At 44.6% G+C, this 71,294-nt stretch overlaps 4 protein-coding genes and 1 long non-coding RNA gene across 6 annotated transcripts; 3 read left to right on the top strand and 2 right to left on the bottom strand.

Annotated features, from left to right (window-relative positions):
• On the top strand, positions 21,678 to 34,623 carry LOC8067432. The gene is made up of 4 exons (XM_021450832.1): positions 21,678 to 21,881; positions 21,950 to 22,654; positions 23,066 to 23,409; positions 31,227 to 34,623. The coding sequence occupies exons 1-4, from the start codon at positions 21,678 to 21,680 to the stop codon at positions 34,531 to 34,533; spliced, it is 4,560 nt and encodes a 1,519-aa protein (XP_021306507.1). The 3' UTR covers positions 34,534 to 34,623.
• On the top strand, positions 34,756 to 36,171 carry LOC110431731. Its single transcript, XM_021451183.1, has 4 exons — positions 34,756 to 34,954; positions 35,047 to 35,417; positions 35,524 to 35,685; positions 35,779 to 36,171. The coding sequence occupies exons 1-4, from the start codon at positions 34,863 to 34,865 to the stop codon at positions 35,901 to 35,903; spliced, it is 750 nt and encodes a 249-aa protein (XP_021306858.1). The 5' UTR covers positions 34,756 to 34,862; the 3' UTR covers positions 35,904 to 36,171.
• On the bottom strand, positions 39,685 to 44,035 carry LOC110433803. Of its 2 annotated transcripts, XR_002451158.1 has the most exons (3): positions 43,360 to 44,035; positions 40,281 to 41,779; positions 39,685 to 39,972 (listed from the first exon to the last, which is right to left on the bottom strand). It is a non-coding gene; the product is annotated as an uncharacterized LOC110433803 (long non-coding RNA). The 2 variants fall into 2 exon arrangements; XR_002451144.1 differs by having other exon boundaries at positions 40,281 to 44,030.
• Positions 44,452 to 48,854, top strand: LOC8070494 (glutamate--tRNA ligase, cytoplasmic). Its single transcript, XM_002467048.2, has 7 exons — positions 44,452 to 44,615; positions 44,957 to 45,118; positions 45,849 to 45,945; positions 46,042 to 46,195; positions 46,281 to 47,356; positions 47,433 to 47,897; positions 48,239 to 48,854. The coding sequence occupies exons 2-7, from the start codon at positions 44,982 to 44,984 to the stop codon at positions 48,455 to 48,457; spliced, it is 2,148 nt and encodes a 715-aa protein (XP_002467093.1). The 5' UTR covers positions 44,452 to 44,615; positions 44,957 to 44,981; the 3' UTR covers positions 48,458 to 48,854.
• Positions 51,247 to 69,136, bottom strand: LOC8070493 (long-chain-alcohol oxidase FAO1). Its single transcript, XM_002464451.2, has 3 exons — positions 68,730 to 69,136; positions 68,212 to 68,496; positions 51,247 to 53,353 (listed from the first exon to the last, which is right to left on the bottom strand). Exons 1-3 carry the CDS (start codon positions 69,009 to 69,011, stop codon positions 51,593 to 51,595), a joined length of 2,328 nt encoding a protein of 775 aa, XP_002464496.2. The 5' UTR covers positions 69,012 to 69,136; the 3' UTR covers positions 51,247 to 51,592.

Here is a 71,294-nt window from a genome sequence, read left to right as displayed (position 1 = left end):
TTATTAATAGATAAACCTCCTATGATTTTTAATAAATTATGGGTATATCCAAAAATCATGAAATTTAATATGTGAACTTGTGTTACTGTTATCTAGCTTTAGGAATATTTTCAGCTCTTTTTGATAAAGTATGATCTGTTTAATAATAAAGCTATTTAAAATGCTTATAAAAGAAATAGAAATAATTAATCCCTTTAGGATTTGGGTGATATTTTGGATTGATTGACAACCAGTGGTTACTTAACATAATATACTCCCTGGTTATGGTTTATTTTCATATAAATGATCTTTGTGGTATGATGGATTCACAACATTGTTTAATAAAAATAATAAAATTGATTTAGTAATAACCCATGCTTTGATAGCTAGATTAGTTTATTTCTTTACCATGAAGGTAAATTGTACTCGAGGTAGTCATGTTTGTTGTTGTCATCCAAGAACATGTAACCTGTCTTTATCATGCCATGAGTGTATCATAATCATGCATATGCACTTTTACGTATAGAATACGCTCCGGAAGAATCTGATCCTCAGTGGGTTGCTTCCGAGTTTGTGGATCCTTCGGGTTTTGCTGAGTTGCCGAACTTCCCTTCCGGTCAAGGCAAGCCCCGGACATTAAACCCTATCCTTGTATTTTCATAAAGTTATTTATATCACTTGAGTTAATATGATGCATTAGGTGAGTAGGAGTTGAGTGAATCCTATTTGCTGCATTACCTACCTTGATGATTTCCATATTAACCTTGATACTTGTTTTATGAAAATACTTAGTATGCTTAGCCCTGCTTATTAGATAAGTTTTCAAATGAGAAAGTTTGAAGGGTTGTTGTGGAATACTTTTAAGGTCAATACTGTTCAACTTGAGACCGGTCGGTGGACTTGCTTTAAGAATGGAGTCTTAAAGTAGTGTCTCCAAATGTGTCGATTAAGGACCGTTCCGTTGTTGGCCTGTTGTGATTGAGACCTTTGAGTACAGCCCACATGCGCTGGTAAGCCTTACCTATAGCTATTCCGATACTTGAGAACGGCTAACCGCGTACTGGGAGTGGAGAGATGGCGAGAGTAGCGTGTACCCACCTTACGGATCTGAGATGACCGGGAAACATCTAGATTGGCTGTAGGATGGTGGTGTACTGTACTCTCGGGTGACGCTGGACCCGTTCTTGTATGGGAGGATCTATAGAAACAGGTTGACATATGCAAGATTAAGTTCTACATATGTCGTGTGGTACTGAATCCCCAGCTGGGTTTAATCGATTCGAATCGTCGTGTTTCCTCGGATATGGAGCCTCAATCCTCACCCCATCATCGTAGTAATAAGTGAACCTTTGGTATAAGAAAGATATGGTATGCTTATGCAAGTTTGATAACAATTTTGGTTAGTCATAAATAATGATCTTGAGTTAAAACTTGAAAGTAGGTTTTACTCTTAGTAAGCTTTTATGCAAAAGAAATGCTTTGATCCTGTTAAGGTTTTACCTTGAATCCCTATAGCCTGCATACCTGAGTCTTCACCTCTTTTATAGTCGGTTAAGTCTTGTTGAGTACTTTTGTACTCAGGGTTTATTAACCCCTGTTGCAGGTGAACCTTTTGATAATCCTTTTGATGGTCGTTGTTACTTTACTCTTGTGGAGGAGAGTGATGATGAGGAATCTGATGTGTGACCTTGGGCAAGTAAAAACTTGTTGTGTGATCTATGGTTTATGTAATAATAAGTTCCGAACCTTTTGTGTACTAAATACTTATGGTTTGTAACCGTTGAACTTAAGTTTCAATCTATGTTATGTAACCTTTCCGCTTTTACTCTGATTTCCCTTATCTATGAAATATTGTAATACTGTGATGCTTGATGAGGGAATTCCTGAATAGCATGTAATGTGGATGATTCGGGTTTTCCGAGGACACCCGACAGACTTCTTGAGTTACTTGGAACTCGTACACGCCGATCGGAAGTCTTTGAGACAACGATGGGTGTATGTGGGCCACTTAATTTAGGAGGTTCTGCCACAGCTGGTATCAGAGCAGGTTTCCCTTAGAAAGTATAGCAGTATTCGATTTTGAAAACTTCAAAAGCTTTTGAGTCAAACTAAATTTGAAATTAGTTTGTGTCCAAATTGTTTCTAAGCTTGTCTTGTGCTTCTAACTTGTCTCAATTCATTCTTTAGACTTATCCTTCTCTCTAAATGGATATGTTTTTAGTATAATTATGGTAATATTTATATACAAGGAACGATGCTTACAATATTATAATATTGCCCTAATTATGAAAAGAAAGTTTATACACTTTTATGGTTAAGTGACTAATTTAAAGTTATTTGTTTGATGTATGCTTTGTCCGTAAGTACGTTTCATGCATCATTATTGATAACATGTAATTAACTTTCCTCCTTAAAGTTGTTAATAATTAGAGGTAATATGTCCATCTAATTGTAAAACTCTATCCTTTAACTTTGGAACATATATAGTTCTAATATTCAAAATAAAATATTTTGGCAGATGGCTCGTACCCGCCTAACCGCTCGCAAGTCCACCGGAGGCCGTGTCCCAAGGCACCAGTTGGCACCAAGGGATCCGCCACCCTCCGACAGCAGCGATAGCAGCCCTGATGACTCCAGCGACGGAAACGGGAGTGACACTAGCGGAGGTCCTCCTTCGCCAAGGACCTACAGGCTTATGAAGAATGATCTGCGCCTGATGCTCACTGACAACATCAACATGGAAGTTCAGCTGTACCATATGGCGGGGTATGTGGTCAATCTTGAGGCCTATACCAACATCCTCCATGAGGAAGTGCACCAGCTGCATAATGCCCTCAACCCACCTGAGGCTCCTGAAGCAGCAGAGGAAGGACCAGTTGTCATCCAAGTGGATAGTGATACTTCTGAGGATGAAGCAGAGGAGCCAGAAACTCCCACTCCAGATGAGGATGTTACCACCAGTGGGTCGGATATGGATGACGACTAGGTGTTGAGAAGGCAAGAAGTATGACCTAGTGTGATCCTCTGACTTTGTAACTTAGTTAGTCAGAAAACCTCTAGTATGGGAAGTTGTGTAAAATAGTGGTTCCAGTAGTCCTGCCCGAGAGCGGACTTGTATGATAAATAAGATGAACGTGCTTGTGTTATGTATGTCATGATGTATGATGGTTAAGTAAGAATGTTAATCAAAGTGTGATGTGTTTTTAAACAGATGCCTGCTAACAACCTTGGAGCTAGTTCTTCCCAGGGTGGGGATGACTTTCCTAATGCACCACCAGTTCCACCCTCTTTGGCTGATGCAATTGCAGCATTAGTCAATGCAACAACTCTGTTAGCACAGAACCAGAATGTTGGTCAGCGTGGCCGTGGTCGCAATAATCGAGAAGAAACCACATATGTTGACTTCACAGATACTCGTCCCCCAGTGTTCACAAAGGCTGACGAACCTCTTGAAGCTGAGGATTGGCTTCGCACTATGGAGCAAAAGTTCAGTCTCATCAACTGTACTGAAACCCAGAAACCAGCTTTCGCCGCTCAGCAGCTGAGAGGAGCAGCCGGGGTTTGGTGGGAAAACTTACTGGCTGTTCAACCAGCTCGCCACCGGATCACTTGGGGAGAATTCAGGGAAGCCTTCAGGGCTCATTACATTCCCAAGGGAGTTATGAAAATGAAACTCGAAGAGTTCTTAGCTCTCCGTCAGGGGGATGAACCAGTCATGCAGTATGTTGGAAAGTTTAATCATCTGTCCCAATATGCAATTGAGCAAGTCAACACTAATGAAAAGAAGAAGGAATGTTTCATGAGAGGCTTGAATACAAAGCTTCAGCTGATGATGGCATCATGTGGCAATATATCTTATCATGAGGCAGTGAACATTGCTATCTCCAGTGAAGAAAAGAACCGCAAACATAAGGAGGCTAAGAAGAAGAAGGGTTTTGTCTCAGGGTCTGGATCATCTGGCGGCAACAAGAAGCGCCAGAGGCTCGTATATCATCCAGCTCAGCAGTTCCGCCTATCTTATCGTCCTTCTTATCAGCCGCCTCACCAGCAGAACATGCAGAAGAGTTTTGCAAGGCCGACAATGCCGTTCAATGTTCAACGTCAGCCGAATGCTCCTGCTATCCGTCCGCCCGTGCCGCAAGCTGCCAACAATCCTTGTTACAATTGTGGGAAGAGTGGACATTTTTCTCGTGAATGTCCATACCCAAGGCAAAATGTTCCAAATGTCAATGCACCAAGACCAGTTGGAAACCAGCAAGCAAATCAAAACAAAGGTAATGCTCAGAATCAGCAAAAGGGTAAGGGTACTCAGAAAACAGGAAGGGTTTTCCATACTCAAGTTGAAGCTATACCTGAAGGAGAACCAGTGATGCTTGGTATGTTCCCTGTTGCCCAACACTCAGCGCTTACACTTTTTGATTCTGGTGCATCACATACTTTCATGAATAGAACATTTGCGGAAAAGTATAATATACCTATTGGTGCAACCAAAGATGAGTTCTTTATACAGTCACCTGGGGGTCGACTATGCACTAAGGAAATGGTACATCAGGTACCAATAGACTTGGGTGGATATATATTTCCAACATCCATGATAGTGTTAAAAGATCCAAGTATAGATGTAATCTTGGGTATGAACTGGATGAGCCAGAGAGGTGCAGTTATAGACACCTTAAATAGAACCATCAAGGTCAACTTACCTAATAGCAAGTCTCAACTTCTTATCCATCTTCCTACCCTTAAGAGAGCAGTTGAGCAAGTATGTGCTATCTCGGTCAAGGAAATCAAGGACATTCCAGTGGTCTGTGAGTTTCCTGATGTGTTTCCAGAGGATTTACCTGGTCTGCCACCTGATCGTGATGTGGAGTTTGAAATAGAGCTCAAGCCAGGGACAACACCAATATCCAGAAGAGCTTATAGAATGCCACCAAAAGAATTAGCAGAATTAAAAACTCAGTTGCAAGAATTGATGGATAAAGGTTTCATTCGGCCTAGTTCATCACCATGGGGTTGTCCGGCAATCTTTGTGAAGAAAAAGGACAATACCTTGAGGTTATGTGTGGATTATCGTCCTTTGAATGAAGTAACAATCAAGAATAAGTATCCTTTGCCCCGTATTGATCTTCTCTTTGATCAACTAACTGGTGCTAAGGTATTTTCGAAGATAGACTTGAGATCTGGGAATCATCAAATTAAGATCAAGCCAAAAGATGTTCCGAAAACAGCATTCACTACCCGATATGGTCTGTATGAATATCTGGTCATGTCTTTTGGTCTGACAAATGCCCCAGCACATTTTATGTATTTGATGAATTCAGTGTTCATGCCAGAGTTAGATAAGTTCGTGGTGGTATTCATTGATGACATTCTCATCTATTCCAAAACTAAAGAAGAGCATGAAGAGCATCTCAGGATAGTGTTGACTCGCCTGAGAGAACATCAGTTATATGCTAAGTTTAGCAAGTGTGAATTCTGGATAGATGAAGTTCAATTTTTGGGTCATGTCCTGTCAGCTGAAGGTGTTGCAGTAGATCCAAGCAAAGTTCAAGAAGTTCTTGACTGGAAGTCACCAACTTCAGTACATCAAGTTTGAAGTTTCTTAGGATTGGCGGGGTATTATCGCAGGTTTATCCCTGACTTCTCCAAGATCTCTAAACCAATGACAACACTGCTAAAGAATGATACCAAGTTTGTGTGGTCATCCGAGTGTGAAGAAGCTTTTCAAACTTTGAAGAAGTTGTTGACCACTGCACCAGTGCTAGCTCAACCTGATATTGAAAAATCTTTTGATGTGTATTGTGATGCTTCAGGCAAAGGCATTGGGTGTGTACTAATGCAAGAAGGCAGAGTTATTGCCTATGCTTCACGACAACTTAAGCGTCACGAAGAGCATTATCCAACACATGATCTAGAGTTGGCAGCTGTAGTCCATGCTCTGAAGATCTGGCGACACTATCTGCTGGGTAATACTTGTCACATATACACTGATCATAAGAGTTTGAAATACATCTTCACTCAGTCAGAATTGAATATGCGCCAGAGAAGATGGTTAGAACTGATAAAAGATTATGATATTGAGGTACATTATCACCCAGGCAAAGCCAATGTAGTGGCGGATGCACTCAGTCGAAAGAGTCATTGCAATTGTCTGGAAGTCAAGCCTATAGACCTTACCTTGTGTTATGAATTTGAGAAGTTAAGTCTTTAAATGATTCAGCAAGGCAGCCTTGTAAATATGACAGTTCAATCATCTATCAAAGATCATATTATTACAGCTCAGAAAGAAGATATGGGTATAATCTTTTTGAAAAGAAAAGTTCAGTCTGAACAGAATTCCAAGTTCAGAATAGATGAAGCTGGAGCGATCTGGTTCAAGGATCGGTTAGTAGTTCCAAAAGTTCCTGAACTCAGAAAACAAATTCTTGATGAAGCTCACGCAACAAGATTTTCAATTCATCCAGGTAGTAATAAGATGTATCATGATTTGAAACAAAGATTCTGGTGGACTAAGATGAAGCTTGAAATTGCTAGTTATGTGGCTAGATGCGATACTTGTCAAAAAGTGAAAGCAATTCATCTTAGATCTGCTGGAGAATTGCAACCTTTGCCAATTCCATCTTGGAAGTGGGATGACATTAGTATGGATTTCATAGTGGGTTTACCCCGAACTTTGAAAGGGTTTGATTCCATATGGGTTATTGTTGATCGTCTGACCAAATCAGCTCATTTCATTCCTGTAAGAAAGAAGTATCGGGCTTCCATCTATGCTAAGATATACTTTAACAGAATTGTGAGTTTACATGGTATTCCAAAGACTATCGTATCTGATAGAGGGACACAATTTGTTAATGCTTTCTGGAAGCACTTGCATAAGTCCTTAGGTACCAAACTTCTGCATAGTACAGCTTATCATCCACACACTGGTGGCCAAACTGAAAGAGTCAATCAGATCTTAGAAGATATGTTGAGATCTTGTGTGCTCAGTTATTCAGAGAAATGGGATGAATGTTTGCCTTTAGCAGAATTCTCTTACAATAATAGTTATCAAGAAAGCATTAAGATGGCACCATTCGAAGCTCTATATGGCAGAAAATGCAGAACACCTTTGAATTGGTCAGAACCTGGAGAACATAGTCTCTTCGGGGTTGACTTAGTCAAAGAAGCCGAAGAGAAAGTCAGGCTCATTCGAGAGAACATGAAGATAGCACAGTCCAGACAAAAGAGTTATGCTGATAAGAGACGTCGATCTCTTAGCTTTGAGGTTGGTGATTATGTATACCTCAAAGTATCACCTATGAAAGGAGTCACTCGATTTGGAGTAAAAGGAAAGTTGGCACCTCGATATATAGGTCCATATCAAATCCTTGAAAGGTGTGGAAAGGTGGCATATCATCTCGAGTTGCCACCACAGTTGTTATCAGTTCACAATGTATTCCATGTCTCTCAGTTGAAGAAATGTCTTCAAGTGCCTGATCATATCATTCCTGTTGAAGGGATTGAGTTAAAGCCCGATCTGACATATTCAGAGTATCCTATCAAGATTCTGGATCAAAAAGATCGAGTCACTCGTAGAAGAACTATCAAATTCTACAAGGTGCAATGGAATCAACATACCGAAGATGAAGCCACGTGGGAGTCCGAAGAGTTTCTCCTAGAAAGCTTTCCTGAGTTTCTTTCTTCTGTCTTATCCTTGTAATCTATAGCGTAGTGATCTACCCCTATTTTTGTAAAAGTTGGTTTTTGAAGTGCTTGGCAAACTTCCTTTTCCATTAGTTAGCCTTCAAGTTAAATCTCGGGACGAGATTTCTTTAAGGGGGAAAGAGCTGTAACACTCTGGTGTTAAGCGAACTAAAACCTGACATGTCATCATGAGCATTGCATCGTAAATTTGTTAAGCACACACTGATGCCCGAACTTAAAATAAGTTTAAATTTTGGTTGGATGTGCTTAAGAATTTAAGTGTGTTTACTTTATGTATGGATGCTTGTTTTGGAGACCTTGGGTGATAGTTTTCCGAGAAGCTTAGGAGGGAAACCCTAGTTTTAAAAACCCTAGATTTGCCCCTTTTTGTTCAATTCAAAAACCAAGCACAATTTGAAGTTGAGTTTAAAAGCAAAGTTGTAGATCTTGTCAAGATGTACAACTTTGGTGTTTTGAGTTTTTGAAGATTTAGTACAAAATCCAAAGTAATTTTGAAAATACAGATTTCCGGAAAATGTCCCCTTTTCCAATTTGTATCTCCAATTCAAAATCTATTTGGAATTTTGAAAAATGGTCAACATGAAAGTTGTAGGGCTCAAAAATTTGAACGACTTTCATGTTGGAAGTTTTTCAAGTTGTTATGCAAAATCAAAAGTAATTTTAGAATTTCTGATTTGCCCCAATTCAAAATTTTGATTTTCTTTGAATTGAGTTTGAATTTCAAAACTGTTTGGCCAATTTAGCTAATTTCCACTCAGAATTAGCTCTGGCCACCAAAAGATGTTTTGTAGCTCACAAAATTTTACACAAGTTTCTTTTTGGTGAAAATTTGACTTCAGTTCAACTTTTGGTCGATTTTCGCAAAAAGACAGAAAGGGGTAAATGGGGAAGAGGGGGATAAGCCTTGGCTTCTGTTCATGGCGGTGGACCGCCGAGCTTGAATCGGTGTTGCCAGCGTGTGAGCCACCGTTTTCCCTCGTCCAAGCACGTGCTCGCGTCCGTGGCGATGTGGAGCAGCTGCTGGCAACCTCGAGCGCGACGTGCCTTTCTCTCTTGCGCTCACCGACGTCGTTTTGCCACGGAGCACCGACGGGCAGCATGTCACTCCAATCCAAAATTCACCGCCACGGTTGATCCATATCCAAATTCACCGTGGGCATATCTTTGGTACATCCTTGCGCATCTCCAGAACCCATCCTTCTGTTCCCTTTCGCACCAGAGCACCGGAATTCCTCGTTTCAATCCTCGCCGGAGTAAATCGCCGCCGAGTTCGAGTTTCTCGTGGTTGGCCCGTCTGGGCAACTCTCTGCTCTCTCTTTCTCTCGTCTTTGCTTCGTCATGACCTTGTGATGCCCATCGGCTCGTTCTTTTCTCCGTTGCTTCACAGCTGTCACCGGAACGTCGGCTTCTTCGTCGGAGCTCGCCGCCGGAGTCACTGGTCGCGTGGACGAGCAACACCCGGCTATTCTCCGCTCCTTCTCTCTGCGTCAGCACACCCAGGGTGAGACGCCGATGCTTCCTGACCTCTTATTCCTATCTCTACCGGTCTAGAGCCACCGGCGTAAGCACCGCCGCGGCCATGTCCGCCGCCGCTCGTGGCCAGAGCTCGCTAGAGCAGTAGAGTGCGGGTTTGCTAGCTTGTTCGGTTGCGGGTTGCTTGCTGGTCCTCGTGCTCGCCTCAGTTTAGTTCGGGGTGGCCGGAGTTGCCCGGCGTAACCCACGCCACCGCGTTCTGCCACGCTCTGGTCAGCCGGGGTATCGGGGACCTCGTGGTTGTAAAGATGAGAAAGGGGAGGGGTTTGTTTGCGAAGCCCGTAGACTCATGTGAATAGTTGGCTGGTCTGCGGGTTGGTTTCAAAGAAAGCCGAGGGCTTTTCTGCTAAACCGTCAGCGCGCGCGGGGGGAGGCCGGCTGGGCCAAGTCTTCGCGCGAGCTTGGGCCGAGCTTCTGGGCCGCAGTGGCACAGTAGCGTTTTCTTTTTCTTTTTTTGTAGTTTTTGAGTTATGTTTGATTTTATGTATTAAATCATGTGCTGGTTCAAAAATTGTGAAAATTTTTGTATAGCTTCCATAAAATGGATAGAGCATAAGAAAAATGTTAGGTTTTATTTTCTGGTAATTTTCAGGTATACATAAATTGCCTTTGTTTATTAATAGATAAACCTCCTATGATTTTTAATAAATTATGGGTATATCCAAAAATCATGAAATTTAATATGTGAACTTGTGTTACTGTTATCTAGCTTTAGGAATATTTTCAGCTCTTTTTGATAAAGTATGATCTGTTTAATAATAAAGCTATTTAAAATGCTTATAAAAGAAATAGAAATAATTAATCCCTTTAGGATTTGGGTGATATTTTGGATTGATTGACAACCAGTGGTTACTTAACATAATATACTCCCTGGTTATGGTTTATTTTCATATAAATGATCTTTGTGGTATGATGGATTCACAACATTGTTTAATAAAAATAATAAAATTGATTTAGTAATAACCCATGCTTTGATAGCTAGATTAGTTTATTTCTTTACCATGAAGGTAAATTGTACTCGAGGTAGTCATGTTTGTTGTTGTCATCCAAGAACATGTAACCTGTCTTTATCATGCCATGAGTGTATCATAATCATGCATATGCACTTTTACGTATAGAATACGCTCCGGAAGAATCTGATCCTCAGTGGGTTGCTTCCGAGTTTGTGGATCCTTCGGGTTTTGCTGAGTTGCCGAACTTCCCTTCCGGTCAAGGCAAGCCCCGGACATTAAACCCTATCCTTGTATTTTCATAAAGTTATTTATATCACTTGAGTTAATATGATGCATTAGGTGAGTAGGAGTTGAGTGAATCCTATTTGCTGCATTACCTACCTTGATGATTTCCATATTAACCTTGATACTTGTTTTATGAAAATACTTAGTATGCTTAGCCCTGCTTATTAGATAAGTTTTCAAATGAGAAAGTTTGAAGGGTTGTTGTGGAATACTTTTAAGGTCAATACTGTTCAACTTGAGACCGGTCGGTGGACTTGCTTTAAGAATGGAGTCTTAAAGTAGTGTCTCCAAATGTGTCGATTAAGGACCGTTCCGTTGTTGGCCTGTTGTGATTGAGACCTTTGAGTACAGCCCACATGCGCTGGTAAGCCTTACCTATAGCTATTCCGATACTTGAGAACGGCTAACCGCGTACTGGGAGTGGAGAGATGGCGAGAGTAGCGTGTACCCACCTTACGGATCTGAGATGACCGGGAAACATCTAGATTGGCTGTAGGATGGTGGTGTACTGTACTCTCGGGTGACGCTGGACCCGTTCTTGTATGGGAGGATCTATAGAAACAGGTTGACATATGCAAGATTAAGTTCTACATATGTCGTGTGGTACTGAATCCCCAGCTGGGTTTAATCGATTCGAATCGTCGTGTTTCCTCGGATATGGAGCCTCAATCCTCACCCCATCATCGTAGTAATAAGTGAACCTTTGGTATAAGAAAGATATGGTATGCTTATGCAAGTTTGATAACAATTTTGGTTAGTCATAAATAATGATCTTGAGTTAAAACTTGAAAGTAGGTTTTACTCTTAGTAAGCTTTTATGCAAAAGAAATGCTTTGATCCTGTTAAGGTTTTACCTTGAATCCCTATAGCCTGCATACCTGAGTCTTCACCTCTTTTATAGTCGGTTAAGTCTTGTTGAGTACTTTTGTACTCAGGGTTTATTAACCCCTGTTGCAGGTGAACCTTTTGATAATCCTTTTGATGGTCGTTGTTACTTTACTCTTGTGGAGGAGAGTGATGATGAGGAATCTGATGTGTGACCTTGGGCAAGTAAAAACTTGTTGTGTGATCTATGGTTTATGTAATAATAAGTTCCGAACCTTTTGTGTACTAAATACTTATGGTTTGTAACCGTTGAACTTAAGTTTCAATCTATGTTATGTAACCTTTTCGCTTTTACTCTGATTTCTCTTATCTATGAAATGTTGTAATACTGTGATGCTTGATGAGGGAATTCCTGAATAGCATGTAATGTGGATGATTCGGGTTTTCCGAGGACACCCGACAGACTTCTTGAGTTACTTGGAACTCGTACACGCCGATCGGAAGTCTTTGAGACAACGATGGGTGTATGTGGACCACTTAATTCAGAAGGTTCTGCCACATTAACCATCTAAGTTACATTGCTCCTAAAGGCATGCAGTATGAGGCCAACGCTGGTCAAGTGGAGAAAATGATTAAGACGATACGAAAAACGGGGCACTCATTGCTCGTGCACACGGTGTGGTGTCTTTTCACGTTTCACTAATCTTAGCAAAGGGAACAAAGGATCGAGCACGGCAAGTACAAGTTGGTGCGGAGTATAGTACTCCATCACCAAGGAAACAAAGGGGAAAAAAGAGACGGGTGAGCTCTCAGTGAATAAATCAATGAACTAAATCACAGCATGCTACTGAAATTGTGAAACTAGAGCAGGGTACGTCGTGTGTTCATGACTTCATGTTTACGTGCCGCGGTGCAGGGCCGTCATGAACTGGACGCTAATGCTGCTTACTTTTTTGGATTATTTATTCAGGCATTTCGTAATCATCCCTGTCCTTTTAAAAGCTCGTACAGTCGTAAAAGAAAGTGAACTAAAGTGATGTTCAACATGTCCGAAATCATCTTTCTTACAGTAACGTCAGACTCTTGAGAACAATTCAAAGAAAGCATCCCTTTTCACTAACCCTAAGATCTCAATTGTTAAATTCATTCAAACAGCAAAATTAATTAATAAAAACAATAAAAAAAACTTCGCGTGCTTCACCTCCCTCCGAGTTCTTCTGGTGCGGGGGCCTTCGTCGCCTCGCGGTGGATCGCGTATTCGGGGTGCACCAGCCACGTTATTTATTTTGTCGGGGCTCCCAAGTGAAATTTCAGCCAGACCCAGACGCCACACGCCAGACGGCGCCCTTCTTTTGCGAATACGAGTACTCAAGGCATCGCATCTGCCATGAACTGCGAATAAAAAGAACTGGAGATGGGCGGCGGTGCGTCACGGGCCGGCAGGTCGGCCATATCGGGCCGCACCACAGGCGTCCATGCACGTTGCGGCTCGTCAGCGTGGCCACGTCTCGCGCTCGGGCACCCTGGACTGCCGTCAGCGCGACGTGTACGTGGAGCCTGGAGAAGGGGGATCGGATCATCGGAGCCGACGCGGATCGAGCCGTCGCAGGCGCAAGGCCGTGGGGGTGGGAGGACGCGCGGCGCGCGGGCCCGAGCGCATGCATGCCGCTTTGCGGCGGCTCCCGGGTCCCGGCCGGCCGTTGCCGACGTGCGAGGTCGAGTTCGACACAGGAACAGCGACGTAAAAATCTGACCTCAGTATCAGTATTGAAGGCGAGGTCGGCAAGGTCAAAAGGCCCGTCACCATCCAGTGGCGCAGGGGGGGGGGGGGGGGGGGTCCCAACCAAAATACTCCTATAACGACACAGTTTCTATACTTATATCGTTTAGTTTAAACAAAAGTTTCTACAGTATACTTCTTCTCATGTCATGTACACCATTCTCCCTTTGTCTGTAACACCTTGAAGTCCAAAAAAAAAAGAGAAAGTATAAAAAAAAACATCTACCCTCCCCTAATATCCTAAGTAGACATTGTTATTAGGCAACGGATCGTGTGCAAACCAAGCTTCCCGTGTCAACATGTAAACTAGCGACGTGGGCTCTAGGATCGTGATCTGATGGCTGCTGAGAGAGGTGAGAAATATTTGCACTTAAACGCCCGCAGCATCCCACCGTTTCGTTGTTTTTTTTCACGTGATCCCCTCCTCCGTTTGGCCGTCAGCACGCCGTCACGCCGTCTGGATCGCGAGCCGCGCGACGGTTCGACGTACGCCTGGATCGCCGCCCTACATTGCCTGTACTGACCACCTCATTCCGGCCAGGAAGTTTGGCCAACAGACACTTCTCAAGGGAATGAATTGTTTCGAACTAATTTATTTAGGATATAATCAAGCGAGTCGTTCTGAATACGAGATAGTTTCAGAGTTTGATCAGACGGCGACTGCATGGATAAACTTCAACCTGATGGGAGTCAATGCAAATAGATGGACTGAGATCAATCATAACTAGATAGACACTTGATGCAGAAAATTTCATTGATATGTAGATGACGATAATAAATTGATTACTGCACATTCTTGTCTACTGCATGTTCTCGACTCCGGTTAACCTTGTCTACTGCATGCTCTCTTTTCAGAGTTTCAAATTCTAAAAGGACAACAACTTCTTCTAGATATTAAGAGTAGCACGACGAGTCGAGGAGGCAGCTGCTACGGGCTCATCGGCGCACGGCGCGACTCGAGGAGGCGGCGGCTTCGGGCTCCGCGATCTAGTCGAAGAGGCGGCGCGCGACGGCGATCCTCGTGTGGGCGCGATCCAGGCGGCCGCGATCCTCGCGTGGGCACGATCCAGGCGGTGTCCGCGATCCAGGCGGCGGCGATCCTCGCGATCGTGACGGACCTCACCACGACGTGCTGACGGCCAAACGGAGGAGGGTGTCACGTGAAAAAAACAACGAAACGGTGGGATGCTGCAGGTGTTTAAGTGCAAATATTTTCCACCTCTCTCAGCAACCATCAGATCACGATCCTAGAGCTCACGTCGCTAGTTTACATGTTTACACGGGAAGCTTGGTTTGCACACGATCCGTTGCCTTGTTATTAATATAATTAATGATGATTGGTAGGTAAGTAAAAAATATTTAATACAAAACTGTTTCTATCCTCTAAAATCTCTTATATTTGAGCATAACTTTTAAATTCTTATATACGCTATATTACAAGATGAAGAGGAGTACATAAAAGCTACATTATAATTAATAGTTTCTATAAAATATTCTTCAAAATATCACACATCTTCCTATCTTAGTCCCCTTGTAGACACAGTTTTTCATGTAAATTTTATATTTTTTCTCTCTTTATTAATTATATTGCCGCATCATTAATTTTTATTTACTTAGCACTACCATAAAAGGTAACCCTATTAAGGCCTTGTTTAGTTTACCCTAAAAATTAAAAACTTTTCAAGATTTTTCGTCACATCGAATTTTACGGCACATGCATGGAACATTAAATATAGATAAAAACAAAAACTAATTGCACAGTTTGCCTGTAAATCGCGGGACGAATCTTTTAAGGCTAGTTACTCTATAATTGAACAATGTTTGTCAAATAAAAATGAAAGTCCTACATTGTCAAAATCTAAAAATTTTTTAGATCTAAACAAGGCCTTATTGTATGGAACAATCTTAATAATGTTGCTCCGGTAATAAGGTCACCCTAGTCACTGTATGGAACAGTCTTAACTGCTTATTCCATTCATGGAGGGTGTTTTATTTGTACTTAATAAGGTGATACATCGGTAAATTTGACTGTGTAGCACTGGAATTATTAGGAGAGAGGGATAAGCTTCATCCAGATGAAACCTAGCATGCATAGTTACAAACACATTTGACAAATGTGAATTCTATGCCCCCTCCTTCTCGTACATGCCTATCAATGTAGGCGAATGTTTTGAACTTAATCGTCGGGATTACGAGTCTTTACCATGTTCAAAGGTTGAATGTTGAATTGTGGAGACAAATTTTATGATTAATTACCAAATTGCTAAATAGAATTTACGGAATTGATCGAATGTGTTAATTTTGATAGGGTATATCCTTTAATCAGATTACAAGTCTACCACTATATAAGTGTCTATAGAGGAGACTACATTTAATTTGCTACTTAGCCTAAATTTTATGGCAAAGCTCTTGCTATCTTTTTATAAGGTAAATAAAACTTTAGTGGAATATTCAGCTCCTCTTGTTTTGCAGTGCTGCAGTTTTATCTATTGCATGATTTCTTATCTGTTGCTCACCAGATGGAAGACATCAGCTCTCTCACGAAGTCAGGAGGCAAAATGGTTTGTTAGATCGTTTTGGGGCCACAGGCAGAAGCTGCTGAGCGGAAGTTTTATTTTTATTTTTACTTTACAGTTACAAGAAGAAGGTTAATTAGGGACTAATTCGAATGGAAAAGACACTGTAATTCTTTATTCTTCTCTAGTAGGCATTATATTTTCATATAAGGAAATCCATTTTTACCATTTGATTGGCACGCACTAGGGCCTTGTTTAGTTCCCTAAAAATTTTGCAAAATTTTTCAGATTCCCCGTCACATCGAATCTTTAGACGTATGCATAGAGTATTAAATATAGATAAAAATAAAAACTAATTGCACAGTTTAGTCGGAATTGACGAGACGAATCTTTTGAGCCTAGTTAGTCTATGATTGAACAATATTTATCAAATACAAACGAAATTGCTACAGTGCTCATTTTGCTAAAAATTTTGGAACTAAACAAGGCCTAGTTGTCGGTAGCCATGGTGGGCAAGAAGTCGTACTACACCACGCCTCTTTTTCTATAAAAAACGGGCGGGCAACTTCTCGCTCCTTGGAAGGAGAGAGAAGAACTCATACTTGCTCGAGACCAACGCTAGCCCGATCCTTTCCGTTTCGACCTGCCGCTTCGAGTTTGGACGCACGCGCGGACGTGGCTCGCCGTCGGCACCGCCCCGGACCCTCAAAGCTCCTCCGGGGTCCGCACTGCCCTGGAAACGCCGCCGTCCCACGACAGCATTCACGTGCGGTGCAGGGCCCCGGACGCACGGGAACCCCAGACCCAGGAAAAATGAAGGCCTTGTTTAGTTCCCAAAATTGAAAAGTTTTCGGAACAGTAGCACTTTCGTTTGTTTGTGGTAAATATTATCCAATCATAGACTAACTAGGCTTAAAAGATTCGTCTCATTATTTACAGTCAAACTGTGTGATTAGTTTTTATTTTCGTCTATATTTAATGCTTCATGCATGAGCCGCAAGATTCGATGTGACAGAAAATTTTGAAAACTTTTTGGATTTTGGGGTGAACTAAACAAGGCCGAAAATCCACTTCCCCGCCCGTGCCTGGAAAAGAAAATGCTGCCACACAACAACAGCCGGCCTCGCTTTTGCTAGTGGCCTGCCTCTCTCTCTTTCTCTGGCCTTGCCTTTATTTTTTATGATACAGTACTCCGGATATACGATGATTAGCAATAATAACTTGTGGTATTGCGATTGCGTCCACACCGAGGCACGGCACTTTGCCACGTACGGTGGCCTTTTCCTTTCGATCGGGGGCCACAGGCGTGGCGCACCGCACCGCACTGCACATCCTCGTCGTGCGGTCTCTTTCCACGTCGTCGCGGCTCGCGACGATAGGGACTGCACAGAACCGGCGGGAGCTGTTGGCTGTTGGTGTCACGCCTTCTCTTCAACCCCCCTCCTCCCCCCCTCCCGTGCCTGACTGCCTGCCTGTGCCCCCCAAATCGGTTACGTTTGCGTGCCCAAGAGCCTCAGGCCACATGATTTTTTTTAGGCCATTATCCTGCCTCCAGTCACGGCCTGCCTGTGGAAGCACGTCCACGTCGCGTCGTACTTGCGTGAATTATTCTGCACTCTCCGCCGCATGGAATCGTCAATCATGGATGGATGCGGTAGTAGTGGCCGTGGCCGTGGAGAGTGACAGCGGGGGACACGACACGATGGTAGAGTAACGGTAATGCATGCTCGCTCGCTAGCTTTACCTGATGTCGACGAGTTCCGGAAAGGAGCGGTTCTATATATATATATATATTCCTCTGCTCTTCCGTTCCTGCAGGATCCACGTTAATATGGGTTCGCGAATAAATTTTCGTAGCCACAAATACTGAATAGTGCAACGCTACGTTTGCACGGAAGAATAGCGAGCCAAAGAAAGAGAGAGAGGATATACCATATACGTATTAGGCCTTGTTCAGTTTGCAAAATTTTTTGGCTTTGGGTACTGTAGTACTTTCGTTTGTATGTGGTAATTATTATCCAATTATCGAGTAACTAGGTTCAAAAGATTTTTCTCGCAAATTACAGCCAAACTGTGCAATTAGTTTTTATTTTCATCTACATTTAATACTTCATACATGCGTATAAAGATTCGATGGGATAGGAAATTTTAAAAAATTTTGGGAACTAAACAAGGCCTTGGCCAAGGACGAGCAAACCCCGTGAGCATGCTGCTTCTATTGTGTTGATTGAAGCTCATTTTTTTTTTGTTCTTTTGATACAGGTATACGTATAGGTCCGTCCATAAATTCAAAGCAGATTGCTTCAACTTGCTCGCTACATGTTGGTGTAGTGTTGCCGTTTTCCCTGTCTTTGTCCTAAATTATGCTTGAAATCTGGAACTGTGTCGTCCCTACTGCATATATGCTGTGGCATTGCAGGTCCCCGGATGGAAAACGACAACCACACGAAAAAGAACACAGCCAGCCCAATTGCGATCAATAACGTAACCTAAAAACGCTTAGCTTAAGCTAGCCACTGGAGGCAGGCTCGACGGCACGCAACCGGCCGTCAACGGTTCCCTACGGGCCTCGCGTATGAGTAGAGTCCGGTATCCGAGAGCCAGGCTCACATAGTCACATGGGACAGGGGTGAGGATACGAAACGCAATCATATGAAGTATTAAATATAAATAAAAATAAAAACTAATTACATAATATCCAAAATTTAAAAATTTTACCAACTGAATAAAGACTATATTTCAGTCAGGCTAAGAGATGATGTCAGATTAATTACATACAATACATATGAAAGAGAATAGCCGATTGACAAAAACGCTCCATACTTTAGTATTTAATATTATATATATCACCGGTGGATTGTTATGCATGTTTCATAGAGCTGGAGCGGTCAAAGCATCATGCGTGCTTGTTGCTTGCGAGCCAGAAGGCAACACAGCACCAAATGTGAAAGGCATAAGGCCTAGGGCTAGAGTGGGCCAGATTGAAGGCCAAATAGCCTTAGTTTTATTCCCAGTCCTAGGTGTCACTCCCAAATTTCCAGCGGCTAGCACCAACACTCAAGCAATCATAGCTCCTTCCCTCATCCACCACTCACCGAAGATGGGAGAGGACCAGATGTCGAAGAGTGGGTATGGCTGGCTAGCTTCTTCACGCAGTCCCATACGGATCGCAAGGCGCTCGTGATACCTCTGGCGGCGATGGATCTCGCGCGGTCCGCTCGAGTAGCGGCGGCGGAGCTCACGCGGGCCATGGATATGGCGGTAGTTGGCGAGGACGCGTTTCAGACGGCTCGCGAGGGGCCTGGTGTGGGCTGCCCTCTCATGGTCTCGCTGGGCAGCGGGCTCCACTTCGAGGAGGCGATCTGGTTCAACAGCCTGGGGACGTAGCAATCTGGCCACTGGCAACGTCAAAGGACTTGTGCTGCGGCAAGCAGCGGGTGAGGCCCTGGTCGTTTGTGCTTAAATTTCTTTGGCTATATAGTTGGTGACCTCATTTTGCTATGTATTTGTTCTCGATCTAGAGTATATATAGTGGCTACATGGTTGATGGCTCCGTTTTGCTATTTATTTAGTCTCGATCTCAAGTATATATGATGGTCTTGATTTGGTATATAGATTTCTATGTGGATTGGATACGATGGCTAGTCCTATATAGACACTATACTGACTAGATAGCTATTGTAAAGATAACGGACATGGCGGATAGAACATAATTTTTTTTTTCTCTTCCACCAGGTTTCAAGTAACCTGAAGGCAGATATATTGGCAGACAGATTTGAAGAGCATACTGAATTTTTTTCTTTTTATAGATAGGTATAAATTATGATTTAAATATCTTTAAAGTATATTAATATCATTTAATATTTAGCAATATTATGCAATAGTACATTATTAATCGTTTAAATGACTGCATCCGGCCAGCCTGGCCTGATATAAACGGCCGATTCTGAGCACGAAGAGGCAGTCAACTTGATTCCGCCGGTTTTTTGCTCGTCTGCTACACCTACGAAGCGCAAAAACCCCCGGCCCAGTTGCAAACTTGCGATGTGTACGCACGGCACTTGGGCCGCAAGCCCACCTTGCTAGTTCGCGGTCCGGGGCGTCGCCTACCCAACTCGCGCGAAACCACACATGCCTGCGCTGGGCCAACCCGATCCAACCAGGCAAACACATGGCGCGGCATCAGCGGCCAGCCCGCGCCACGGATTGGCACAAGCACAAGGCCCAATCTGACGAGGCTTCTCGGCCGCGAGAAAGTAGAGTAGAGACCAAGGCAACGGGCCACGGCCTGCTGCCCTGCCCGCCAGTGTGACCGCGCCGAGGGCCTCTGCTCTGCTGACGACTTGGCCGCCTCCGCCACGCCTCGGCGCTTGCTTCTTCTTCCTCCTCGTTCCATTCCCACAGGAAAAAACGAAAAAAGTCCATGATGTACCGGCCGGTACGGCGGCCGTACGCCCCTCGGCAGTCGCCGTGGCCGCCCGGGACGCCACCTCTCCTTCGTGACCGACACCGTCCCATCGTCCTCGCGCGACACCGACCCTTGCTTACCCCAAACGGCTATCCGAGTCAGCACCCTCACGACGGCCAGCAGTTGGTTCACCTCTCTCAATTAATAAAACCCAAACCATCGACAGCACCAACTAACCCATATCAGATCATGTCATCACTACAGCAGCGCGTCGCCGAGTTGCATGCATTTGGGTCTGGAGGAAGGGAATCACACTCGCTGTACAAGCTGCATTTTCAATGCGTACGTACCCTACCCTCTGTCGTGACAGGCAATCTCTAGTACTCCCTCCGTCCCCAAATACTGCTATTTCTAGCAGATTTCAAACAGATTAGTGTGACAAACAAAAGACCATTCTACCCTTAATTAATTTAGGTTCCACCATTTAATCATACACGTTAAGCCATGATTCTCTAGTTCCAACGAGCTGCATTTAATGTCAACTGAATAGACTCAACCAATTACCATGCGCCAAAGTACTACTCCCTAGAAGAAATTAAATGAGTTGGTGAACCACGCAAGTTCCGAGGATAATTAAATGGACTGATGGACTGAGTATGCTAGTAGAAATAGCAGTATTTGTGGACAAAATTTTCTCCTAGAAATAGCAGTATTTAGGGACGGAGGGAGTAGTATACAATCTCTTGTCTTCTCACAGGAGACCGGACAGCGCATCGGTGATTAACAAAAACGGATGGATTGCAAGATTGGCGGACATGTCATTCCAAATTATAAATCATTCTAAAAATCTTATAAAGTCAAATCATCTCAAATTTAACCAAATTTATACGATAACATTAACTAAATATCATTAGTTTTTTCATTAATTATATTTTCATAGTAATACTTATTTGATGTTACAAATCTATCTATTTTGTCCTATAATATTGGTCAAATTTGAAATATTTTAACTCTTCAAAATTCTTTTTTGAGATGAAGTACATACCTAGGTCGGTAGGTGCACCCGCGCCGCCTATAACACACGTGCATCTTGGGCTCGGCGTTAAGAGTGTTCCCGAGGTTCCGATTGAATAAGATGCATACGTCGACACGGATGCCGCTCCAGTACGTACATTGCAAGGGGACGTACGGTACATGTTCCAAGCAAATGCAACTGGGAAATTCAATCCTGAAAAGATTCTATTCTACTATACTCATAGAGTAGTTGTTATCAAGATGACGAGATCATTAATTTCCTAACAAACCATACCAGTTCTTATTGAGATGACGAGATAAATTTTTCCTCTAATACATACGTACTTTTGCCTTATCTAAGAATAAGATTAGGTTCTAACAGTCTAACAGATGGCAGCATAACCTCGACATGACGCCATGGCCGGGACGTGATCACATTCTGACCGACGTGGCTCTCCTAGGGTTGACAGACGGCGGGCGTCGCTTATTTCGTTTTGATTCTAGATCGCAACTGGTTTATTTATTTTATTTTTCTACTAACTATCCGCAACGACCGGCCGATTAGTCTTCTCGGCGAGAAATCCAGGCCGTAACCACTAACCAGACTCCGTCCGGAGTCGTCCTGTCCCGGCCCGTTGCCCAGTTTCGTGTCGAGGACTCGAGGGAGGGCGGCGGCGAGAGCCATGGCCGCGGTGCTCGGCGCGTTCGTGCCGGACACCGCGGTGCGGTGGCGCGGGCTGGTGACCGGGGAGGTGGCGCGGCGGATGGGCGTCGCGCCGGAGGCCAAGACGCTGGTGGCGAGGCTGGAGCGGGTGGGCGCCGCGGTGCGGGACGCCGAGGCGCGGGCCGCGTGCGGGGACGACGGCGCGGCGCGGTGGCTGGCCAATGTGCGCGCTGCCGCTTACGAGGCGGACGCGGCCGTCGACCGGTGCAGGGTCGCCGCGCGCCGGCGCAGGGCCCACGACCAACAGCACCACCACCACCAGGCAAGATCACCACTTTGCTTCACATAGAGAGCTATAATCACGGCACTTCTGCACAGCGTCTGTTGCAGGTTCATCCATCCATTGACTCGATCCTTTTTTTCCCTGGCCGGCAGGCTCTTCCTCGGCTGCTATCCTCCTGCTGCGACACGGACGTGTCCCGTGGCGACATCGCGGCTGACATCAACAACCTGAACCGGAGGCTGCAGGTCATCCTGAAGGAGAAGCATCGGCTTCAGCTCCGTTCATCCCTCGTTGGCGATCATCACTCAGTGCCCGTGCGCACGGCACATAGGCTCCGGAAACCTGAGAGGACCGGGGACATCGTTGGCTCAAGGATCGAGGATGACGCGGCCGGGCTCGTCCGACAGCTGACAGAGACGGACGGGGGAACCGGCTGCACGATCGTCGCCATTATTGGGCCCGACGGAATCGGCAAGACCACGCTCGCCAAGAAGGTGTACGCCGGCGAGAGGATACGGCGCGCCTTTGGGGCCAGGTCATGGGTGCGCGTTCCAAGTGAGTACAGCGAGGCCGCCCTGCTCTCCCAGGTCATCGACTCGTTCGGCGGCGACACCACGGGCGGCGAGAGCTTCGCCGACCTCGAGAGGACGCTGGTCAGGCTGGTGGAGAAGAAGAGGTTCCTGCTCGTGCTGGACGACGTGCGGTACGGCGGGGTGTGGGAAGACGTGCTGAGGAGACCGCTCGAGCGCGCTGCTGGACGCGGCAGCAAGGTGGTGATCACGGCGCGGCACGGCAGCATTGCTCGGGAGATGGGCGCCGGCCACGTCCACCGCGTCAAGAAGCTGGACGTCGACGATGGCTGGCTGCTGCTTCGCACGGCGGCCTCTATAGCTGACGAGGCCACGGCCGGTGAACTGAAGGCCGTGGGTGAGGGGATAGCTGACAAGTGCGGCGGTGTGCCATTGGCGATCAAGGCAGTTGCCGGCGTCCTGAGGACACGGGACGCGACCGCCCAAGAGTGGGGCGAGGTGCTCGCCAGCCCGGCGTGGTTGGTGAAGGGGCTCGCGGAGGAGGCCATGAAGCCTCTATACCTGTGCTACGACGACCTGCCGTGTCACCTCAAGCAATGCTTCCTGTACTGCTCGCTGTTCCCCTCTGACCTCGCCGTGGACAGGCGCGTGCTCGTGCAGCTGTGGATAGCTGAAGGCTTCGTGCAGATCAGAGCCGACGCCAGTGTCGAGGAGGTGGCCGAGGAGTACTACGATGAGCTCATCACAAGGCACCTTCTCCAGCCGGGAGACGAAGATGAACACGGTGGCGCCGCGTGGTGCACCACGCACGACATGCTGCGAGCTCTGGCGCAGCTGCTCTCACATGGTGAGGAGTTGAACGGAGACTCGTATCGACTGCTGGTAGACAGCGATGCTCCGTTCGCACCACGGCGTGTTTCACTCTCGAGAAGTGTAGAGTTACGAGGACGCTACGCTAGCCAGAAAATCAAAATTTTCGCCCCATAATCCAGGATCTACTGCTAGAGATAGGTTACGGATATACCACTCGACGTGTAGATGCAGCGGAAGACGACTCGATGTAGTCGAACACGTCGTAGCAGTGCCGTGCAGTTGCGTGGTCGTCCAGCAAGTCCTCCCACCACTTGCGGTTCGTCCTCGTGCTCCAGATGCAGCACCTCCGAGGTGTCCCACACGTACGGGGAAGAAGCGATGCGCCTCCGGACTGCTAGGTCCGCGAGAAGCGAAGGCGCGAGCGTGGAGGGCGACGGCGGCTGCCAAAAGGCGTGGATCAAGTCTGGCCGCGCCCCTCCCTCTACTTATATAGGCGTCCCTAATGTGCTCCCGAGTTGGAGGCCCATTAGTAACCCTAAGCCTTGTCTAATTCGGGTCCAACCCGAATTAGGCTTCCAGCCCCTTAAGCGTGCGACCCTATGGGTTCACGTACACATAGACATGGGCCGAGTACTCCTACTCGCTCAATAGTTGACAGCGGCCTCTAGCAAGGCGTGACAACTCCTATATGCACGCAAATGATCATATCAGACGAACCACTACACCACATACATGTTGCTCCCTTGCCTCATGATATTTGGTTCAACTCGTGGGTTAACACTTAACCCAAGCACGGCCATGCATTTGTTGATCCAATCACTTGAGTGATCCAGTGATATCTCTCTCAATCAAGAGGGGCAAATTCCATCTTGATTGACTATGCCTCGCAGCATGTTTCCTGACAAACCTGAAGACTACCTTTATAGCTACCCAGTTACGGAGTAGCGTTTGATAGTCTCTAAGTAGGTCGTTTCACATCTCGAATGCATACGACAATCTCAGGTCTAAGGACATAACATATATGATGTGAATAGAGACTATAACATCTCACGTTGGGTCTATCCAGCCCTATGTCATACATGTGCCCACAATATTAGTTTGACATCTCTATGTCCATGACCTGTGAAACATGGTCATCAACTAATATTGTGCTGATCTAATATACTTGTATGTCTCACACACATTGATCAGGGACAACTTTAGAATAACCATACAAGTAAAAGAGTTTCACAAAACAATTCACATAATTGTCAATCGATACAAGTTGCCTTTCAATGGATATTCAATATACTCATAATATGTCATGGATATAATGTAATACAATCATCTCTATGATTACCTCTAGGGCATATTACCAACAGTCTCCCACTTGCACTAGAGTTAATCTCTAAGATGTCTAATACCCATAGACCTCTTGTGCGCCTCATGCTTAGGCTGTGGAAGGGCCTTTGTCAACGGATCTGCTACATTCAAATCCGTGTGTATCTTGCACATTTTAATTTCACCTCTTTTGATGAACTGACGAATGAGGTGAAATTTCCGAAGTACATGTTTGTTCTTCTGGTGATTCCTTGGCTCCTTAGCCTGCGCTATGGCCCCATTGTTGTCACAATGTAGATTCAATGGGCTAGCCGCATTAGGAAACACACCAAGCTCAATGAGGAACCGTCTCATCCAAACACCTTCTTTTGCAGCTTCAGAAGCTGCAATGTACTCGGCTTCTGCTGTAGAATCAGACACTGTCTCCTGCTTGGAACTTTTCCAGCTAACTGCACCACCATTTATTGTGAACACAAAACCTGATTGAGATTGTGAATCATCTACATCAGTTTGGAAGCTAGCATCGGTGTAACCATTTACAACGAGCTCCTCCTCACCTCCATAGATTAGGAACTCATCCTTAGTCCTTCTCAAGTACTTAAGAATGTTTTTAACAAGCGTCCAGTGACTCTCACCAGGATTAGCTTGGTACCTGCTCGCAACACTTAGAGCATATGAGACATCTGGGCGAGTACATATCATGGCATACATGATGGAACCAACTGCTGAAGCATATGGAACCTTACTCATGCGTTTGCGCTCTTCATCTGATGAAGGACACTGCTTGTCGCTAAAACGCATACCATGTGACATAGGCAAGAACCCTTTCTTGGACTGCTCCATGTTGAACCGTTTCAACACCTTGTCAATGTACGTATCTTGGCATAATCCTATTAGCCTCTTCGACCTATCTCTATAGATCTTAATACCCAAGATGTATGCTGCATCTCCTAAATCCTTCATAGAAAAACTATTATTCATTGAAGTCTTTACAGATTGCAACATAGAAATGTCATTCCCAATCAATAGTATGTCATCCACATACAAGATCAGAAACACAACAGCGCTCCCACTAGCCTTTTGATAAACGCAAGGCTCTTCTTCATTCTGACGGAAGCCAAACCCTTTGACAACCTCATCAAAACGAATGTTCCAACTCCGAGATGCTTGCTTTAACCCATAAATAGATTTTTTTAGCTTGCATATTTTTCTAGCATTATTTGGATCAACAAAACCTTCGGGCTGTATCATATACACGTCCTCTTCTAAATTTCCATTTAGAAAGGCTGTTTTAACATCCATCTGCCAAATCTCATAATCGAAATAAGCAGCTATTGCTAGAATGATCCGGATAGATTTAAGCATCGCTACTGGAGAGAATGTCTCATCGTAGTCAATTCCTTGAACTTGCCGGAAACCCTTTGCGACAAGTCGAGCTTTATAGACTTGAACATTTCCATCCATATCCCTTTTCTTTTTATAGATCCATTTGCACTCGATGGGTCTAACACCATCAGGTGGATCAACCAAGTTCCAAACTTGATTGGCATCCATGGAATCTATCTCGGATCTCATGGCACTTTGCCATCTCTCAGAATCTGGGCCCATCACTGCTCCCGCATAAGTCGCTGGCTCGTCATTGTCTAACAACAACAGCTCCCCTCGTGCTTCACGAAGTCTTACCGATGGGGTTATGACTCTTGTAGACCTTCGTGGTTGTGGTGGTGCCACAGGTATCTCATCTTGTTCTGCTACATTAGCATCACTTTTGGAGTCGTTTCCTGTCGGCTCATCTTGAACTTCTTCAAGATACACCTTTTGTCCACTTTTCTCTCTTTTGAGAAACTCTTTCTCTAAGAAAACACCATTCCGAGCAACAAACACTTTGCCCTCTGATCGGTTATAGAAGTAATACCCTAAAGTTTCCTTTGGGTATCCCACGAAGAAGCACTTGTCCGATTTGGGTGTTAACTTATCTGACATAAGTCGTTTAACATAAACTTCACAACCCCAAATTTTTAGAAAAGACAAACTGGGACTCTTACCAGTCCACATCTCATATGGTGTCTTAACTACGGACTTAGACGGTACCCTATTTAGTGTGAAAGCGGCTGTTTCTAGAGCGTATCCCCAAAACGATAGTGGAAGGTCTGTCTGGCTCATCATAGACCGAACCATGTCTAACAAAGTCCGATTACGTCGCTCGGACACACCGTTTCTCTGTGGCGTTCCAGGCGGCGTAAGCTGTGGAACAATTCCGCAACTCTTTAGATGATTGCTAAATTCGTGGCTCAAATATTCACCTCCACGATCAGATCGTAAAGCTTTAATTTTCTTGCCACGTTGATTCTCTACTTCGTTCTGAAATTCCTTGAACTTTTCGAAGGTTTCAGACTTGTGTTTCATTAGGTAGACATAACCATATCTACTAAAATCATCAGTGAAGGTTACAAAGTATTCGAATCCGCCTCTAGCTGTCGTGCTCATTGGTCCACACACATCACTATGTATAAGTTCCAACAAGTCAATCGCCCTCTCAGGAAAACCTGTGAAAGGCGTTTTAGTCATCTTTCCAAGCAAGCAAGCCTCACATGTCTCGTAAGATTCGAAATCAAACGAAGTTAGAAGTCCATCATTATGGAGCCTCTTCATGCGATTCTCACTAATATGACCTAAACGACAATGCCACATATAGGTAGGACTTAACTCATTAAGCCGAGGCTTTTTAGCACTTATATTACAGATAGGTGAATCATCAAGATTTAAAATAAATAACCCATTCACAATGGAAGCAGAAGCCACAAACATGCCATTACGAGATATTACACAACCATTGTCTTTACTCGCGAATGTATAACCATCCTCCATCAAACATGAAGGCGACACAATGTTTCGACTCAAGCTAGGAATAAAATAACAATTATTCAACTCCAAAATAAATCCTGAAGGAAGGTGAAGCTGCTTTATCCCGACGTTCAACGCAGCAACTCTTGCATTGTTGCCCACGCGGAAATCAACTTCTCCCTTCTCCACGCTCCTACTTCTTATCATCCCCTGCATCGTATTGCAAATATGAGCAACCGATCCGGTATCAAATACCCAAGAATTGATATAAGATTGAGCGAGAAAAATATCTGTAATATAAACAACAAATGTACGAGTGGAAGTACCTTTACTGCCACGATCCTTTATGGACTCCAAGTACACCTTGCAGTTTCTCTTCCAGTGACCTTCCCCACCACAGTGAAAGCACTTGGTGCTCGCAGTTGGTCCAGCCTTAGGTGCAGGTGGGTTTGGCTTAGAGGTCTCACCTTTAGCCTTGCCCTTTTTCTTCCTCCACGCATTGCCCTTCTTCTTAAAGTTAGGCTTGTTCTGGATTGCCATCACATGGCTACTGCTAGCACCCTTCTTGATGTCTGCCTCTGCTTGCTTAAGCATCCCACACAGCTCATTCAAGCCCTTCTCGGCCCCATGCATATGGTAGTTCGAGATGAAGTTCCCATAGCTAGGCGGAAGCGATGCAAGAATGAAATCAGTGGCTAACTCATCGCCAATTGGGAAGCCTAGCTTCTCCAACCTGTTTGTGTAACCAACTAACTTGATCACGTGTGGTCCAACCGCTGCGCCTTCTGCTAGCTTAGTTTCAACCAAAGCCTTGGAAACATTGAACCTTTCAGTCCTGGCTTGAGTTTGGAACATTTCCTCAAGCGCCACGATCATATCGTTCGCCGAGTGACCATCAAACTGCATTTGTAGGTCTGGTTCCATGGAAGCAAGCATGAGGCAACTCACTTCAAGATCAGCATCAGATGCTTTCTTGTAAGCGTTTCTCTCAGCAGCGGGTGCATTTTCAGCAGGCTCATCAGGAAGTGGGGTGTCTAGAACATCTTCCTTTTTCTCAGCCCTGAGAACAATTCTCAGGTTGCGGATCCAATCCGCGTAGTTTGTTCCATTTAACTTATCTTTCTCAAGAATTGAACGCAATGAAAACGGTTGCTTGTTAGCGGCAGCCATTGATCTACAACAAAAGTATGCAAAATACTAAGACAATATATCCAAGACGGAGTAAAACAAAATAAACAATTTATTAATCTACTCCCACTAAAATCAATATCCCTCTATTGATACTTAGTGATTCAAGATCCACATCTAACATGTCTACTAGTGAGCTTTAGCATCACCGCTAGCAGGCATGGTAAATCGGTAAGCAACTCCTTGCTAATCATATCTCATATGACTCTTGTTGTTGGGTAGCATCTCTATGCCTCACGCCCAACTCTCATGCTTCAAAGTCCCTAACCGTTAGGATGACTTTGTCTAAGCAACCAACCCTTATGCAGTAAGTATCCGATACAAACCTGTCTAGTCAAAGAAAATTAGTGGTACCCTAATTTCATAGACCCACCACCAATTGTACAAGACCGGTGACAGTGCAAGGTTTGGGGAAGCATTTCCACTTAGACATTGCTGAGGGATCGTTCTACTTCACTACCGCGCTTATGTAGACAAAAACATCATCGCATATGAAAGTAGAATGTAGTAAGAACGGCATTAAACACGTATGACTTGGTATAGCCCATGGTTCCTTTTGGGGATCTCTATCTCCATCTTTCTGTTCACCATGGCGATCTCCATCTCCATGATTTACGTATGCCATCCTTCATGTGATGAATCCGCCATGATTAATCAATCACTAACGCAAGGCAGTGAAATAAAATTACATAATCGCGGATTGTATCATCACAGATTGGCACGCAGGCCATTACATTAATTTTGACAATATCAAAAGGCTCCTGCCATATTGTCCTCATGACGTGCAAACCATGAATTAATTACACACATGCATCACATACACATAAGGGCTATACCAGTCATGAATTCCTGCAAAACAGAGTTATGCGATTCTGACACATAAACTTGCAGGGGCAAAAACTCTATTTTCCAAGAGGTTTTTCGCGATTCTAAAATCGGCGATCACGGCGAAGCGGTGCGAAATCCCGACTAAAATTTCGTTTCCTATGCGGCAACGCGGGAATCGTCTCAATCCGAGTTACGGTTTAAGAGTTATGGCTGTTTTACCGAACAGCGGTAACCCGGCGTCCAGCAGTAGATCCCATCTACCACCGCCGCGCATCATATGCGCCCGGCACTTGACCTAGGGTTCAATTCAATCAATCTAATTGATCTCTAACTCGACATGATTGGATTTACATGTATCACTTAACTCGGATGGCGGAATTCCGACCGGTACGAGTAGATCGTTACATGACCAATCACGGCAAGATGATGAACCAAGATCAGAGACTCATCAACGACCGCACAAATCATCATATGAACAAAACCGAACCTATAACGAGGCAGTAATAGCTCTGATACCACTGTAGAGTTACGAGGACGCTACGCTAGCCAGAAAATCAAAATTTTCGCCCCATAATCCAGGATCTACTGCTAGAGATAGGTTACGGATATACCACTCGACGTGTAGATGCAGCGGAAGACGACTCGATGTAGTCGAACACGTCGTAGCAGTGCCGTGCAGTTGCGTGGTCGTCCAGCAAGTCCTCCCACCACTTGCGGTTCGTCCTCGTGCTCCAGATGCAGCACCTCCGAGGTGTCCCACACGTACGGGGAAGAAGCGATGCGCCTCCGGACTGCTAGGTCCGCGAGAAGCGAAGGCGCGAGCGTGGAGGGCGACGGCGGCTGCCAAAAGGCGTGGATCAAGTCTGGCCGCGCCCCTCCCTCTACTTATATAGGCGTCCCTAATGTGCTCCCGAGTTGGAGGCCCATTAGTAACCCTAAGCCTTGTCTAATTCGGGTCCAACCCGAATTAGGCTTCCAGCCCCTTAAGCGTGCGACCCTATGGGTTCACGTACACATAGACATGGGCCGAGTACTCCTACTCGCTCAATAGTTGACAGCGGCCTCTAGCAAGGCGTGACAACTCCTATATGCACGCAAATGATCATATCAGACGAACCACTACACCACATACATGTTGCTCCCTTGCCTCATGATATTTGGTTCAACTCGTGGGTTAACACTTAACCCAAGCACGGCCATGCATTTGTTGATCCAATCACTTGAGTGATCCAGTGATATCTCTCTCAATCAAGAGGGGCAAATTCCATCTTGATTGACTATGCCTCGCAGCATGTTTCCTGACAAACCTGAAGACTACCTTTATAGCTACCCAGTTACGGAGTAGCGTTTGATAGTCTCTAAGTAGGTCGTTTCACATCTCGAATGCATACGACAATCTCAGGTCTAAGGACATAACATATATGATGTGAATAGAGACTATAACATCTCACGTTGGGTCTATCCAGCCCTATGTCATACATGTGCCCACAATATTAGTTTGACATCTCTATGTCCATGACCTGTGAAACATGGTCATCAACTAATATTGTGCTGATCTAATATACTTGTATGTCTCACACACATTGATCAGGGACAACTTTAGAATAACCATACAAGTAAAAGAGTTTCACAAAACAATTCACATAATTGTCAATCGATACAAGTTGCCTTTCAATGGATATTCAATATACTCATAATATGTCATGGATATAATGTAATACAATCATCTCTATGATTACCTCTAGGGCATATTACCAACAAGAAGAAACCTGGCTGCGGTACCTGAGAAGATTCTCAAGTTAGAAAGGGTAAGAACGCTGCTTCTTCAAAAGAACCCACTTACGACTGAAGGAAGCATCTTTTCAAGATTGCAGCATCTCAAAGTATTAGACCTCAGCGAAACAGCAGTCGAGCTGATTCCAGAGAACCTGGGCAATCTTGTTTACCTGAGGTTCCTGAACCTGTCTCACACAAGGATTCAGGCAATTCCAGAATCCGTAGGCAACCTGTGGAGCCTGAAATTCCTTCTGCTAAGAGGGTGCAAGACACTGCACGTGCTGCCAAAAGGAATAGAGCATCTGAGAGGACTCAGGGACCTTGACCTTGCCGGCACAGTGATCAATGACGCGGCATTCAGAGTAGGCCATCTGAGAAGCATCACATCACTCTGCTGCTTCACTGTGACGAGCAAAGAGGCGTGTGCCGCTCAGGATAGGAGCGGGTGGCCTCTGGATGAGCTCAAGAACTTATCTCAGCTGAGAACACTGCACATACAGAAGCTTGAGAAGGCTGCTAATCGATCGGAGGCAACTGAGATGTTACTTGATGCCAAGAAAGATCTCAGGGAGCTCGAGCTGTCGTGCAGCAGCACTGTCAGGCCACTTCAGACACCAGAGTTGGTCAGAAAGATTGAGGATATCTTCGAAGAGATGAATCCGCCACTATGCCTGGAGTCACTGAAGCTTGTAAACTACTTCGGGACAAGGTTCCCAAGATGGCTATCAGTGACCTTTCTGCCAAATCTCCGTGATCTCGACATCGTTGGGTGCAACTTCTGCCAGTCTTTCCCTCCATTAAGCCGTTTGCTAGAACTGAGATCCTTGTACATAGCAGACTCTTTAGCTCTGAAGGACATAGGTGCAGAGTTCACAGGCACTGAACACCAACATCAGGTGCCGTTTCCAAAGCTGGAAAACCTGCACTTCCAAGGGCTGAAGAAGCTCAAGACATGGACAGACATCGAACCAGGGGCATTTCCATCTCTGCAGGAACTTCAGCTTGAGAGCTGCCCCAAGCTGCACAATCTTCCTATTGGCCTCAGACATGTGACATCCCTGACGAAGCTGCACATAGCGGATATGGCAAGCCTTGAGGCTGTGGATGACATTGCTACACTGAGGGAATTGAGCGTTTGGAACACTCCTAATTTGAAGAGGATATCAAACCTGCCTTCCCTCGAAGATATCAACATGTGCCACTGCCCTGTGCTGGAGAGTGTGGAGAATGTAGACGGATTACAAACAGTGCACATCTTTGATCATGACTTGCGGGACATGCCCAAATGGATTGAGGCACATGCTTCCAAGCTTCGATCACTGAATTTCACAAGCACAGTTAGGCTGCTGAAAAGGTGCTTGGTTGACGGTCCAGACTGGCCTGTGATTAAGAACATCAAGGAAGTTCATGGGTACTCCACTGGTTCCAGCTACATATACTATAATAGGAGCCCATATATCTTTGAGAGCAATGTGAGTGATGAAGACAACCTCAGTGTCAGAGAGAATGAAGCAGATCCTGATAATGCTGATGATATTTCAGTTTCATCTTCAGGTTCCAGTTATCTAGAAATCAGAGGATTCTTTGACTCAAAAGTATTGAAGGTAGGAACTACCAGGGCTGAAGAAATTGTATCGGGTAGGAAATCAGAGGATTCTTTGGGGAGGACCATGCTGGGGCTCACTCATCGTCGCTTGCACAAGCTAGCAGAAATTGCTCCTGAAGATGATGAGGTTGAGGACGGAGCAGATTCAGCTGTGCCGCTTCCTTCAAACCCAACAAGAGCTACAGCATCTGCAGCAAAAGTTGGTTGTGTCGTGACTGATAATCATAATGATCCTGGTTCATTGTCAAAAGCTACAAGTCATGAGTCTCAGTCAATGACCAATGATGAAATCTGTGATGATAACATAGTGACATCGGCTTTTCCCAGGCAAACAGAGTCCAAAACAGCAAAGGACGTTTCTTCTGAACCTAGCACTGATGGATATGCTACTCTTACCGAATCTGCTGCCCCAAGTGGTCATAACTTGGTCCGACAAGGGTCTCAAGCAATCAACAATACTGAAATTAGTCAAGATTTTAACTTCACTAGTATCCGAAGGAAAGAACATACATCCAAGAAAGGTGAAGGCACCACTGCTGATGTTACTGTCACTAAAGATGTTAGCCTAGTTCATCCAAGGCAAGCGGTGGCATCCAATAAAGGAAAAGATGATTTTGCTGATAACGCTGCAGTTAGCATCTACTCATCAGATATAGTAAGTCAGAAACACATTAAAGGCCAGACTGCAACTTCTGCAAATGGAAGCACAAATGCAACTCCAATGCCAGAAAATCCATCAGACAAAGAAGGACCAGAGAAATCTGCTGGTGTCACTGGTAGCAGTTTCATCCATGAAGCATCTCATACAGTCTTTATCAATGAAACCACTCGAGATCTGGCTTCCAGTTTAATACACAGCAAACAACAGATGTCAGACAAAGAGGGAGAAGTTTCTGATGCTCTTGGTCCTGCTAATGCTGTTGACAGCAATGGAAAGCTGACGGAGGACGGCAATATCAGTTCGTCAGTCAAGCTAAATCATGAAGAATCCAAAGCACTCTGCGCTAGTACAACTAACTGTGATTCAGGGCCTTCCAAATTGCTTGCCGGTTTAGCCTGCAGCAACCAACAGACGATAAAGACGCTACAGGCAGCTTCTGCAGATCAAAACGGTGGCACAGACGCTTCATCAAAGAAGAAAAGTCTCGGCATGGAAAGCAAAATCACGGAGACAGCCAGCAGCAAATCAGGGAAATATTCATCTGGTGAAACAGCCAAGAACATCAGCCTATCCCTGCCGAAGATAGCGGAGCCTGTGTCTCAACACATTGATATCACGGCAGCAACCATGAGAAAGGCAGAAGCCACCACAGTAAGGAAGGACTCAATGAATGAGGCGGTGAACGATGATCGTACTCACAAGGACGCGCCATGCTCCATGGACGCCAAGGCCGACGATTCTCAACGGGTGGCAAAGGTGGACACCGCAGTGTGGGCCGACACTGACACGGACACGCTGCGCGCTCGGCTCGTCGACTCAATGCGGCACTTGCGCAGGATGGCATCTCGGCGGCGCCATCGGCAGAGGAAGCGAGGCTCGAATAACAAGTGGAGTATCGGGCCAGCGCTGGTGGCCATCCTCCTGCTTGTCTCCGTGGTGCAGCTGCTGTTCATACTCTGGCTGTACCGGAGGCTCCTGAATCAAAACTATACAAAATGTATGCTACTAATCTCTTGGAGTCCTTGAAGTTTTGCTTCTCGATTATCTTAAGTGTATGATTTAGTAATACATACCTTGTAGGATTGTAGGAATCGTGTGGAGTTGATTCAGCCGACAGGTTTGGGAGGCCAAGAGCCCAAGACGGCAGTGTGGGTGTGGCTAAGCAACTTCTCCCCAAAAAAATGTGGCGGGAGAGCCTGAAATTTAAAGGATCTTGGCGGCAAAATATTTCGGTAGCGCAGTGCCCCTCTAGCGGCCTAGCCTGCACAAGTGGGAGAGGAAAAGAGGAGCCAAAGCCCAAAAGCGTGTGTGTCTGTGTGTGGGGAACCAGAAGGAAACGAAGGAGGTAGTATAGGATGAAGCGGCAGCAGCACCGGAAGAATTATCCGAGCGGGATCCGGTCGGCCGATGGGCAGACCACGCTCAAATCCTTTCTCTTCAAGCCCAGGTATGTCGTCTGATTCGCATCCCTCCCAAATTTCCCCCCCTCGAGGCCAGTTCTTCAATCTGTGTCCCTTGCGTTCGCCGTTCGTGCTTCAGGGTTGTCGATGGGGTACAGCAGCCGCCGCCGCCGCCGCCGCCGCCGGAGGGGGTGATGGAGGCACCGATCTCTCCGCCGGAGCCGCCGAAGCGGGAGATTGTCAGAGTCACCAAGGCGATCATTAAGGAGAAACCGAGCGCGTTCTCCTCGGTGGGCTCCGCAGGGAAGGACGGGGCCGGCGGCGCGGACGGGGCTTTGAACGCGGCGGTCTTCAAGCGGTTCCACAGTTCAGCCCCGGGGGCGAAAGTGGAAGGCGGTCACGTGGAGGCAGGGGAAGACGGCGATCTCGGCTTCGGCGGTTCAGGCGACGCCCCCCGGCTGGACGTCGAGAGCCGCCGCGACCTCAGGAGCAAGCGGAAGAGTCCCTTTGGTGCGCGTCCAACCATGCTCGTCTTGCATTTCTCTCAAATTGTCCCGACCTTCCCCCTCCTGCCAGTCTGTCACTCGATGATGACAGTAAATATCGGTTTATCCAGGCAGCGACGAGCACGGGAGCGACGCCAAGGCCAGACGTGTGTTGGTGCTCGGCGACGACCCGAGGCCGCGGCCGGCGAGTAGCCAGGGGCTCGTGAGGCCCACCCGCGGCGGCCGTGGCCGCGGCCGCGGCGGTGAGGGCGGCCGCACTTTGTACAACCACTGTAAGATCGAGATCCCCTGTCCCGAATTCTTATTAACGCCGGTGAGTCGGTGAGCAAACAGCAACCTGACGCGGTGGTTTGTTTTGGTGGCAGACGCGAGCGGGGGCGGGTGGTGGCACGGCGACATGGAGGGCGTGGACGGGGAAGAGGTCGGCTGGACGGACGACATGTGGGAGGGGATGGGATCCGTCACGCTCGGCGGCTTGGAGTGGCACTAGCTGCCGCCGGCCGTCTGCAGAGCACGACCGGCCCGTTACCGCCACGACAACCGGCAGAGTATTACTAGTAGTAGTTACTAGGGATTAATGAATTAGGCAGCGATGAAGTTGTGGTATGCTATAATTTTGTCAGAAAGCATTTAACCTGCAGAGTGAAAGTCTGAAAGACGTACAAAGTGGGAACAATTATACAAGTCTGTCGATAACTGCAGGCAGCTGCGTTCAGCTGTGTTTCTTATCATGCCATTCTCTGAATCATTCTAAAGTTTGCAATTGTTCTCCTTATTCAGACTCAGACATACTATTCTGAACTAGTTTTAGCATGCCAAGGTATAGTTTAATTACTTTGTTGGTTTAGGAATTGCACCACCTATTGGGCTGATTTCGATGATGCATTTGAAGATTAGAACCTCTGATTGACAAAGTGAAACACTCTTCTCAATGTACAGAGATGCCTGAAGTGTTATCTGTTCAGCCAGATAAGGGTAACAAATCAGAGAAGGGTAATCATAGCTTGAGTCTCTTAACAGCTAACCTTGTAAGCATTAGTGATGGTACTTCTAATCGCTCATCTTCAGGTGGGAAAAATGAGTTTTGGCTTGCTGAATGGAGAAGCCTGGAGTTGAAGTCGTGACAAAGGCCCAAATGGTGGATTACTATACCTGAATCCTTATGAAGGTGTTTGGGAAGTATGTAGTCTCATCATCAACCTAGCTACTATCCCATCTCTCGTGAACGCACCACCGCCTGCGCCTCTGGTTCCCTCTCTCCTCTCCAAGATCAATATGGTGAGTGAGTGTATATTAGCTTCTTTCTCCTGTTCTCTGATTATTTTGGTATAAGGAGTCCAAAATCAGTGAATGTGTTAGCTTCTTTTTCTTTTCCGATAGGCTATAGGATGACCTTAATCTGTTTTATTTTGATTCTAAAAATAGGCAGTTAGGCACTGTGGTGGAATCACAGATTAGTCAAGATACTGAGTTTGATTTATAACTGTAGCTATGCTGGCATTCAGGCTGGTATCCCCTATCAAATGAGGCCTAATAGTATGAAAAACAAACATGAACTTGCTCTTTTTTAGTGGCCCAATAAAAAGCTTCCCTGTTAAGTTGAACTTCTCTGGGTTTCCCTGATCCCAAAGGGATGTTCCTTGAGACAGAAAATTTATATGAGTTGATGTCACTGATTACTCTACTGCAAACAATTTTTTTCTAAGCTATTAGTCCCTCCTATTTTGTTGTCACCTTTTTGTAGTCCAATACAACTTAGGTTATCAACGGTATTTTCTTGTCAGCTATTCTCATTAGCTTTCTTTCCTCCCTTTGCAGTTAAGGTCGGCAGACCTAGGTATAAAGGAACCAAACAATATGATCCTGTAACGCAGCAACAATCATTTTTCTTTGAGGATAGTATTACTTGCGTTCGCATTATTTACTGAGTCCTCACCTCACACATGGTTCTACATTGAATATGCAAACTGCAGGAGTTTGGTTTAACTCCTGATCAGACATATCCACATGTAATTTTTTGTGTATTCCTCTTTGTTGTCATGTAATTTAGGGCACCTAACAAATTTCATATGCCATGGATCTTATATTGATTTCAGTATTGTTTGCATTTTAAAGATCATTGCATGTAGTAGTCTCTTTTTATATATAATAAAGAATGCTTAAGCTCAAATTTTGAAACCAGTGTTTATCTTATTTGGAATTTTATCTTCTGATAAGACAGGCTCTCTGATAAACTAGCATAGTTGATTTGGATCCTCCAAACTATAATATGCAATAAGCATAGTTTTTTAGAACTGTATAGTACAATGCTTTGCTCAAACATTGCCATCCGAGATTTGTTGTCTCTTTATGTATCACAGTATTGTATATATATGATATATACACACATAGTTAGACGTTGAATGGGCAAATCACCCCAGTAATTCAAATGGGTCGCAGATATATTTATACACAGCTCTTGATATACCTTCAATGCCTTAAACTTCAAGATTGCACTAGAACCATCGAAATAAACAAATGAAGAGAGGGAGGGAAATACCTGACTTTCCTGTAATTTCTTCTGTTCATAATTTTGTATCTATAGTATATAAGCATGTTGCTTTTATGGATTCTTGCCTAATCATTTCTACCTTTGTTATTTCAGGGAGGCCTCTCTTTTTGATCCAGCTTGATTACATATCTTCTGTGCCCTAGGAGGAGAGTCGTGATCCTGTTGAATCTTGTATCCCTATACCTATCCATTATGTTGTATAAATTATAGTTCTTTATACATCCATGATATTTTTCTTCCATATATAAAAAGGATTGTCGTATAATATAAAACTGTATATGAGGCCTGCAATTCTGTTGTTGGTTCCTTCTCTAAAAAAATGCTTACTTTCTTTTTTCAGTGATCACTTGCCGTGTCTATTAGTACTACCAAGTTATTTGTTGTAATGTTTTTTGCTGAATGGTTCTCTTACGTGGATGGTGATGGCACATTGTTCAGAGTTTATATACACCACTGGCATATCTTTGTTTGCAGTATTTCCAATCCAAAAAAGTTATTAGAACATTATTGCCATATCTTCGGCTCCCTTGTGCATCTTCGGCCGTGTGAACAAATGGCATGACATTCAATTGTGGCGCGTGTCTGCCAACGCACATTAGAGGAGACAGCCATACCTTTTTTTAAAAAAAATTCTTTTTTGAAGTTTAGGGGCTCATCTCTGTCATTAGATATCTTAGAGCAACTCCAATAGATATACTATCCATTTTATCTACGCCATTTTTATATTTTTAAAGCAAAAATTAAAGTCCAACAGGTGTGCTATCTGGTTTGCTAAAATAGCAAGCTTGCTATTCCTAAACTTTCGCTTGTCATATATAGCATATCGTCCTCAATAGATATTCTATACAAAGGCTGCTGTGGAACTCTATGCTTTGAGTGAGTTTTTTATTTTACACAATGACTAAATCTTGTAGTTTAGAATATAATTTTACCTCCCTTGGAGATGCTCTTAAAAACTTATAATTAAATGCTTTTAATTCCTGATATTCACCCTTTTTTCTCGAATACGCAAAAGTTTTGCGTATCTTTGTATTTAAGAAGAAATTTTTACAACGCACACGGGCACACTAGGGATGATAAAGTATATAAAAGATGTAGCCTCCTTAGCCTGATTACACATGGTGATTACTCGCGGACTAATTCTTCTAGGTGGTGTGCTTCCGTCTCTATCCAAAGGTCGACGATTTGCTTGATCGTGGCGAGGAGTTGCGTAGTTTTGTGAAATATGAGAGATCAAAGTAAAGGTTTATTTGATTTGGCAGCTACTGGTGTCAACTAGGAGTATTAATTATCCCATCCATCTAAAGCTGGTTTTGTAAGTATTGTGGAATATGAATTTTCATCCCGGTGCGACCAAGTAGAGTTTTGGTGGTGAGAATATATGAATTTTTAGCCTATCAAGATAGGAGACATGTTGTGATACTTATTGATCTTTAAAAGTTTAAATACTTTATGGACATCCAAAATGCAAACAAAGAGTTCAATCTCAACTTTGTCATCTAAATAATTATATTATGTACTTGATTGATATAACAAAATATTTGTTTTCTATTCGATGTTCTACAAATTTTAGAATATTCGGGGTATTCTATGATCTCAAAGTTTTTGTCTATAACCATAGGATGGTGTTTATCACAACCATAAATACTAGGAATGGCGCGCCCCTGCGCGCCGAGTGGAAATAATTATAGGCTATCATTAACAGAAGAGGACAAACAAATATAATAACCAGGTTTCATACCTAGAAACCATATTGAAAACTGAGGATGATAGATAAATACATATGTACATGGATTTTTCGCATTTTGAAGAGCAACAACTACTCTTGCAAATATGTGGAGCTGATGACTTGAAAGATCTTGTACAGTTCAAGTCAATAATCTGTTTAATTCAAGGTTAACACACAATTCAACTTTTATATCCCTCTCATCCTTTTGGTCAAGTACATGTCGTACATTCCCTGAACTGCTTCTATGAATTGGTCAAGACAGTGAGATTTGATAATTGCCTGGGGAAATAAAGTAAGGATCCAAATGAATATCCTGGTATCAGGCTCTTTGGTATGTTATAAACTAATAAAGTATAACAACAATTAAGGAATTGTTGACTATTATTTGTTGTGGTGTTGATTACCCGTTCGTTGACTGTCACCCTGTACCTAAAAGTATGCAAGAGGGCACAGAAACGCACACAGTATTTAACTATAGGTAATTGGTTGTAAGTGTATCACATGATAGAGAAATTCATAGGCTCAACCAAATTTATCTACTTTTGTGGTCTAGGTCTACATTAAATGGAAGGCATACAAAACCTCACCTTGTTGAAGAGGCAGCTATGATGTGAAATCTTCGGCGCAGCCATTCAGAAGCAGTCAACAATAACACCGGTCCATATTTCTTCAAGGCTAACCAATGACTGGAAATCGAAAGCACAACAAAAGAAACAAACTCATGTCAAACTGTGGAAGGCCGATATTCATAATCAAAAGTAAATTGACAAGCCTTGAAGCCCCGTCAAGCAGGCAAGTATTTCCTCTATTTCAAAGTTGCTTTGACTTTTTTGGTTCATCCATTTTGCTATGCATCTGGACATATTATATCTAGACTCATAGCAAAATAGATGTACCCAAAAAGTCAAAACAACTAATAATTTAGAACGAAGAGAGTATCTTATTTTATTAGGAACAATAAGATAGTATCTAATTTCATTAGGACTAACAAGATTGGAAAGAACCCTAAGGACGAAGAAGAAAAGGGATTGACGCATGACCGGTCTGGGCGATGCCATGCAGGATATCCAAGCAGGGTGCTGACAAAGGTGCAACGCCATATGATCCATCCAGAATTGTGAATTTATACAAACAGAGTAGGTGCTAAAATCAACAGGAATGGGGCACATGATGAAAAATCAACACATACTTTGGTGATATAGAAAAAGGAGAGTACTCACCTTATGAAGATATGAGCAGCAGTGAGAATTCGACAGCTGGCAGCCTAGCACTGCACGCTAACTATTGAACTTAGCAAGATTAGGTTACTAAAAAGGCTCTAATTTAAGATTTAAATGCACTTGAATTTTCCCTTTCATGGGTGAAGTTTGGACTAATAAAAGATATTGTGCTACTGAAGTAGGCAATGGACTATTATTTACGTAACAAATGTAAGCCATAATCTTTCAAAGGCGACATCACACAACCTTAAACCGGTATAGTGAACTTTTTTTTGTTAAAAAAGTTACCAGTACAACAGGAGCCTCAAAACCATATTGGGACTAATTTCCACAAAGTCGATAAATGAGGTACTCTACAGAGATAGATCATGAACAGGTAATATTGGTATTGCAAAGTTAATGACACTACCAAGGATTTTGGAAAAGACTTTGTGAATTAACAATTACAGCAAAAGTATGTTGCAGCAATGAAGAAGGCAGGAATGTTTTTGTAAACAAAGACATGATTTCTAGAGGCCTCAGAAGCATAGCAATCATCATTTGTTCATCTACTTAGAGCTTCAAGGCATGCTGACAAATCGTATGATATAAGCAACAGTCATGCCAGGTACCTCACAAGCGGCTGAACATCAGATCATATCATTGAGCAATAGATATAAAATTTTCATCACAGGCTGAAGAGAGGGGAAAATGGCAAATGCCAAACGCTAAGAACATCGGAAAGAGATGTTCAACAGGGGTGGAGCGGCGATAGGAGAGCGACATATGGACATAGTTTTTTAGACGACATGAAAAAACCACAGCCAAGCAAATGCCTTGTGCAGAGGTGGACCAATAAGAAAAGCCGAAGATGACCTATCGCCGATCTGGACCAGCAAAAAAAATTCCGGGCATTGTTAGGGTAATTCACTAAACAAAAAGTACAGTTCCATTTCAGATGACATGGAAAAGGTATAAAATCTCTAACACACCATCAAATCACTGGTAATAATAAGGTGAGCTACTCAAAAACTCTGACTATGCATTTTTATCAGTAGCAAATAAATGACAGGGTTGTAGCTGCTAGTCTAAAAAATAAATAGCAGGTGTTGTGGATGGTACAAAATCATGCCAGTTCATGGAATACTTATATTGCACAAATCAAGAAGGGGTTCAACATTGAAAATTACCTGTGACCAACAAGCTAGCTAAAAGGGACATAATGTAATAAAGAGCGTACATCTTAAAAAATGTATTTACTATTTATTCATTAAAAAATGGAGCCATGGAAACCAGGTGGTCGTATAGAAATATATATTTACTATATACTGATTATATTGTATTCTAATAAAGGATTCATCTTAGCTGATGTACTAAAGCTATCAATTATCTGGCACACCATTAGATAATTGGTAATCATAAGGTGAGGCAATGCCTACATATACAGAAGCTAATCCTTGTAAACTTTTTAATATTTATAAATTGCTTCATACTGTTAGGCACTCCGCTAATGTGCTACAGGTAAACAAACTCTCTCTAACCATGGCCTCCAAGAAGCAAAGTTTTGTTCGGCTTGTTATAAGTATATATAGAGTGCACATATAAGAAGCAACCAAACATTTCCCAGTAATAGTGAATTACTTCGCTCACAAAAGTAAAGATAGATGCTAAAATTAAATAGGTAAAATGATTCTAAAACATGTTTTGCCATAGCAAATATTTAAGTCTAACATCTATGGTTGCCAATATGGGACAAAGCAAATGTGAGCCTGCACCATGATTGCCTTAAATAAAACCATTTTCTAGAATTAGCTCAAACAAATTAGTTCTTATCTGGAACATGAACAAAGAGCACTCGCTTCTCAAACGGGAACAAATAAAAAAAACATACATGTGTACAGAGAACATTCAGGCACAATTTTGAAAAGAAGAAATCAATATGAGACGAAGCTAAATCTAAGCCTGCACCATGCTTGCCTTGCAAAATAAAACCCTTTTGTAGAATTAGCTCAAAGAAATTAGTTCTTATCTGGAACATGAACAAAGAGCACTCACTTCTCAAACTGGAATAAATTTTAATAAAAAATATACATGTCTACACAGAACATTCAGACACAAATTTGAAAGGAAGAAAACCATTCCATCTGCTATAGTAAGCTTTGACCTATCCAAAATTTCTTAACTTGTTTAAAACATTAGTCTGAAATGTGGAAATCTAATATTGAGGAACATACATGAATAAATTTGATTGGTTTGTACAGGCCTGGGTATTCACCAATGCAGCACTTGAGGAACATTGTGACTGATTGAAGGGAGGTGAGCATCTAGAAATAGATTTGCATCAATTGTACCAAAAATATAGAAAAAAATCTCACCAAAATTTGGTAACTGCACCAATAATTTTGGCTCCTACCACCAAGACATCCAGTAAAAAAGACGGAGAGAGAGGGAAGAGATGGGAGGTTACCTTATCGCCCACACAATCGACAGAGGGGCAACAACCTGGTAGCCACCGCTGCTGCCGCCGGCGAGCGCGTCCACACTAGAGAAGGGCACCACCGCCGGGGATTGAGTTGAAGCTAGACCACCGCGACCCCTAGCCCAGACTGCTAGGGTTTCCTGTAGCACCTGCAGCACATGAATACACACGGAGTAGATGGAGGAGGCAGCACTGGGGGCAAGCGACGCCGGTGGCCACCGGCGGCCATCGACGGTGCCCAGCGCACGAGGGGAAAGGACGAGGAGGAGGGCGCCCGCAGCCAGCGCTGCCACGTGCGGCTATATGGACTACGGCAGGCGTGACGTGTTGTTGCGTCGCCGTGCCGAGGACAGGGCCCCGGCCGCACCGAGGGCGTCCAGTGCGCCGCCGCCTTGGAGGAGCTGCCTATGCGCCAGCACGTGGGGAGAGAGGGATGGAGGAGGATCCTCGTCGGAGAACAGGGCCCCGGCCGCGCCGAGGGCGTCCGGTGCGACGCCGCCTCGGAGGAGGCGCCTGGCGCGACAGCATGTCGGAAAAAAGGGAGGGAGGAGGGTCCGCGCCGGAGAACGGCCACCCCGGCCGGTGCACCGTCGCACGGGAGAGAGAGAGGAAGAGACGGAGAGTCGGAGAAAGGGGAGAGGGGATTGAGTGGATGGGCAGAGGCTTCGAGAAGGTAGATATTTTTGTACGGGTTAGTGAACAGAGACTATCAAAAGATCTGGACGTTGGAGTTAGAATCAAACGGACCAAAATTATTTTGCTATCGTGGCCCATCTGGGAGCGCAGCCCCGCGTTCCCAATTGTAGGAGTGAATGTGCGTGTACTTCCACTAGTCTTTTCTAAAAGGTGTTAATACTATTTATGGTCTATGATAATAGAAAAAATTGAGTTATAACCCATAAAATTTGTCCTCGACCCATTCCCATTCCTATTCTTGAACCAAAAAAAAAAGCAAAGTCCAATGATCAACGTGGCTTTTGTCGTCTAAAATGACTCTTTTTCTCCACATGGTTTCTGAATTCTGATCAAAACCAACGGCAGTGCCCTGTGTTTACTTGGGGGCCCGTTGCCTAATCCACACGGCCCGCGTGTCGCTGCGTTGCGTTCAATTCAACGAAACAAAAGAAAAACACCCTTATTTCTGCCTCCGTTCTTTTGCTTTCGTTGTGAGCGTTAAGCGAACCTGGTGAGCGCCGCCGCCGCCGCCTTTCGACTGGTCTTCGCAGCGGACGAGCACCCCCCAGGTATGCCCGCCCTCTTACGAAACCGAGCACCCCAAATCCTAATTGAAGCTATCTATATTCGGATCTGACCCTATTGACTTCGATTTTTTGCCCCACATGTCGTGTGTATTACCCATGTCCTATGTCTGCTCCGCCCTTGATTTGAAGTATCAACTACTTGTGTCAATCTTGTGTGCTTGATTTCGTATTTAATCTTTGCTCCATCAGTGGTTTTCCTTTGCTTCTATTCTTGTGTTAGCATGCCTTAACTATAATGCAAAGGAAAAAAGCTAAAGAGGTGTAGCCTGAATTTTTTTCGCACTGTGCTGCCAAGCTAATATGTTGATTTATGCTGATTTCAGGTTTGTCTGTTTTTAAAAAGGGTCAATGGAAGCAAAGTTGGCATTCTCCCAGGAAAGCCCACCAATTTCCATCATTTGTGCGGCTAAGGTTGCAGATGTACCCCTGACCATTGATCCTAGTCTTCCTACGGGCTCTGCACCCATCCTAAAGTTTAGTTCTGGGTAAGTTCTTGCTCGTCTTCTCTGGTACATGTTCTTTTTATTTTTTCTAGAAAATCTTTCAGGTAAACTGTTTCCAGCTCTTGTGTAATTTTTGTATGATATCTTAGCATTGGGACAGCAGTTGTCATGGGTGGGGATCCTACTGATGGTAACTTTCAGTTGTAAGTGAAAAATGATGACTGGACTGTTAAGGGCACCTCCAGTGTACTGCAAAAGCGAACCGAGGGAGAAGCAAAACGAACCGAGAACACTACACGGTTCGACTGCTCGTTGTCAGAAGTAAAATCAAATCCAACTCAATTGCCGAACATAGCCATGTCTGTCTAACAAAAATTCCTTATATAGGACAGATCATTGATGGTGTTGCCTGTGAAACCAACTCACTTTCAATTTATTTATTGTTTCTTTGGAGCAACCACCGACGCGACACTGCATCCCTCCCAAACCGAACTCTACCCACCCGAACTGTATCTGTTCAGTTCGATTTAACACTGGAGCTGCTCTAACTGTGCACACCTAATTGTTGCAACAACTTTTTTTTTCCCCAAATGGGTCACTATTATCCTTGGGAGTATATCAACTAGGATTTCACTTTGCTATGTTGATGTGAGCTAGCAACTGAGTAACGGGTTAACAGCAGTTTTGTGATGTTTATGTGTCAATTTCTAAGTTTACAAAAGATTGAGCACTATGTGTTTTTCATGCATTCATCTTTTTTGCCTGTGTACAGAGAATCACTCCATGGCGTCAAACCAATTCTCCATTACATTGCCCGTAGCGCATCTTTTTCTAGCTTTTCTGGGAAAAACAACATGGAGTTTGGACATGTATGTTGTGGTCAAGTGCTTATTAGAAAATCACCTTATTTTCATGACCTTTTCTTTATTCTGAATTCTGAATTGATGTTGTCAATAAATTTGCAGGTTGTTGAATGGCTTGATTATGCCCCCACTTTCTTTTCAGGCTCTGAATTTGAAAATGCCTGCTCATTCGTTGATGGATTCCTGGCATCCCGGACCTTTCTGGTCGGTCATGGTCTGACAGTTGCTGATATTGCAGTGTGGTCAAATCTTGCTGGTAAGCTTTGGGTTTGTTTACCATTCTTCTTTCAGGCTTGTTCCAGACATTGTAACATTTACCAAATTGTGTCATTTTTCTCTAGGGATTGGTCAACGGTGGGAGAGTCTAAGGAGATCAAAGAAATACCAAAATCTTGTCCGCTGGTTCAATAGCATTGATGCTGAATACAGAGATACACTAAATGAAATTGTGGCTGCATATGTTGGGAAACGAGGAATCGGAAAATCTCCTGCACCAAGCCTTAAGGAAAAGGTACATGATTCAAAGGACCCATCAGCTCCAGAAGTTGACCTCCCTGGTGCAAAAGTTGGGCAAGTTTGTGTTCGTTTTGCTCCAGAGCCTAGTGGGTACCTCCATATTGGTCATGCAAAGGCTGCACTGTTGAACAAATACTTTGCTGAAAGATATCAAGGGCGCCTAATAGTTCGATTTGATGATACAAACCCTTCAAAAGAAAGCAATGAGTTTGTTGAGAACCTTCTGAAAGATATTGAGACATTGGGGATCAAATATGATGCTGTCACATACACATCCGATTATTTCCCAATGCTAATGGAAATGGCTGAAAGTTTAATCAAGCAGGGGAAAGCATATATTGATGACACACCAAAGGAACAAATGAGGAAAGAGAGGATGGATGGTATTGAATCAAGGTGCAGAAATAATACTGTTGAAGAGAATCTGTCATTATGGAAAGAAATGGTTAATGGAACTGAAAGGGGTATGCAGTGCTGTGTGCGTGGCAAACTCGACATGCAGGATCCTAACAAGTCGCTCAGGGATCCTGTTTACTACCGCTGTAATACTGACCCTCACCATCGTGTGGGTTCATTGTATAATGTCTATCCAACATATGACTTTGCTTGCCCATTTGTCGATGCATTGGAGGGAGTGACACATGCCCTTCGTTCCAGTGAATACCATGACAGGAATGCACAATATTATCGAATTCTTCAAGATATGGGGCTGAGGAGAGTGGAAATTTATGAATTCAGCCGGTTGAATATGGTTTACACTCTTCTCAGCAAGAGGAAGCTTCTCTGGTTTGTACAAAACAAGAAAGTCGAAGATTGGACTGACCCACGTTTTCCCACTGTTCAAGGCATAGTACGTCGTGGCTTGAAAGTTGAGGCATTGATACAATTTATACTCCAACAGGTAACCCTATCTGCTTGTGCTTTATGTTCATATTTACTGGATGTTCCTGATTTCATATCCATTTTGTTTGTTGAAGGGCGCTTCAAAAAATCTGAATCTTATGGAGTGGGATAAACTCTGGACAATCAACAAGAAGATAATTGACCCAGTGTGCGCAAGGCATACTGCCGTGCTAACAGATCAGCGTGTGATCTTTACTCTCACTAATGGTCCAGAGAAGCCATTTGTTCGAATTTTACCGAGGCACAAGAAATGTGAGGGTGCTGGAAAGAAGGCTACAACCTTCACCAACAGAATCTGGCTAGATTATGCTGATGCGTCTGCCATTAGCAAGGGTGAGGAAGTAACCCTAATGGACTGGGGGAATGCTATCATTAACGAGATCAAGATGGAGGGTGGAGTCATTACTGAACTAGTTGGAGAACTACATCTTGAGGGCTCTGTGAAGACAACAAGAATGAAGATCACATGGTTAGCAGATATGGAGGAGCTAGTGCCCCTCTCATTGGTGGAATTCGATTATCTCATCTGCAAGAAAAAGGTAAGTTCTAGGACCAAAGTACCTTCATATCTTATTTCTTTTATGGTGCAATAGGGACTAAAATGCACTAAAATCAATCACATGTTGTTCATCTTCTAAATAAACAGCCAAACTGCAGTTGCATTCGTGTCTTGCTTGATTTTCCCTTGAAATTTGGCATGCCACTGAAGTGAATCTGTGCCACATGTTTACAATGGACATTGCAGAATGCAACGTGCGCCTCCTCTAAATTATATGCTTAGGATACATTTATGGACCACTTGTTAAGCTTTTCCTCAAACAGTTTAGTTTTTTTTTTATGAATTGGCACTAACTTATACTATGTGGTCATCATTTGTCAGCTGGAGGAGGATGAAGACTTCCTTGAGAATCTTAACCCTTGCACTCGACGAGAGACCTTGGCCCTTGGAGATGCAAACATGAGGAATGTCAAGCGCGGAGAGATCATACAGATCGAGAGGAAAGGCTACTACAGGTGTGATGCCCCATTCATGAGGTCGTCAAAACCTGTAGTTCTGTTTGCAATCCCAGATGGTCGACAGCAGGCCTCGCTGAACTAGGCAGCGTGCCACTGATGGGCACATGGATGATGGAACTACTGATTTGTCAGCTCCATGGTCAATGTTGTCGCATTAGACACTTAACCTGATACTGCAATGAGGCTTACATGCCATGGATTTTTGTTCAGTGCTAGAGGGGCAGGTGCATCCTGTGCCACCCAACCAGTAGGAACTACCAAATTATTTCTATTTCCATACTATCCTAGCAAATTGTTCGAATCCTGCTTTTACTGTTTTTTTCTGTTGGATAGTTGCTTCGGCTATTCTTATCTTTTCTGTAAGCATCCAAGCGCTTAATCAGCTGTGGATGGGTAAACAAGTGCGATGATCACTTGGAAGTGTGCGTTGGTGAGCCTCACCAAAGGTTGGGTATGATTAGAAAAAGTTTTGCTTGCAACACTGAGTACGGAGGTTGGTCCTGCGTTGGATCTCCATGGACGGCGCCAACTGTGGGGGTTCGCTCTGCCTCCTACCTCGCTAAGGGCGTCTGCCTCGCTAAGGGTGTCCGCAATGGAGTAGCTACGTAGTCATCTGACGTGGAGGTAAGAGACATAAGCAAAACTATTTTTATATATTCTTATATTATTTGACCTATATATTTCTTTTACATGTTTTTGGACTACGTGAAAGGTGAAATCATTCAACTATTTGTTCATCACTAGTGTACTCTCATTTTTTTTTCTTTTCACGTCAGATTTAGCTAGTCAAATAGCTAACAACACCCTAAGGACCCGTGCATAGGAGGCCGAGGGTACCCCGCATGAGAGAGGAGAGAAGGGAGCGATCACTATGCGAAACGATAATTTAGAAGTAAATTATTATTAGTTCATCATTTTTTTTTTGCGAGAAGTCCATCATCTATTACTGTAGTGCCTATTAGATACTTATAGGACATATACTCGGAGGTATGATGAAATTATAACTTGCACCGAAGCTAGCCGAGTATCCCTTTTACAGGCACGGGGGTGTTACAAATATTTCACACCTTCCCCCCCCCAACGACCCTTTTGGTGCTTGCGGAGGCCATAATTCTCCGTCTCCCTTGAAACGGCGGCGTGGCCAGTGTCGCGAGCGTTCCCTTCAGACCGTCAAGGTCCCGTGGCCAGTGCTCTGCCCAGCATGAACAAAGAGTCAAAGTAACATTCACCGGAGAGCTCGTAAGGCTGCGCTACCGGTATCAAACCGCGTGGAGGAAGTTCCTCCAACATGGCCGATGCTAGCTTGCGGGGCTAGAGGCCAGCGAGGGTCCAGGTGAGGGTGGGGTGTCGCGTGAAGGACGTTCCCCGAACTTCTTCTATGAGTACTACAACTCCTAGTGCGCGTACAGAGTACCCACTACTCTACTCTACTAGTAGGATTAGTGCTCATTAGAGCATCTCCAGCAGTGCTACTTAAAACACATTACATATTTCTCTATTTATGTAGCCAGCTATTTGAATACTACCTATATTTTATTATTGTCTCCAGCAGCACTACCTAAACCATAACCCCCAAATTTAGTTTAACAGTCAATGACGTCCGGGACCCACATGTCATCTCCTCTTCTCTTGGTTGCCATCGAAGCCGGCCATGGAATCTGACCGCCGCTCTACAGGGGAGGTGCGCTGGCAAGGGTCATGCTTGAGCCTACAGGGAGGAGGAGGGCCGGCGGGGAGGGGCCGCACCTGCGCCATGGCCAGGTTGGCATCACGTGGCCGCCGTGGAGGCGCCGCTCGCCGTTGACATGCCCAGACCGATGGAGCTCCAGATGACAGATCGGGGTCAGCGGACCTCCAGATGCGGCAGAGCTAGGCCGGTGGCTACGTCGAGGCTCCCTTGCGGCGACATTGGGCTCGCGTGTGGCTCCCTTGCGGTGGCGTTGCGTCTCGGTGACGGAGATGACGCGGCGCGTGTGGCCGGACAGGTCGCGTGCCCGCGAGTGCAAAGGAGAGAGAGGCGTAGGGAGGGAGAAAAAAAGTAGGTAGCCACAATTGTTGATCCAACAGTTATAGGTAGTGGAAGGAAAAATTTTTTGGGTCAATAAAAATAGGTAGTCTGATAGATAGCCGGAGTGCATATTTTAACCTTTACTATCCAAATATAAAATAGATAGTGTGTTTAAGTAGTCTGCCTTGGCACGGTGGAGTTGACAAGACGAGCCCCGCTGATGTCCCGTAGGCGACATCAGATGGACAGGCATGTCGTCGCGTCGTCTTAGCGTAGGTATGTACCTGTGCGGCGTCTTGCGTGCATGAACAGCTGCACTGCAATAATTATATTTAATAATTATTGTCTAATTGTAAATTAACTAAATTTAAAAAATTTATCTTATAAATTATAGATAAACAATGTAATTAGTTTTTTATCTATATTTGATATTTTATATATGCGTCCAAAGATTTGATATGATAAAAGTTTTTAAATTTTTTAAGAACTAAACAGTCAAAAACCATGCTGTATGTCGCTACGTACTACACTGCGGGGTGTGCAAGTGTAACCTTTCGCGCACTACTACTAGTTTACAGTACTACTTTTCTAGGAGTATTAAGGAGCCACCGAGGGAGTACTATTGTGTCGTTGGGTTTACCGACTATTAACTGCTCGTGGCCCTCGTGTTGAAGTTACGGTGCACCACACACTCATTGCGTATACAGTACCCTTAAGAGCAAGTATTATGGTGGACTGTAAGCTGGCTAAATGCTGATGTGGAGGAGAGAAGGGAGGAGAGAGAGGAGAAGCAGGCTGTAAGCTTACAGCCAGCTTATACACAAAAACCAAAATCTTTGTGAGAGAGATAAGTGGGCCATGTATTAATAGTGAATAGCTAACCATTGTATGAGTGAGTTGCAAGAAGGCTATAAAGAACCTTACAGCCAGCAAGTAGACTGTATTATTAAACTTGCTCTAAAGCCCTCGTGGTAATTGTACCTCAGAAATTGTTACCATGCCACTGCTCACTCCGGTTTCACAAAACACATGACAACTTGTTTTCCAATATATAAAAAAAATGATATATGCAAATACAAGGCGATAGGCTTTTACGCAACAAACAAATTACACACACACACACACGGCAGCAGCAAATGCGACTCGAATCACACAACACAACCATTTCTCTGCGAGCACGACCCGACGACGGTCTCAAGCAGCAGGCTACTACTGTTTCTTGTCACGCGCCAGAGACTCCGCGATGCCTTTGGAGACGCAGTACGCGGTGGACTGTATGGTGATCATGGGGTTGACGCCCACCGCCGTGGGCAGCACGCTGCCGTCGCACACGTACAGCCCCTCCGCCTCCCAGCTCTCGCCGCGGCCGTCCACGGCGCCGTCCTTCGGGCTGCACCCCATCCGGCAGCTGCCCATCTGGTGCGCCGAGCAATGGAGCGCCCACTTGTCAGGCCCCGGGAGCATGGGGCCTTCCCCCACGGTCACCTCCTTGAGGAACGCCTCCAGGTCCTCGTCGCGGAGGCCGCCGTCGCACCGCAGCCGGAGCCCGTCGCTGCGGTGGGTGCCGACCTCGGCCGCTCCGGCGGCCACCAGGATGCGCAGCGCCTGGCGCAGCCCGTTGCGGAGCTCCTCCACGTCTTCCCGGCTCGGGGCGTAGCGCACGCGGCCCTCGCCGTCCACGTGCCCGGCGCCGCGGTCGCGGACCAGGGCGAAGGCGTGCGCGGTGCGCGCGTACCGGAGCATGCGCTCCTTCATGTCGCGCCCCGACTCCCAGGGGATCAGCGAAGCCCAGCACCCTGGCCCCAGCGCCGGCGTCTGGATGATGGTGCGGGCGGTGACGCGGTGCATGGTCGTGATGATGCCGCCCTCGTAGCACTTGCCACTGAGCTCTGCGTTCTCCGGCGTGCCGTCCGGGAAATAGCCCCACGCCATAGACACCGGGTGGAGGTGAAGGTTGCGACCGATGTGCCTGTTCTTGAGCCCGCTGTTGCGGAGCAGAGGCGGTGTCATGAGCGCGCCACACGCCGAGATGGAAACCTTGGCCTCGATGCGCAGCTTCTTGCTGATGCCGTCGCTCATGCACGCCGCCACCAGGCCCACGCACTTCTTGCTCCGGCCGTTGTCGCCGCCGCCGCCGGGGTTGCTCTCGAGTATGAAACGCTCGGCCTTGCATCCCGTCAGTATAACCGCGCCGCGGTCGACGGCGTCGACGAGCCACGTCGTGTCGGTGCCACGCTTCTCGCCGGTGGGGCAGCCGAGGTGGCAGCTACCGCAGAAGTGGCCCTCCGACGAGTTGCGCGGCACGGCGTCGCCACGTAGCCCGAGCGCCTCGCAGCCACGGCGCAAAGCCTTGTTCTGGAACCCCTCCTGACGGCACCCGCCGGTCACCGCGAGCCGGGCGCAGACCGCGTCCATGGCACGCGCGTACTCGGGCGTCCCGAACACGGGGAGCCCATGGTCGCGCGCCCACTCCTTGGTGACCCACTCCGGCGTGCGGATGCTGGCCGACCAGTTGATCGCAGAGCCGCCGCCGACCGTGGCGCCCGTGAACATGATGGTCGTCACGTTGGACGTGCAGAAGATGCCTCCCTTCTCGTAGAGGCGCTCCATGGACGGGCCCTCCACGGAGGTGTAGCTCTCGGCTGTGAAGTAGTCCCCCTTCTCGACGACGATGACCTTGTGCCCCGCCGCCGCCAGCACGGCGGCGGCCACGCCGCCTCCGCAGCCTGAGCCGACGATGACGACGTCGCATTGCACAGTGTGGTGCGCGCCCGACACGTCCGCTTTCACCGCCAGTCCTCTCTCCGTGAGTGACCTGAGCAGCGTGGCGTCATTCAGGGATCTGGTCTCCACGATGCCGGCGTCCAGTGGCCAAGCCGACGGCGCTTCTTCCGGTGGCCTGTCCACGTCCGGCTCCGGCACGCTGTAGCCTATTGCTTTCCAGGACGGGTTGTCCGAGTTCTCGTTTACCTGCACGTTGGGAAAATGACACCCACATGACGATGATATTATTAATTAACAAATCGAAAGCAACATCTTTGCAACCGTCAACTCTGAGTATTATTAGGCCCCCGCTGATCGAGTACAACTCTGCTTAAGTTGATTGAGCGTGTTCTTTTGGCTTTGTCTCTACAAGCAAACTTCACTGTGATAAAGTTGACATTTGGTAAAATAGTTTTTCTATAGAAAACAGGGAGATAAGACAAACTAGTATTTTTCAGCTGAAATCTTACATCCCCCTCTGTGAGAGTAGGCTTAAGGGCGGAGCTCCACCTGAGGATTAACATGACATAGCATGTAAGCGAGCCACGTATCTCATATTGTAGTACTCCTTCGGCTCATTTTATATAAGTTTTTAACTTTAACCAATTATATATAAAGAAATAATAATATTTATAATGCATAATTGGTAAGATGAATCATGGAATATATTTTTTTATAATAAATTTAATTTAATGAAATAGTATTGCTAATATTTTCTATAAAGCTAATTAAACTTGAAAAGTCTGATCAGCATGTATTCCATATCTTTTTTTTAGACAGAGGGAGTAGGTGTATAAGATTTGGAGGTCTTTAGAAGTATACTTTCACCATCAGTTCCTCTTACAATAGATTGCATCCGAGTCAGTTTTTATTAAAATATAAATTGAATGCAAATCTCTTGAGACAACTTATATTATTATGTAGTAATCATGCATATAATTTTAGTAATTATTGGACCTTTTGTAATCCCAAGACACCTATATTTTGCGATGGATATGGATAGAGTAGTAGATAAGCGAAGATGTGCATTTAACTGAATTGGTACCTTCCTTTTCTTTATTTATTATAGGGAGTACGCTGATAGTGTACTGTAGGGGCTCACTTCTATCCTCCGTTCAGTCTTCCATTGATGTTGCGAGTGCTCTGTTTTTATGCTTTTTATATATATTTTTTTTTCTGATGAACCATGTGTGGCAGGAGAGATTTTAGTGGTTTTCAAATTAAAATAATGAAGATATGCTAAATATATACTGCTAAACGATATTTTTTTTTATGTTAGAATAGTTTGTAATCTGATTCTCAATATACATATACATCGTCAGTTGACTACTAGCTTTCACATTTTCCTTTGAAGGTAAGTTAAAATACAAGCAAAGGGCACCAAACTACAAACTAGCCCCTACAATATAACGCATGCTAAAATGTGTTACAAGGAAAAAATGTGGCCACGCTAGATGTAGAGCGCCTATCATATTTCTGCTGTACCGATCGAAAGAGACCTGACCGTACACTAGGTTAGTTATTAAGCAAGATGCAAGGCTGATTGTTTTTTTCAGTAAAAAGATGGTTTATTAACTATGCAAGAGATTAATACAACCGGTGTAAGGGATGCTTCGGCACACGGAGGTGCACTCCCCATCTATAGATGGCAATCGGGCCGTGCCATGCCGTGTCTGTATCGTGCCGTCTTGCCGGTCATGCCGTGCCATCACCATACCTCGTGCCGGGGGTACGGCCCATAGGCCGGCGTGGGTCGGTGAAAGCCCTAGTTTGGTTTTGGATAATTGATAGAACCCTAAAACTAACCTCTATGCTAAGTATGTGTAGACTTAATGAGGTTGATACATGCCAAGTGATGGAGCAAGTGATGATCATGGTGATGATGGTGATGACCACAAGATGATCAAGTGCTCAACTTGGAAAAGAAGAAAGAGAAAAACAAAGAGGGAAATTCTTTGGCTAAGCGGTTATCAAGTGCCACTAGGTGTCATTGTTCTTGTGCATGCATTTAGAACCTAGTGAGCTAACTTAACTCCTTTGAAGAAAATGATTGTGAAAATGCTAACACACGTGCACATGTTGGTTTACACATTGTGGTGTTGGCACACTTTGAGAAGGAGGTGGAGTTTGAAGGGTAGAGAGAGGATGGGTTCCTCTCTCCCTCCCGCCGAGCTTGCGAGGCGGGATTCAGCGCTTTTTGAGAAAATAAAGTGCTTATCTTCTATTGCGCCAATGGGAAATTTTGGAGAAGTCGCGGGAGTGTTTCTCGCTAAGAAACACTCACCGGACGCTGGCCGCTGAGGCACCAGACGCAGAGGCTGTGCGTCCGGTGTGTTGTGGTGCTAGGGTTAAGCAGCGGACGGTGAACACCGGGCGCAGGGGAGCTCCTGTTCATGCGTCCAGTGCTATCTGACTTTGGCCGGTGTGTTTGACTGGAAGCACCGGACGCTCAGGGAGCGTCCGGTGGTCTACGCGTTTTGCAGACCTCTCTGTGTTTAAGACCGGTGTGCCAATTTGACCGCGTCCGGTGCTCTACAGGTTACCGTTAGAGTTCGACGCGCAATGTTCAAAGAGCTGACACGTGGCTGCTTTTGGAGCACCGGGCGCTCTGTTCCAACGTTCGGTGCCTCCTGAGTAGCGTCTGGTGACCCCGCAGTTTGTCCAGTGAAAAGAGCCAACGGCTCTTTTTGTTTGAGAGACTTTTAAATAGTTGTTGGCCGGCTTAGGGCTCATTCTCTTGGCATTCTTGACTACTAGACATCCTTGTGAGCCTAAGCAAACACCTCCCACTCATCTCCTTCATAGATTATTCATCTTTGTGAGATTGGGAGTGATTCCAAGTGCATTTGCTTGAGTGATTGCTTCTAGTGGCACTTGGGAATCGTTCTAGCTGCAGTTTTCTTGTTACTCTTGGTGGTTGCCGCCACCTAGACGGCTTGGAGCAGTGGAGGAGCATTGGCACGAGTTGGTGATTGTTCGTGGCCATCTCCCGGTGATTGTGAGGGGTTTGTGCCTACCTCGGCGGAGAGCCAAAGGCAACATTAGTGGATTGCTTGTGTCATTGAGCTACCTCACTTGTGGGTAGGTTCTTGTGGCGTCCTAGTGAGGACGAAGTTCATGCTACACCTCTTAGCCACCGAACCACCAAGTGTTGGTCGACACAACGGGGACGTAGCGTGCCGGCAAGCACGTGAACCTCAGGAGAAAATTGTGTGTCTCCATTGTGATTGTTCATTGGATTTCTCCGAGTGATTGGACTTCATATTATTATTTGGTTCATCCCCTCTACGCGGTGGTATAAAGATCAAACCATCTCTTTTTACATTCCCGCAAACTAGAGTAGCTTACTTACTTGTATAGAAACTTTAGGTAGCTATCTAGTGTATGTAGTGACATAGCTCTTGTGTGCCTAGAGATTATATCAACTAGAATTGTTGGATAGGTGGCTTGCAAACCCCCCTTTAGAGCTAGAGCAAAAAGCTTCGCTTTGTTATTTACTAACCTCTTGCTCTAGTGAGTTTGTAGAATTTTTAAATAGGCTATTCACCCTCCTCTAGCCATATTAGGACCTTTCAAGTGGTATCAAAGCCGTGGTCACCGTTTGTGAAGGCTTAACAACCTCAGTGCTCAAATTATGGCTCAAATAGTGTTCAACCATGTTGGGGGCAAACCACCGTTCTTTGATGGCACAAGTTCTTTTGACTATTGGAAGAGAAAAATGAAAATGTACATTGGATCAATCAATGATAGAGTGTGGGAAGTCACGGAGAATGATTTTGTGATCCTTGACCCCGCCAACCCCACCGACAATGAGAGAGCCAACAAACAATGCAATACTATGGCTCTCAACACAATTTACAATGGCATTGATTCAAAAGTGTTTGAACAAGTCAAAGATCTTGAGAAGGCAAGTGAAGTGTGGACAAGACTAGAAGAAACCTATGAGGGCACTACAACGGTAAAAAGTGCCAAGTTGTACATGCTCAAGGATAAGCTATCCAACTTCAAGATGAAGGATGATGAGTCAATCCCGGAGATGTTCTATAGGCTCCAAGTCATCATCAATGATCTCAAGAGCCTTGGTGAGAAAGTAAAGGATGAGGACTTCATTCATAAGTTCTTGATGTGCTTGCCCAAGAGGTTCAAGACATTGAGAACAATCATCTTTAGAGGTGGATTGATGGGTGTATCTCCAAATGAGGTACTTGGAGATGTCATGACCGAAGATCAATACAATGATAATGATGATGATGGGGTCATGAAGAAGGATGAGGATGACAAGAAGAAGAAGAGTGTAGCATTCAAAGCTAGCTCTTCATCCAAGAGCAAGAACAAGGGCAAGGCCAAGAAAGAAGAATCAAGTGATGACGAGTGCTCCAATGATGATAATGATGATGAAGCACTAGCACTCTTTGTCCGTAAGTTTGGCAAGATGATGAAGAAGAAGGGCTACCATACAAGAAAGAGAAGGGACAACTCCAAGAACAAGAAATATGTGAGGCTATGCTACAAGTGCAAGAGCCCCAATCATATTGTGATGGATTGTCCATACAATAGTGATCATGATGAGCATGAGAAGAAGAACAAGAAGGAGAAGAAAGAAAAGAAGGACAAGAAGATGGTCTTCAAGAAGAAGAAGAAGGGTGAATCCTATGTTGTGACATGGGATAGTGATGCTTCTTCGGATGAAGATTCTAGTGATGATGACAAGGCGCTTGCAAGCATTGCTATCAACAAGCCATCACTCTTCGATACTCCTTCATGCTTCATGGCCAAGAGCCACAAGGTACAATATGATGAGAGTGAAAGTGAAAGTGAACATGAACATGATAGTGATAGTGATGATGAAAATGAATTCACTAATGAACAACTCATGGACATGCTAGAACAAGCCGATTTACTTATTCACTCTAAAAACAAGAAGTGCAAAGAATTGGCCAAGAAGTTAAATCTCTTGAGCAATCCTTTGATGAGCTCAATGCTAATCATGAGAGGCTAGTGGAAGCCCATGAGAAGTTTGGCAAGGCTCACACCAAGCTTGAAAAAGCTCACTCCTTGTTATTAGAAGAGAACAAGGAAAATGTTGTTGTATCATGTGATGTGGGCACAACATGTGACTTAATTAAAGAATCACCCAACCCACTTATTGTTGTTGCCACTAACTCTTCATCTAGGTCTTCATCCACCACCACTAACTCTACCTCTACTTCTAGTGTTAGTGTCACTTGTGATACCTCACTAAAGGTTGAGAATGAGACTCTCAAGAGAGAGGTGGATGAGCTCACTCACGCCCTAGGCAAATCCTATGGTGGTGAGTCCCGCTTGCTAAAGTGCTTGGGTAGCCAAAGGTTTTCTCTTAACAGAGGGATTAGGCTATACCCCCAAGAAGGGCAAGAAAGCCCTTGCAACTCACAAGCCTAGCTTTGTGAAGAGCAATGGTCGGTATTACAACAAATGCAAGCAAGTTGGGCACCTAGAGCTTAATTGTAATAAAATGAACAAGAACAAGAAAATTGCTAATGTACCTTACATTCCTTTTGATTCTTGTTATGTGCTTACCAAGGGTGAGAAGGGTGTGCATGCTAAGTTTGTTGGTACACCAATTGTGGGTCCAAATAAGAAGGCCATTTGGGTACCAAAAAGCTTAGTCACTAACCTCCAAGGACCCAAACAAGTATGGGTACCTAAGAAATATTGATTTGTTTTGTAGGTAAACTATAAAGCCGGAGGAAGGCATTGGGTGCTTGATAGTGGGTGCACACAACACATGACCGGTGACTCAAGAATGTTCAATTCAATCAATCCAAATGATGACAATGGTATTGATAGTATCACATTTGGTGACAATGGCAAAGGCAAGGTCAATGGGCTTGGTAAAATTGCTATATCCAATGACTTGATCATTTCCAATGTGCTACTAGTAGAGAGCTTGAACTTCAATTTGCTATCCGTAGCTCAACTTTGTGATCTTGGTTTCAAATGCATATTTGGGGTTGATGATGTAGAGATCATAAGTTTAGATGGCTCTAACTTGATATTCAAAGGCTTTAGATATGAGAATCTATACTTGGTTGATTTCAATGCTAGTGAAGCTCAATTATCAACATGCTTGCTCACTAAATCTAGCATGGGTTGGTTATGGCATAGAAGGCTTGGTCTTGTTAGTATGAAACAATTAAACAAGTTAGTCAATCATGATCTTGTTAGAGGCTTGAAAGATGTCACATTTGAGAAAGACAAACTTTGTAGTGCATGTCAAGCTGGAAAGGAAGTTGGCAACACTCATCCAAAGAAGAGCATCATGAGTACATGCAAGGCATTTGAGTTGTTGCACATGGATCTATTTATACCAACCACATACACAAGCATTGGTGGAAACAAATATGGATTTGTGATAGTGGATGATTTCACAAGATATACATGAGTATTCTTTCTTAGTGACAAGAGTGATGCTTTTGCGACCTTCAAATCATTTGTCAAGAGAATACACAATGAGTTTGAAACAACCATCAAGAAAGTGAGAAGTGACAATGGAAGTGAATTCAAGAATACAAGAGTTGATGAGCTTTGTGATGAATTTGGTATTAGGCATCAATTCTCGGCCAAGTACACTCCACAATAAAATGGTCTTGTTGAGAGGAAGAATAGAACCTTGATTGGCATGGCAAGATCAATGTTGAGTGAGTACAATGTGAGTCATTCTTTTTGGGCCGAAGCAATCAACACGGCTTGCTACTATAGCAACAGACTCTATTGTCACCCAATGATGGATAAGACACCATATGGGCTTTTGAATGGAAGAAAGCCCAACATTGCATATTTTCGGGTTTTTGGTTGCAAATGCTACATATTGAAGAAAGGCACTAGATTGAGCAAATTTGAAAAGAAATGTGATGAAGGCTTCTTGCTTGGTTACTCAACTACTAGCAAAGCTTATAGAGTTTGGAATTTGGCTAGTGGTACTCTTGAGGAGGTGCATGATGTTGAGTTTGATGAAACCAATGGCTCTCAAGAGGAAGATTAGAATCTAGATGATGTGAGAGGCACTCAATTGGCCGATGCAATGAAGAATATGGATATTGGTGATTTAAGGCCTAGAGAGGTGATTGATGTTGAAGATGACAAAGATCAAGTTCTTCCTACTTCTAATGTGCAAGCTAGTGGTCAAGCTAGTACAAGTGGTACTCAAGTGCAAGATCAACAAGCTAGTACATCATCTCATGATCAACCAAGTGCAAGCAATCAAGTGCAAATACTCCAACCAACAAATATTGCAAGAGATCATCCATTGGATCATATCATAGGTGACATTCAAAGAGGAGTGCAAACTAGATCAAGATTAGCATCATTTTGTGAGCATTTCTCCTTTGTGTCTCACATTGAGCCAAAGAAGATTGATGAAGCATTGAGAGATGTTGATTGGGTTAATGCTATGCATGAAGAGCTTAACAATTTCAAGAGAAATCAAGTATGGGAATTAGTTGAGAGGCCTAGTGATCACAATGTCATTGGTACTAGATGGGTCTTTCGCAACAAACAAGATCAAGATGGGATAGTTGTAAGGAACAAAGCAAGATTGGTAGCACAAGGCTATACTCAAGTTGAAGGTCTTGACTTTGGTGAAACATATGCCCCAGTTGCAAGATTGGAAGCAATTAGGATCTCGTTGGCCTATGCTTGTGCTCATAACATCAAGCTATACCAAATGGATGTCAAGAGTGCATTTCTCAATGGCTATATCAATGAAGAAGTATATGTTGAGCAACCACCCGATTTTGAAGGTGACAAGAAACCCAACCATGTTTACAAGCTAAGAAAGGCATTGTATGGTTTGAAGCAAGCACCTAGAGCATGGTATGAGAGATTGAGAGATTTCTTACTCTCTAAAGGTTTCAAGATGGGCAAGGTTGACACCACTCTCTTCACCAAGAAGATTGGCAAAGACTTGTTTGTGTTGCAAATATATGTTGATGATATCATATTTGGATCAACCAACCAAGAATTTTGTGAGGAGTTTGGCAACGTGATGGCTAATGAGTTTGAGATGTCAATGATTGGAGAACTTAGCTACTTCCTTGGTCTTCAAATCAAGCAATTAAAGAATGGCACATTTGTGAGTCAAGGCAAGTACATAAAAGACATGCTCAAGAAATTTGGTATGGATGATGCAAAATCAATTAGCACTCCAATGGGAACAAATGGAAGCCTAGATAGTGATTCAAGTGGAAATATGGTGGATCAAAAGTTGTATCGGTCTATGATTGGAAGCCTACTCTATGTGACCGCATCAAGACCGGATGTCATGTTTAGTGTATGCATGTGTGCAAGATTCCAAGCCTCACCAAGAGAAAGTCATTTGAAAGCAACAAAGAGAATATTGAGGTACTTGAAGCATACACAAAATGTTGGTTTGTGGTATCCCAAAGGTGCACAGTTTGAACTTGTTGGATATTTCGATTCGGACTATGCGGGATGCAAAGTTGAGAGAAGAAGCACATCGGGCACATGTTAACTATTGGGAAGATCACTTGTCTCATGGTCATCCAAGAAACAAAATAGTGTAGCACTATCAACCGCCGAAGCGGAGTACATTGCGACCGGTAGTTGTTGTGCACAAATACTATGGATGAAGGCAACATTGAAGGATTTTGGAATCAATTTCAAAGAAGTGCCATTGCTATGTGACAATGAAAGTGTCGTGAAGCTCACCAACAATCCGGTTCAACACTCAAGAACAAAGCACATAGATGTCCGCCATCATTTCATAAGAGATCACCAAGAAAAGGGGGACATTTGCATTGAGAGTATAGGCACCGATGGTCAACTTGCCGAAATATTCACCAAGCCACTTGATGAGAAGAGGTTTTGCAAGCTAAGGAATGAATTGAACATACTTGACTTCTCAAATATGTGTTGATGCACCCCCAATATATGACATGCCTCTCCTTCGAGCAAAGTAAGGTAAAATTGTTTGACATGTCATTCATTCTTTGCTAAGGACATGTGTAGTGCATTTAGTCATTCCTTACATGTCTTAGGCTCATTCATGAAAATCAAATGAATTTGATGCTTGTATGGTACCACTATTGCTTCTTTGCTTAACTTGATCTAGTGGTAGCATATGACATGTTTGTGGGCTTGCAATCCTAGTGTTTGATCTAGAATATGAGCCATAAGTGTTTAACTCAACATGATACAAGATAACCCTTATTTGGAGGTGTGAAGAAGCTTGTCCTTGGATCAAACCGAGTTAAATATCTTAGGCAAGTAATCTAGATTGAACCAGTTTGGTAAAATGATCTCACTTCACATGGTCTCACACCAATCTATCTAAAATTTGAGCTCACCTTTGTGGTCATTGATGACAAAGGGGGAGAGAATTTCCCAAAAATTTAAGATAGGGGAGTAAGATCAATTAAAATTTTGAAGCACACAAGTAGGGGGAGCAAGCTCGTAAACTTGTATGTTGCATTTGATTGTGCATCACATATGGTTGCTTGCATTTGCATTAGCTTTAGAAGCTTTCTCTCCGATACCTTGCTTGTGTGGTGTATGCTAGTTGTATGTTTGATTGATGAAATGAAGAACTAGCATGCATATGTAGTGTAACTAGACTTTTAGTTGTTTCACAAGTGGTACTAGAACCTTGTTTATAATGTTGATCTCACGGGGTGTTCTAGTTTTGTGAATGTCTAGTTACTAATGGTGCTAAGGATGGTATACATTGGCAACTCCGTTGGTATCACGCTTCAAAGGTCCATTCCTTACACCTTAGCATCATTTGGTAGAAATTGACTCCTATATTTCCTATTCAAGCATATGTGCAAGCTATCAAATCCAAACTCTTAGCACATATGTAGGGGGAGCAATTGCTACCAATTTGGGTTTATGAAAGTTGTCCATAACCTTTGCACATGGTAAAATGCTTGGGCAAGCAACATGAATCTAAGAAAATTTTATTGAAAATCTTTGTAAAAAGGGTTGTCATCAATTACCAAAAAGGGGGAGATTGAAAGCCCTAGTTTGGTTTTGGATAATTGATGGAACCCTAAAACTAACCTCTATGCTAAGTATGTGTAGACTTAATGAGGTTGGTACATGCCAAGTGATGGAGCAAGTGATGATCATGGTGATAATGGTGATGACCACAAGATGATCAAGTGCTCAACTTGGAAAAGAAGAAAGAGAAAAACAAAACCCTATGGAGATCAAGGCAAAGGTATTGTTTAGGGTTTTGGTTTTGGTGATCAAGACACCATAGAGGGTGTGATCACATTTAGAATAGATAGCCGTACTATAAAGAGGGGAATACTATAAAGCTCGGCGGGATTCTGCGCTTTTTGATAAAATGAAGTGCTTATCTTCTATTGCGCCGGTGGGAAATTTTGGAGAAGTCGCGGGAGTGTTTCTCGCTAAGAAACACTCACCGGCCGCTGGCCGCTGAGGCACCGGACGCAGAGGCTGTGCGTCCGGTGTGTTGTGGTGCTAGGGTTAAGCACTAGACGGTGAACACCGGACGTAGGGGAGCTCCTGTTCCCGTCCGGTGCTATCTGACTTTGGCCGGTGTGTTTGACTGGAAGCACCAGACGCTCAGGGAGTGTCCGGTGGTGTGCGTCCGGTGGTCTGCGCGTTTTGCAGACCTCTCTGTGTTTAAGACCGGTGTGCACCGAACGCGTCCGGTGCCAACTTGACCGCGTCCGGTGCTCTGTAGGTTACCGTTAGAGTTCAACGCGCAGTGTTCAAAGAGCTAACATGTGGCTGCTTTTGGGGCACTGGACGCTCTGTTCCAGCGTCCGGTGCCTTCTGAGTAGCGTCCGGTGACCCCGCAGTTTGTCCAGTGAAAAGAGCCAACGACTCTTTTTGTTTGAGGGGCTTTTAAATAGTTGTTGGCCGGCTTAGGGCTCACTCTCTTGGCATTCTTGACTACAAGACATCCTTGTGAGCCTAAGCAAACACCTTCCACTCATCTCCTTCATAGATTATTCATCTTTGTGAGATTGGGAGTGATTCCAAGTACATTTGCTTGAGTGATTGCATCTAGTGGCACTTGGGGATCGTTCTAGCTGCGGTTTTCTTGTTACTCTTGGTGGTTGCCGCCACCTAGACGGCTTGGAGCAGCGGAGGAGCATTGGCACGAGTTGGTGATTGTTCGTGGCCATCTCCCGGTGATTGTGATGGGTTTGTGCCTACCTCGGCGGAGAGCCAAAGGCAACATTAGTGGATTGCTCGTGTCATTGAGCTACCTCACTTGTGGGTAGGTTCTTGTGGCGTCCTAGTGAGGACGAGGTTCGTGCTACACCTCTTAGCCACCGAACCACCAAGTGTTGGTCGACACAACGGGGACGTAGCGTGCCGGCAAGCACGTGAACCTCGGAAGAAAATTGTGTGTCTCCATTGTGATTGTTCATTGGATTTCTCTCGGTGATTGGACTTCATATTTTATTTGGTTCATCCCCTCTACGCGGTGGTATAAAGATCAAACCATGTCTTTTTACATTCCCACAAACTAGAGTAGCTTACTTACTTGTATAGAAACTTTAGGTAGCTATCTAGTGTAAGTAGTGACATAGCTCTTGTGTGCCTAGAGATTATATCAACTAGAATTGTTGGATAGGTGGCTTGCAAACACCCCTTTAGAAGCTAGAGCAAAATGCTTCGCTTTGTTATTTACTAACCTCTTGCTCTAGTGAGTTTGTAGAATTTTTAAATAGGCTATTCACCCCCCTCTAGCCATATTAGGACCTTTCAGTCGGCGGGCCACTGGACCAAGCTCGTGCCTGATGCTACAGATGGGCCAGTAGCAGGCCAGTCGGTCTACATTTTTTTTGAATTAGTAGGTTACATTTCTTAGCAGGCCACTCAGAATGGCTGGATGGGTCAGTAGGCCTATATTTTTTTTTTGAGAATTAACAGGTTACATTTTTTACTGGGTCATTAAGCACCGGGCCGTCGGGCTTTGCCTAAGCCGTGCCACGGGCCACGGTGGTGGCCTTGGCACGGCCTGGTATCTCGGGCCATTCCAGGGCAGGCCCGGTAGCCTCCGGGCCGGGTCAACGGACCACGGGATGCATGGCCAACTATACCCCCATCTCACCTCGGTGAATTTAGAATGCCTAGCTAAGTAGCCAAATCATTTGCTACCTGATTGCCATCTCTTTTTACTTGGGAGATTCTCCCAAGTAATGAAACTGTCGGGTACTGTACAAAGGTTAGAGCACCCGGACTGAGGGACTTAATAAACCACCAAAGTCATGCATAATATGGCCAGAATTTGACCTGAGCCCTTCTCGGAAGAGGTCTCGTCGGCCCGTCCGACAGTTGGGGGCAAGCTCCGCCTCGACTGACCTCTCGGGCGCGAGCCTCGCCTTGCCCGATCCCTTAGGAACGGGCCCCGCCTCGCGCAATGACTGTAGGTTTCGCCTCGTCCGACCCTAGGGGAGAATTCTGCCCCGCTCGACGGCTGAGGGCAAGTCTAAAGGTTGGGCAAAAAACACCTAGGTCCGTCGAGGGCTCGGGACGTCCCCCAACTACTCTGAGCGTGGGAGCCCGTACGACTGTAGCCATGTCACGATGCAGGAGTTGGCACGCTCTCGCATCATCTACAGCCACAACGTGACATGTTTAGGAGTGCACGCCTGTAATAGTGCTTGGCGAAACGGCATGGTGCAGTTTAAGCCGCATATGGCGCCGGTCAGAGGTGTCGTAGACCATACCGCAAGCCACGCCACGTACCACGACGGCTCAGGAAGGCCATGACTGGTAAAAAGGCACGCTACTGTTCCCACAAGTGGCGAATAGGGTCACGACGTGGGAAGCCATCCTCCATCCTCGACGACTGGGCTAGTAGGGCCCATTAACCGAGGAGAATGGAACCACACTGAAGCTTCTTCTACTGTGCATCCTCTGTTTCTCTCTCTCTTATTTTCCTCTTTTTCTCCTCTCTTTTCAGCGTATAACCCAGTGTCCCACCCTTAAGCTATAAAAGGGAGGGCATGAGACCCTCTCAAGATCATCTTAACACTCTTTATTCACACGCATATAGCAACAACAAACCCATCCAACACAGAGAGCTGTGAGCCATCTTCCTCTTTCGCCCGTCTGTAACTCTTACTGCAAACTCAACACAGAGCGGGTAGCATATAAGCACCACGACTGGATTAAGGACATTCTGTCCGAACCAATATAAACTCTCTTGTGTCCTCTGAGCTCAGCATCCGAGCTTAAACGTATAATTCAAAAAATTTACTTGCCAGTTATTTAGAACAACAGCAAAACTGATCTCCTATCCCTCTCGGAGAGTCGGAGCACTTCATGGCCGCCATGATTCTTGAGCAGTCTGTCTCGACAAGGCTGATTGCTTGAAGGATGACCAATGCAAGTAATGCGGGACTATGCACTAGCTCTACAAAATGATTGGAGCTGGACTTAAATCATCGAGCAGGTGAGTGGGGTGCGCGGGGAGATAAAACAATTAGAACTGAAAAGTAAGGGCTTCTCTAGGTTCGCAACAACGAGGGCCCAAAGGAGAGCCATAACACACAACGGGTGTTTTTCATCTTTTCACAATTCAATCGTTAAGACAGACTTTGACCGCGATATTTTACTGTAATTAATATCATCTAGTATTTAGTTCAAAAAAAAATCACCGCATATTTAAGCATTTTCCTGACACTACTGCTGGATACTGTAATATTGTAGCTATAGAATAATTTATGACATTTTGCGCAGATGTTGTAGAATGGCTAGCTAGTTGTGTTATAAAGTACTAGCTCCATCCCAAATTATAAGTCATTTCAAGACTTAGAGAGTCAAAGTATCTCAATTTCGATCAAATTTATATTATAAGATAATAATATTTATGATGGTAACTAGTAAGTATCATTAGATACTCTATTAAGTATATTTTCATAGTATACTCATTTGATGTCACAAATCTTTGTAGTTTTCTTTATAATTTTGATCAAACTTAAGAGGTTTTTACTCTATAAGATTCTTAAAATAACTTATAATTTAACGTAATGACTAGCTAGTACTGTATAATAATTTAATAACTGGACCATATCCAAAACAATAATATAATGAGTTGATGACCCTCTGTACTAGCTGTCCAGAAACTGTACGTGCGTGGTGCACTGTCCAGCTACCCGCCCGAGTGCAGCATGCACGCACGTCAATGGCACGAAGTAGTGTCGTCCCCCTACACACGTCCATCTTCCAACCAAACCATCAACGAGCTGATTGAATGACAGCACCAAATATCATGATATGCTCTGGAGCATTAATTTACGACTGCTTTTAGCGACTTCATTCCTATCGATCGGGCCATTTCGTCGATGGCCCCAGTCGCCAAGCAATCACCATTTGGGCGAGCCGGCCCGCAGCAGCAAACCAGACATGTCGAATAATAAGGTGGCTAGCTAGCTAGGGTAGCCTCCATGCTCCAACCTTCCCGGCTGCCTGCTGCATGAATTCTCTCTTGCCCTGGCCTGCTGTTGCCGTTGCCGCGCCCGAGAAGTCAAGAAAAGTCCCTCTCACGTACGCACTACCGAATCCATGCATATGCTTTCTAGAAATAATGGTAATTTAACGCCAACTGTTTCCAGTCCTGACAGTGATTGTGTGCGCGCGCGCACGCGCGCGCGCGTTGGTATCAGGTAGTTAATAATTTAGTCAGTATACGTGACCCTGACCCTGCTGACAATATCATTGGTATGTACTATATTTTTCTTGCCTTTCATCCATGTCGTCATCACGTCTTATATTAGGCTCGGTTCTTTGAAACCTCTAATGAGTTGCGAAAACGCAAGAGGGGATATCGATCGAAGGACCTTCTCCACGTAACGTACAGGCGATTACCACCACACACGCCATCAATGTGACTAGCTATAGGCAGACTAGCAACGGCATGCCAACGTACATGCATATGCTACACAATAAAGACTATAGAATCATTAGAGTGATCGCCACTACATGCAAGAAATAACGTATAAGCGATTCTAGTAATAATCTCAACCCTTGCAAGATCGAATAACGCAATTAAGTTAACAACGTGCGCGCGTGCATACCATTGTGTAGAATGAGTAGTGGGACAGGAGCTTGGCGATGAGGAAGGTGATCTTGAGGGGAAACAGCCACCGCGCCTTGCTCCACCGCTTCAGCACCTGCTCCCTCCTCTTCACCGGCATGTCCGCGAACTTGCAGACGAACGGGAAGAACTTGCCGTTGTCGGAGAAGCACAAGCACAGGCGGCCGCAGAGCGCCAACGTGCCCACCCTGGTGCTCAGCATCCACAGGATAACCCTCATAAGCAGCATCGCCTCCCATACGCATCGGGTCACCATCTCCGCCACCTTTTAATTTATCAATCATCATCATGAACATGAGTAATAAAGAATTCTTATTCTTATTATTTTACTTATTATCTGGGAAATTTAAATATACATACTCCAGCTTTGTCCTTTATATATATATATATATATATATATATATATATATATATTATACAGAGACAGCATGTATGCTTGTGCTGTCCATGGCACCATGCATGAAGGCATGAACAATGGTAGTCTCTGTGGTAGCTCACCTCGTCAGGGATGACGCCGTCGGCGGCGGAAGCGCGGTAGAACCGCTCGAGGTCGTCGTGGCCTTTGCCGCGGGCGGGCTGCTGTTGGTCCCCCTCCGGATCGACGGGCAGAGACGGGATGAGCGCGCCGCACATGGCCCGGAGCGCCTCCATCTGCGGCGGGCGCAGCCCGTGCGTGTACCCGTCGCGCTTGCACCTCCGCAGCAGCGGGCTTCCCCTCCTCCCCCCCGCCGCCGCCGGCGGCGGTGGCTTATTCTCTTGCGTTGCCATAGCAGCTGGCATGGGTTGTGTGGCGTACGTATACGTATATCTCTGAATATACTGTGGCGCCTCGCCTCGATGTATATATAGAGACTAGAGAGAGAGAGAGAGAGAGAGGAGCTGGGGCTCCTGTCCTGTTGACTGTTGTTGAGAGCGAGAGCTTTTATAGGGCTGTTGTTTGGGTTGGGTCTAGTCCAGCTTGGGAGTTGGGAAGATGCATCTCATTATGCCAAACCCACGGTGCGTATCAACGCGACGCGAAGGAGGAGACGATTGCAATGTTTCGAAGAATAAATAAAGATAAACGGTCGCTTCTGCCTCACAGGCTCACACAATTAGCATGGGACGACGCCCCCTTCTCATGCCAATCGAGATGGCGTGTCACCTACGTCCTTTTCTGAATTCTGATGTCATGCATTGCCAGCTTCCCAACAGACTGGTCATTATGAAATAAAAGATCCTATATATAGACTGTTTGGTGGAAATATACTACTAGTAGTAGCAGTATATATAAACACATACTATGACCTTGTTTAGTTTTAATTTTTTTTTTCAAAATTAATATTATAGCACTTTTATTTGTATTTGATAAATATTGTATAATCATAGACTAATTAAGTTTAAAAGATTCGTCTCACAAATTATAGGTAAATTATGTAATTAGTTATTTCTTTTATTTATATTTAATACTCTATGCATGTGTTACAAGATTCGATGTGATAAAAAAATTGAAAATTTTTACAAAAAATTTTAGAAACAAAACAAGGCCATCCTGATGTGGTAGATCGAACCGGCCACTTATTCGTCTCGCACCGGCCCGGCCAACGGTGCGCCGCCGGCACGAAAAAAAAGCAAGTAGCAGTCGTGGCACCGCTCTCCGACCAGAAATGAATCTCACCTTCCATCCGATTTACTGGGCCAAACAGTAGCTCAAATTAAGTGTGTAAAGGTGCTATCCACTCCGATCGGGTGGAAGTTGAGATGTTTGTGATTTGGCGGACGCAGCATGAGTTTATTGTGAGATCATCATGCTCTCACGTCGCCGTCGCTACGCTCTGCATGCCAGGTCGGGTCCCATTCGGCTGCTCATCAGCCTAGCGTCGCAACTCCGTTCAACTTTTCATAATCCCCGATTTTGGCCTTGTTTAGTTCTAAAAAAATTTATAAAAATTTTCAGATTCATCGTCATATCAAATCTTGCGGCGTATACATGAAACACTAAATATGAATAAAAATAATAATTAATTATACAGTTTGCCTATAATTGGTGAGACAAATATTTTAAACCTAATTAGTCTATGATTAGATAATATTTGTCAAATACAAATAAAAATGTTATAATATTTATTTTACAAAAGATTTTGGAACTAAATAAAGCCTCAGATGTGTGGAAGTTAGGATGTTTTCCTCCTCGACTCCTCACATACAGACCTCGATTTTTGTCCCATCTCTAGGCCGAGACGGAGATTTTGTCCAACATAGCACCACAGTTGTAGGGAGCTAAGGGCAACTCCAACCAATCTCTCAAATTTTGCCCTCCTATTCCTTCAAATGAGAGTCCCTCATCTATATTTTATCCTCTACTTCCTAGGTACTCCAACCGATCAACTAAATTTTCCTACTTTTACACTGTATTATTATGGATCTCATTTACCGGTCCCACTTGTCGGCTTTATGGAAGAGAGAAAGGAAGATGAGGGAGAGGATGAGGGGCTCCTACATCTGGGGTTCAGGAGAGAGAAATGAGAGTCCCTCATCCATCGAGGCTTGAATAGGGGTTCGGCTGGAGAGATTTTTGATGTGTTTGAGCTCTCAAAATAGGATGAGGGCTCAAGTAAGAGTTTGGTTGGAGTTGCCTAAGGCCACACCTAACGTGACATGGGACGACGCCCCCTTCTCACGCCGATCGAGATGGCGTGTCACCTACTCCCTCTGTCCCTTTTTAATTGTCGCTTGCGCTTCTCGGAAAATAACTCTCGGTAATTATATGTTAAAAAATATTAATATTTATAATACATAATTAGTATCATTAGAAAGATCTTTGAATCTAGTTTTTTAACAAATTTATTTGAAGATACAAATGTTGCACGTATTTTCTACAAATCGAGTTAAACTTGTGGCACGCACACCAACGGCGACAATTAAAAAGGGACGGATGGAGTATGTCCTTTTCTGAATTCTGATGTGATGCAAACACCATGATGCATGCTTGGCATGCTTCCCAACAGACTGGTCATTGTGAAATAAAATTTCCTATATATACCTGAGCGAGTAGTATATATAAATACATATGTAACTTATGTG

This window comes from Sorghum bicolor, chromosome 1 (assembly GCF_000003195.3).
Source record: "Sorghum bicolor cultivar BTx623 chromosome 1, Sorghum_bicolor_NCBIv3, whole genome shotgun sequence".
Lineage (NCBI taxonomy): Eukaryota > Viridiplantae > Streptophyta > Magnoliopsida > Poales > Poaceae > Sorghum > Sorghum bicolor.
This window is presented reverse-complemented; position numbering and strand designations above follow the sequence as displayed.

What these genes read in the sequence shown, in the direction of transcription:
- LOC8070493 (XM_002464451.2), bottom strand. Translation starts at nt 69,011, where the DNA reads ATGCCAGCTGCTATGGCAACGCAAGAGAATAAGCCACCGCCGCCGGCG. An exon ending in ACGGCGTCATCCCTGACGAG is followed by an intron (nt 68,497 to 68,729) that starts GTGAGCTACCAC and finishes ATAAATTAAAAG; the next exon opens with GTGGCGGAGATGGTGACCCG. An exon ending in ACTACTCATTCTACACAATG is followed by an intron (nt 53,354 to 68,211) that starts GTATGCACGCGC and finishes CCCAACGTGCAG; the next exon opens with GTAAACGAGAACTCGGACAA.
- LOC8067432 (XM_021450832.1), top strand. Translation starts at nt 21,678, where the DNA reads ATGGCCGCGGTGCTCGGCGCGTTCGTGCCGGACACCGCGGTGCGGTGG. An exon ending in ACGACGTGCGGTACGGCGGG is followed by an intron (nt 22,655 to 23,065) that starts GTGTGGGAAGAC and finishes TGTCACCTCAAG; the next exon opens with CAATGCTTCCTGTACTGCTC. An exon ending in TCACTCTCGAGAAGTGTAGA is followed by an intron (nt 23,410 to 31,226) that starts GTTACGAGGACG and finishes ATTACCAACAAG; the next exon opens with AAGAAACCTGGCTGCGGTAC.
- LOC110431731 (XM_021451183.1), top strand. Translation starts at nt 34,863, where the DNA reads ATGAAGCGGCAGCAGCACCGGAAGAATTATCCGAGCGGGATCCGGTCG. An exon ending in CAAGCGGAAGAGTCCCTTTG is followed by an intron (nt 35,418 to 35,523) that starts GTGCGCGTCCAA and finishes CGGTTTATCCAG; the next exon opens with GCAGCGACGAGCACGGGAGC. An exon ending in CCGCACTTTGTACAACCACT is followed by an intron (nt 35,686 to 35,778) that starts GTAAGATCGAGA and finishes TTTTGGTGGCAG; the next exon opens with ACGCGAGCGGGGGCGGGTGG.
- LOC8070494 (XM_002467048.2), top strand. Translation starts at nt 44,982, where the DNA reads ATGGAAGCAAAGTTGGCATTCTCCCAGGAAAGCCCACCAATTTCCATC. An exon ending in AGTGTGGTCAAATCTTGCTG is followed by an intron (nt 46,196 to 46,280) that starts GTAAGCTTTGGG and finishes ATTTTTCTCTAG; the next exon opens with GGATTGGTCAACGGTGGGAG. An exon ending in ATCTCATCTGCAAGAAAAAG is followed by an intron (nt 47,898 to 48,238) that starts GTAAGTTCTAGG and finishes ATCATTTGTCAG; the next exon opens with CTGGAGGAGGATGAAGACTT.